We start from the raw sequence: 61436 nt of genomic DNA on the forward strand, positions 1-61436 counted from the left end.
TATCATGGAAGACCAACATTACTATCAAATGGACCAGTCGACTGGCTATATATAACACGCTCGGATTCATACGGTTCAAAAAGTTTGTACCACTGCATTGCTATCTGTATGTACAACAAGAAAAAGAAGACACATACAATGATACAAAGAAACTGGAAATCCTCGCCTGCATACATTCATGTCGTATTTTCTAATTCCCTTTTTTAGGTATAATATGCTGATGAATAATTTCCTATATAAAGAAATCACAGTCTTAGACAGGAGGAATTTGAAACCCAAAATCTCAATAGCGCCTTCGTGGGGTGAAATGAAGCAAAAATCAGCAAAGGAATATACAAGTAGATGCGATTGGAGAAAACCATCCACAGTATGGAGATAAGATTAGTAAATTACGGAAGGAATTGGTGTAGCGAGGAAAACGAGAGCCACGAACAGTTTGACGGCGCCGGAGGCCATCGCAGCAGTTGAGACGGACCACCCAACCCCTTGAGTTCCGTCCTGTATTAATTAAACGTATAAGATTTATTTTTTTCATTCAAAAATATTAAATAGAAATGGCACAGCACAACCAAAAAAGGTGGATCCTACCATATATATTGTTGGAATGATAATGAAATATTATACAAAGAATTTGATGGACAAAAACTTGTATGAGACAGTTTCACGAGTCGTATTTTGTGAGATGAATATCTTATTTGGGTCATCCATGAAAAAATATTACTTTTTATACTAAGAATATTACTTTTTTATTGTGAATATCGGTAGGTTGACCCGTCTCACAGATAAAGATTCGTGAGACCGTCTCACAAGAGACCTACTCAATCTAGTGCTATACATATAATTATCATTTTCTTTTATTTATATTTGGGCATATTGAATATATTTCCAGTATAAAAAAAATGAAAAATGAGGCACTAATTCGTCATTTTCATCGTAGAAACAATCATATATACACTTTAGAAAAAAGTATAATTTTACACACATTATTTTTTATATGCAATAAAATTACATAAAATTAATATTTTCTAGGCACCACATTTTAAAGAACAATAACTATATATGGGATAAATCTTATATAAGTATTTTAGAGAACAATCTTTTATTTATTTTTATACATAAGTTTTATTAGAGAACAATCTTTTATTTATAATACATGAGTGAATGAATATTTTGGGAAAATTTACCTTATTGTAAGTTCAAAAAATAGATTGAGAGATGTTTTGGGATAAAATTAGAATAATGCTACTTATGCAACAAAATTTTTATAACTAATCTTATGACAAAAAAATATAAAAAAAAAATTTCATTTATTCAAACTCACGATATGATAGTAAAATATTACGATATAATTGTTGTAAATATCGTTATACAATATATTTATTGTATCTTTAGCCTATTTCATAAAATCTTCAATTTACCTATCCAAAATTCCCTCCTAAAAAAAATGATCCTCCTATGTCGTGATATACTGAACTTTAAAAGTTACCCTTAGTCTAACTTTAAATTATGTAATATATTCAAAGAATTTTATTTGTAATGTAAAACAACTATCTAATATTAGCTTGTTTATGGCAAATAAATAATAAAATTTAAATTTAAATTTAAATTTTGTAAGCCGATTGAATTTTAGTACCGTAACTTACCAATTTTTGTTTTTTATTCAATCTATTTTGTTTTAGTCTTTTTTTTCCGCAAAAGCCACTAAATTCGCAAAGTATTTCTTATTAATATCGATGTACTTCTATATGGCTCATTTAGCAACATAAAGTATATATTATAACATTAAAATATATCTAAGCAAAAGTAAAAAAGAAAATAGCAAGCTTTTTCTCTTTTATTTGGGAATCTTGAGTGTCATTTTGTTTCGATTTATTTTAATGTGTATAATATATATTTTTTCGTTACAATATTAGCTACATAGAAAATATAAATGTCAAATAAATAATAATTCGATGAGTTTAATGACATCTTAAGAAAAATAACTAAACATAATAATAATAAAGTTACTTGATGAAAATAATACTTTAACAATAACAGGGCGGCTCCAAGGGGACGCAACTTAGGCAGCTGCCTGGGCCTCCTTTAGTATACGTCTCTAATTTTTATTTTTATTTTTTGCTTTTTTATAAGCTTTCCCATTTAAAATTCTATTAGACTATCAATTATTTTATTAAAAATTGAACCATCCAGACTAAAGTCCTAGTGGTCATATATATGACTCCGTTACTTATTTGTGGCCTCTAATTTTCTGGAGATGGTAGTGTATATTAAGACATGAATCTCACCTAAGCCATTAGGTTCGACGAGCCGACGGAACCTGCTCATCAATGGCAGTCACCAAAACTTTCTCGGGCGTAGCCATCGCTCGATGCTTGCGTTGCCGCAGAGGAATCTGGTCATCTGCATCTTCAAGAGATTGAGGTGATGTAATAGATTGAGATAATGACCCCTCCTCACTTGGCCTGACTATTTCAGAGAAAGCTCGGGTCTCTTCTTCACCAACCCTCGGGCAAGGGTTTTCTTCTCGGCAGCTTCCGAGCATCTGTTTTCTTTTCCTCTGCCTTCTCTGCCCACGCCTCCTTGCAAAAGCAGTCTGCATTTCCGTTTCACCTGCAAGATAAAGAGACGTAGTCAAAATCAAAATTCACAAAGTGTAAAAGGTAAAAGAGAAACACAGAAGAAGAAGTTATCAGGTTGAGCGCCCGAACCAGCTACTTCATCTATCACCCTGTCAATAGAGTCCTCAACCTCGACACCCAACTCATAGGCTATCAAGTTCTCTTCGAAAATTAAAGAAGAGGAGGAGAATTTTCTATCTGCTACCAATTCTTGGCTGTCGAGATAAGGCTCCTCAAATTCGTAAGACCGGGGGAGAGTGGGTTGTGAAGGAAGATTAGGGAAGAAACCAGTCAAGCAAGAGGGAGGATCCGGAAGGTTAATATAGAAGAAACGTCCTTTCCATCCTTGCTGGGAGGAAGGAATATCATTGAGAAAGCGAGCGTTTAGCTGGGCAGATAAGGAAAAAGCATTGTCCCCAAGCCGACAGACAAAGAAATAATGAAGAACATGAGAAATAATAAGGAGGTTGTGCATCCTAAAAAGTGCATAAGTCGAAACCATAATCCGGAAGGAATTCGGATGCAGTTGGTTCACAAGGACTCCAAAAAATTTGGCTACCTCGATGTAAAAGAAAGGAATAGAGAATCAAAGAAGGGATAGAACCAAGAGCCCGGAGTGATCGGAAGAAAGTAATGAAACCTAGGAGAGGGTGATCGGCCCTATCTGAGGGGTCGGGAACCAAAATAGGGAAAGAAGAAGGGATAGAACCAAGAGCCCGGAGTTCTTCGTCGGCTCTCGAGCGCAAAGTGCTTTTTATAGAAGAAAACCAAGGAACTCCAAGAATCTCATAGTGAGAAGAGCTGGAAGACCCGATTTTGCCTTTGTCCTTACCTTTCTTCAGGGGTCGGGAAGCAGAAGGTTTGGGTTTTTGTTTTCTAGGAAGAAGAAGTGATGATTTTCTAGAACTAAGGGAGGAATCGGAGCGAATCGCCGCAGATTCATACTCCGATAAACCACGACCGATCGTTCGCTCCAGAGGTAGACGAGATAAAGATAGACATTTTATAAAAAATGATTAAGAATGATAAAACTTACGAGTTGTTTGAAGGATTGAAGGAGATGGTAGCGGTCGCCGGAGGAGAAGCACAACACACCGGAAAAGTGAGAAAAGTTGGAGAGGATGCGAGAGCGAAGTAAGTGGTAAGTGGGGATGGTTCGTTGTTTTATAAGGGAAATGATCTCAACAGTTGATCTAAAAAAGAAGGGGCGGTCATGATGCATCTTGGAAATTGTGCAGGGATATGAAAGAACAGGCTCGGAATTCGAAGCATCTCAGACTGTTCACCTTTTCGGAATTCGAAGCGTTTTGGGCCATTCAAAATTCCAGGACATACGTCATCATGACATCAGCCCTACCAAGCCGAAAATATGAAACGACAAAATTTTTTCATGGCCCGAAACACGAGAGTGATCGGGACAGCGAGAAAGACTCTAGCCCGACTATTTAGAGAGGGAGTGGTGATAATTATGGCAAAATGATCGCTCAGAAAAGCATGGTATGAGCGATCATCTTGCCATAATTAGTAAGTGGGCACTGAAAACAAGGTTATCATTGACTTTTTTTCTATAAATATCAGGTTTGTTTAAATATTAAGCATTCATTCACATATATATCTCCCACATCATTTACTGTATAGATTTTTATATACCATTGGCACAACATTTCTCTTTGCTACATTGGTTTTGCTCATTCACCGGCTGGCTTTAGCATCGGAGTGGCCATGTCAGACATCCTTCCGGCGCCCATTCACGTGGTTATCTTCGTGTTTGCAGATCGACACCAGCTTTTTTCGGGAGAAAAATCTCTGGTTTGGACACATCTCGTTGTGCTCTTATCCCTCATTATTTGTATAACATGATCCGGTTAAATTGTCCACAATTCTTACGCTCATTTTTCCCCGGTCACATCAATACTTAATAAATATTTGTCATTAACTTTTCCATTCATATTGTAGTCAACGTCCTATTTTTTAGTTAAGCCAAGGTCTTTCTAATAAAAATAATTGTATGCATTTTCTAACCACCTTCCTTCGATTTGGAGGAAAAACGCGAAAAACGTGTAAAAATAAAAATATCAATACAAGAACCGACAATAATTACGTCATAATTAATTATATTCATGACATGTAAGAAGGGTTTCATCATGACGTAGAAAAATAGGGAAAAAAAAACATATATAAAAGCGTTCACATTATAAAAAAACGAAGTGTTCAGACAAAGTTTAACCGAATACTAACTAGTCACATGCCAATAATTTTTAATATCACTCTTTCAAATGTGTATATGTAATGGTGTACCATGTCCATATACATATATATATATATAAATAAATAAATAAATAAAAGATGTGAGTCAAAAAAACTTCGTTGGAAAATTAAAGTTGTTTCAAGAGATGAAAATTGAAATCTCGAGTACCTAGCTAGGTAACCATTTACAATATTTAATATAATTAATTATTGTTATTTGAAATCTTATCTCATGCATAAAATCATACGTAAATAACATCATCTTTATTTTGTATTATTTTTCCTATTATCTCATTATAGCCACTGATCACTTTTAAATCAGTCCAGCAACATTAACATCATTCGTTAAAAAAATAACTTACAATTTTTATCTTAAATAAATGTCGACGCATCGTCAAGTTGGAACTTGATAAAGAAAAATTTAGAAATGAATATGATGTTTTTTGGAATTTTTATGTGACTCTAGGACAAATTAGAATGAGTATAGAATTTCTCGAATTTTATTACTTAATTGTTTGTATAGTTATTGCCACTTTTAAGATTTATTATAAATATATATTTATATTTTATTGTCGCCTTCATAATAACCATTTATTATTACAAAACCGAAAACCTTCTATTTAATTAATTAATTGCATCACGACTTCCTTTCATATACATAAGTTTGATTATATTATTATTTGCATTATTATATTTCTTTCACACCAAAACTTTAAAATATTCACGTTTCAACCCCAGTCTCATTTATACGTTCCCCACAGCATAGACTTCTTACTGAGTGAGCCATCGACTGCGGTACTCTCTCTCTCTCTCATATCAACGGCATAACGACGTCGAAGCGCATACGATGAACGGATTTGAGGTTGTGCCCAGCTGGCTGACACCCACCGTTATTTTCTGCGTTCTGAACCTCGTGATCGTCGCCATTTTCCTGATTCAAGGCCTCAAGCCTCACAACAATACGCCAAAATCCAGCGAGAACGACGCGCTTTCGCCGCCGCAGCTCGCTCCAGCCCCGTCCTTCTTCGAACGAGTCAACTCCATCAAGCTCTCATTCTCCCGCTCGGAAAACCGCGACTTGGTTCCTGTGTACGTCCCGAATCATGATCAAGATCAAGCCCGTCAAAGTCCCGAGGGAAGTGACTTTCACGTTACGAGGAGCAAGTCTGATACTGGAGCAAAAGCGTCTTCGACGGCGCCGTCTGTATCTGTGGTGATGAAGAAGTCCGCCAGTGAGAAGGTGGCCGCGTCCGAGAAGGAGGAGGTGGAGGAGGTAAGGAAGCTTTGGCAGCTGGGTGGCGGGGATGAGGGGGTGGATGCCAGAGCGGATGATTTTATAAACAGGTTCAGGCAGCAGTTAAAGATTCAGAGGATGAATTCTTTGTTGAGGTACAAGGAAATGTTGAAGAGAGGGGGCAGTGCTTGACGACGAGACAATTACTGCCACTGCGAATATCCTAAGCTGCTTCTGCTTTATCTAGATGTGCCCATGGCCGCCGATTCTTGCTCTTGTGGATCTAGGACCTGGGTGATTCAGGAAAATAAATATATTATTTTGTTTTTATTTTCATTTTAAGTATTTTAATACTTAATAATAATAATTGAATCAATAAAATTTACATTAATTTTAATTATTATTATAAACAAATGTACATGTTGTTTTATAGTAGATTTTTATTTAATTAATTATTTTTTTTATAATTATCTAATATTAGCAAAGTATTTAATTGTTTCTCAAAATATCTATTGATATATAAAAACGGGTATAGCATTAGACATAGTTTGATACACTTGATAACTAAATGATTAATAAGTTATCATCCTTCATTTCATGTATGGTTTATTTTTTAATAGCCCATAAAAATTGGATGGGCCCGTGATAATGGTGGTTCACATAGAAGAAGACATCCCTATAATGTGTAGGGATATTTACATGATAAATAATAAATTCTATGAAATGACATTATTGCCCTCATTTCTCAAGCATTGGGATTTAAATTAGTTTTAGATATTTATTCGAAAAAAAATTGCTATTGATATTGTGTTAGGACATATATAATTTATATAATTTTAAAAACATATTTTTGTTATTAAAATTTAAAACTAAATAGTTAGTATTAAAATAAATCTATATATTTACTAAAGTTAAGATATTTTGAACTTTCGTCAATAATTTATTTTAAAATATCCATAATCAAATTATAAACTCATGAAACAATTAAAAATATTAAAAAGTAAAATATAAATAAAATAAATATATAAAAAATTGAAAACCGAACTAACGTATTGGACACATCAAATTAAAAATTTAAAATATATAAGATTACTTGATAAAGAATTTATTCATAAAATATATATATATATATATATATATATATATATATCGTAATTTAAGAATTGATATATGCAAGTGCATGATCTCGATAACAATGAAAAATAAAGTTTTTATGATAAGGTTAATTTTGTCATTACAATCTAATATATAAATTTAATCACTCTTATTAAAATCATAACAAACATTAAATATAATATCCTACGTCTTATTTATCCTTAACTTATCCTTATATTATATATCACATGTTTATCCTATCATGTGTACCAAACTATGCCTTAATGTTTAAGGAAAGAAATCCATATAATATCATATTAATTTGAGGACATAAATATTTCTAATACTTGTAATGCTTGCCTCACCAACTTCTTCCTCATATTATGTCAGCATTTTACTATTTATTTTATTTGTTTGTCGCACAAAAAAACTTTTTGAATTCCTGATAGAGAGAAATTTCCTTAAGGAAAACGCTTTTAACGATGCACAACACCTATTCATTTTTCAAACATTTTTCGATGACGCTTTTTTGATAAAAAAGTACGTTTTTTTTAACTGTCATTGAAATTAAAATTAAGAGATTAATTATTGGTATAGCTGGATGTGAAAGACATCTATTGTTCAAAATAAATATACGTTTTCGTAATTCATTATAGATTTATTTTCTTTTTAAAAAATATTATATATATATATATATATATATATATATATATAAAGAATAGGTATATGTGAACGATATGGAAAAATTGTATAAAATATTACTAAAAAATAAAAAATAAAAAAGAAGAATATTCTCTCTTTATTTTTTTCAAATGAGTTTTTACATTCCATAACGAAGCTTCGTTGAGTTTAAAAATTCTAACAATCTTAATTTTAATAATAATAAAAAAATTTATTGTGTTTCTAATATATTTATTCAAGTGTAAAGTTGCTAATGGAATATTGAAGCTGAAACTTGAATTTAACCAAACTGAAAATCTTGCAAGCTACAGTTTTTCAGTGATATCTTACATCTCGTGGATGCAAATGACCAGCCACTAATCGACTGAACAGAAAACTCAATTTAGGACCAATCATATTTTACGTTAGTTGAGCTAAATCGGATGTTACTTAGGCAAACTAATGACAGTAAGGCTCATCAATTTGACTGATCAGCAATGATCAGTTGGGTATGAGAAATTGCGGTATTTTGGTAAGCTTGATCAGCTCGTGTATCCAAATAAAACGATTATGTATGTGTTACAAAGCTAAGACGATATACAAATCATCTTCACAAGTTAAAGCGTGAATCGAAGTGTAAGATACTGATAAATGACGATGAAGATACTGATTCTGCACAGACTGATGTTCATACGAGCCCAATTGAATGATCAGTCTAGCGGATGAGCCCAGTTGGCAGCATACCTCAAAATCAGTTAAGCTCGAGAAAAGTGGCCAAATAGCGGAAATGACCGTTTCAATATCAAAAACAATATAGAAACTTTCAAACGGTCATATTCTTGTGTCTAACATATATATCATTGTTTGAAGTTATAAATACAACATCTCGAAAATCAAATATAAGCTTTGAAAGGGGATTTAAAGCATGAGCAACTTATTTGAAGAAATTACCTAAAATGAGAGTAAACTCAAGTGTGAGAATACATTTGTGAGATACACATTGTAATGAATTAAATCATCACACATGTACATGAGAATTTAGCTTCAAAGTTGAGATGAATGAGTCTTCACACAAATACATTAAATATTGTGTTTGTATTATTGACATAAGAGACATTAAACATTTGCGGATTGTGAGGTTGCGTCCTACAATCGAGAGTGTGCTACGAGTTTCGATTATGCAATGGATAATTCCTAAGTCGAAATGAGTTTGTATAAAGAATTGTATAAATCAAAGTCTTCTAATGGATTCTTCTCAAGGGGAAAAATGAATGACGTTTGAGTTGTTATTATCCGAAAATCCACAAACAAATTCGTGTTTATATATTTTTCGCATTTACTTGTTATTGCTATTGTTTTTAAGATACATTGTTGAAGCATTTTATATGTTTTTTTTTTAAATACCAAATATTGCATACCAAGTGTTTGATAAAAGTTTTCAACAAAAAAATGTTTTTACACATTAAGTATTTTACCAAAATATTTATTCGGTTTATACGAAGGATTATTTTGAGCGTATTCCGCTTTGTTAGAAAAACAAACTCGATTTAATTAATCGGTATTAAATATTTCAAGAACCGAACTATTGTAGTTCAATGATTATCCCTCGATCGATATTAATAGCCATGATGATTCTATTCAAGTGATGAAATTTTGGTTGTGTTTGGAGTGATGTATTTCAAATATATGAATTTCAATTTTTTTTATTTTAGTTTCAGGAAAAAAATACCATAAACCTTATATTCACTTTCGAAATTGTTTCATGTTAATTATGTCGGATTTCGAGTTCATCCAATAAATGAGACAATTGAATTTCATTCTAGTTTTTTTAACTAATGTGTAAATAAGTAAAATATAATCAAAATCCATAAATTAAAATTATGTTAATCTAAATACATCATTTGAGAATTCTGAAATTTGAAGCTATGAATATAAAATTAACTTGATTAATTTATTTGAGATGAAAAATTATGTAAATACAACGGTGCATTAGAGAAAAAGAGTCTTTAATGCTAAGCATCTCAAATCTTGTCTTTTGCATAGCTCTGTGAACTAACTAACGTTTTCACTTTAAAGCAAATGGAAGCTGCCACCAACAACTTCAATTCTTGGAACGAAATCAAAGGTTATAAGTTGGAGCGTATAAGTTAAATAACATAGCTCCAAATTCCAGGGTACATTATTCGATGGTACGTACAATAATTGCTGTTCTTCCAAATCAAAGCAAGTTTTAACCGTGAATTTTTGAATAAAAAATAGGGGTGATATCTTGTCTGCAGCATCCACATCTCGTTAAATTTCCTCCAAATCAAGTCTCTTTCTCAACCCACAAACTCGGACGCTTTCAACTTTTTGAAGTGAAAGTCCCGATTTCCAAATATTTTTTAGAAATCGCACCTTTTTGGAACCTGAAAGGGTTATGGATCGAAAAAGATGTTAAATTGTGAGGGCAGCAAATAAAAAAATATATACGAATCATTAATCAATTATTAATTTTTATAGGTTTTGTATGAATGAAACCTTCCATGTTCTGTAGGCTATTATTATAAATACATCGTACTCTTTTTGAATCATAAAGTTCCTACCATAACTACTGACGAACGTGACATTTACTACATCGACAGTAATTGGTGTTGTTAGGTAAAAGTAGGGCCATTGCATTTAATACCAAAACGTGTCAAATTTGAATGGTTGATTGGAGGCTGCCGAAATGAAATAATGCTTCTTTTTTGTTCACACGATATCATTTTTCCTATAAATAAGTGCGTAACCTGCATTGTAAAATCATCCCAGAAGCTCTTAAGCTTTATAAATAAGAGAAAAAAAAGAGAGTTTTTTTTTTGTGTGAGTTAGAGAAATTATTTTCTCGGTATACTCGGGTTGGGAGTGTGAGATATTTAGTGTATTGTTGTATACACTTGTTGTAATATTTCTCCTGTTATAAAAGATCTGCAATAGTTCCGTGGACGTAGCCTATCTTGGGTAAACCACGTAAATCTTTGTGTCCTTGTTGATTATTTTATTCCGCAAATTTTTCGGCAATATATTATCATCGGGTCGGCATCGCTTCGGGGTAATTTCCCAACAACTGGTATCAGAGCCTTGTTGTGAAAATTCTTAAGAATTCTGAGTATGCTCTGTGGTTGCAGCTTTGTCTGATCTTCCACATCAGAAAAGATTTTTTAGATTTTTTGCTAAGGCTAGAGAAGTGATGGCCGAAGATGATGGATCGGGACCGGGAATCAACAAGTTCGACGGAACAGATTTTTCGTTCTGGCGGTTACAGATAAGAGATTATCTGTACAGTAAGAAGCTGCATCAACCTCTATCAGGAAAGAAACCAGAAAAGATGGAGGATGATGATTGGGAGCTCCTTGACCGACAGGTTTTAGGTGTCATAAGATTGACCCTAACAAAGAACGTGGCGCATAACGTGGCGGAGGCACAAACCACAGAAGAGATGATGTCCATTTTATCGGACATGTACGAGAAGCCATCAGCAAACAACAAAGTGCATCTCATGAAAAAGTTATTCAACTTGAAAATGGGAAAAGGTGCTTCGATGGCTAAACGCATCAATGAGTTCAACACGATTGTCTCTCAGCTAATATCGGTTGAAATTAATTTTGATGATGAGATTCGTGCACTTATTCTTTTGGCGTCTTTACCAAATAATTAGGAACCAATGCGGGCAGCAGTTAGCAACTCTGTTGGAAAAAGAAAGCTACAATTCAATGATGTCAGGGATCAAATTCTTGCTGAAGAAGTTCGCAGGATGGATTCGGGTGAAGGAATATCATCGAGATCTGCTCTAAATCTCGAGAACAGAGGAAGAAGCAGGAGTAGCGAAAAGAGTTCTAACCGATGGCGCGGTAGGTCCAAGTCAAGAAATGGAAAAGACAAAAGCAACTTTGAAAAGAATTTGAAGTGCTGGAGCTGTGGTGAAACTGGTCACTTGAAAAAGAACTGCAGATCAACGAAGAATTATGCCAATGCTGTCACTGAGGAAGTACATGATGCTCTGCTATTATCCATGGAAAGCCCTGTTGATTCTTGGGTTATGGACTCGGGAGCTTCGTTTCATACCACTGGTGATCGCGATGTATTTGATAATTACATCGCTGGCAATTACGGAAAAATTTTCCTGGCTGATGAAAAACCCTTGGAAATTGTTGGTATGGGTGATGTACGGATGAAGATGTCAAATGGATCTGTCTGGAAAATCAACAAAGTCAGGCATGTATCAAAATTGACACGCAATCTGATCTCGGTGGGACAGCTCGATGATGAAGGCCACAATGTGACCTTCGGTGATGGTTCCTGGAAAGTGAACAAAGGAGCCATGATCGTTGCTCGAGGAAAGAAAACTGAAACACTGTATATGACTTCCAGTTGCAGGGACACATTAGCAGCTGTGGATGCTGGAGCCAATTCAAGTCTATGGCATTATAGACTTGGACATATGAGTGAGAAGGGAATGAAGATGTTGGTGTCAAAAGGAAAGCTATCAGAATTAAAGACTGTTGAACACCAACTATGTGAAAGCTGTATCTTTGGAAAGCAGAAGAAGGTGAGCTTTTCAAAAGGCGGTAGAGAACCAAAAGCAGCAAAGTTGGAGCTGGTTCATACTGATGTATGGGGACCATCTCCTGTGACATCCCTTGGAGGCTCGAGATACTATGTCACATTCATTGACGATTCGAGTAGAAAAGTTTGGGTTTATTTTCTGAAAAATAAATCTGATGTTTACGAGACCTTTAAAAGGTGGAAAGCCATGGTGGAAAATGAGACCAACTTGAAGGTGAAGTGCTTACGATCTGATAATGGTGGAGAATATGAAGATGATGAGTTCAAGAAATATTGTGCACAGAACGGGATCAAGATGGAGAAAACCATTTCTGGTACACCTCAACAGAATGGTGTAGCTGAAAGGATGAACAGGACCTTGAATGAACGCGCAAGGAGCATGAGATTGCATTCTGGATTGCCAAAATCATTCTGGGCTGATGCTATTAACACTGCAGCATATCTGATCAACAGAGGACCTTCGATACCGCTTGACTGCAGAATACCCGAAGAGGTATGGAGCGGCAAAGAAGTAAACCTTTCTTTCTTGAAAGTGTTTGGATGTCTATCCTATGTTCATATTGATTCAGCAAGCAGAACAAAACTTGATCCGAAATCAAAAAAGTGCTTCTTTATTGGTTATGGAGATAATGAGTTTGGTTATCGTTTCTGGGATGACCAAAATCGAAAGATCATTCCGAGCCGGGATGTAATCTTTAATGAGCAACTTCTGTTCAAGGACAAGTCAGACATTGGAGCTGGAGATGAATGTCCTGAAGTCAAGAAGACCGAGGAAGTACCATTGACATATATTCCTGTGAATGAATCGAAAACCAGTAACCAGGAAGATGAAGAAGAAACTGCACAAGATGATGACCCACAAACTCCGGTGATTAAACTCAGGAGATCTTTGAGAACCATTAGACCACCTGAAAGATACTCCCCTGCACTTCACTACATTTTGCCGACAGACAAAGGTGAACCGGAGACCTATGAAGAGGCAATGAAAAATGATGATTCAATCAAGTGGGAGTTGGCCATGGAAGATGAGATGGATTCACTGTCATCCAATCAGACGTGGGAGTTGACAGAACTTCCACAAGGCAAAAAGGCGTTACATAACAAGTGGGTGTACCGGTTAAAAGAAGAGCATGATGGTAGTAAGCGGTACAAGGCAAGACTTGTTGTAAAAGGCTTCCAACAACGGGAAGGAATTGATTACACCGAGATTTTCTCTCCGGTGGTTAAATTAACCACTATCAGAACAGTACTTGGACTAGTGGCGAAGGAAGACTTACATTTGGAGCAGTTGGATGTAAAGACTGCGTTTCTTCACGGTGACCTAGATGAAGAAATTTATATGAATCAGCCACAGGGCTTTGAAGTACGGGAAAAAGAGAGAATGGTGTGCAAACTTCAGAAGAGCTTGTACGGTCTCAAACAAGCTCCAAGACAGTGGTACAAGAAGTTTGATGGATTCATGAGTGAAAATGGTTTCCTAAGGTGTCAAGCTGATCACTGCTGTTATGTGAAAAAGTTTGACGGTTCTTATATCATACTACTTCTATATGTAGATGATATGCTGATAGCTGGAGCTTGTCTGGAAGAAATTGATAAACTGAAAAAAGATTTATCAAAGGAATTTTCCATGAAGGATTTGGGTGCTGCAAAGCAAATCCTTGGAATGAGGATCTTAAGAGACCGGGTGAATGGATTCTTGAAGTTGTCTCAAGAAGAGTACGTGAAAAATGTAGTTAGCAGATTTAACATGGATGAAGCTAAACATGTGAGTACTCCTTTGGCTAGTCATTTCAAACTAACCAAAGCACAATCACCATCGACGGAGCAGGAGCAGGCTTATATGAATAAGGTTCCTTATGCTTCTGCTGTCGGAAGCCTCATGTATGCAATGGTGTGTACAAGACCAGACATAGCACGTGCAGTGGGAGTCGTGAGCAGGTTTATGAGTAATCCAGGAAAGCAACACTGGGAAGCAGTTAAGTGGATTCTCAGGTATTTGAAAGGTAGTGCTAGTTGTTCTTTATGCTTCAGGAGGTCAAAATTGGGCTTACAGGGTTTTGTCGATGCTGATATGGGTGGTGACCTGGATGGCAGGAAAAGTACTACTTGATATGTGTTCACATTAGGTGGTACAGTTGTAAGCTGGGTGTCTAAGCTGCAAAAGATTGTTGCGCTTTCGACTACTGAGGCTGAGTATGTTGCAGTTACAGAAGCTAGCAAGGAGATGATATGGTTGAAATTCTTTCTGGAAGAATTGGGTCAGAAGCTTGAAGGTAGCACGTTATACTGTGACAGTCAGAGTGCTATTCACTTAGCAAAAAATCTTGTTTATCATGCTAGGACAAAGCATATACAAAGCATATACAGGTTAGGTACCATTTCATCAGATCGATGCTGGAAGACGGAGTCTCTATGCTGGAGAAGATTCCTGGAAGTAAAAATCCAGCTGATATGCTCACGAAGACAGTAACCACTGACAAACTGAAGTTGTGTTCGACTTCAGTTGGTCTCCAGGAGTAACATTGGAGATATGAGCTGCTGCACTGATAGTGTGAAAACATGATTGAAATCAAGTCTTCAAGTGGGAGAAATGTTAGGTAAAAGTAGGGCCAATGCATTTAATACCAAAACGTGTCAAATTTGAATGGTTGATTGGAGGCTGTCGAAATGAAATAATGCTTCTTTTTTGTTCACACGATATCATTTTCCCTATAAATAAGTGCGTAACCTGCATTGTAAAATCATCCCAGAAGCTCTTAAGCTTTATAAATAAGAGAAATAAAAGAGAGTTTTTTTTTGTGTGAGTTAGAGAAATTATTTTCTCGGTATACTCGGGTTGGGAGTGTGAGATATTTAGTGTATTGTTGTATACACTTGTTGTAATATTTCTCCTGTTATAAAAGATCTGCAGTAGCTCCGTGGACGTAGTCTATCTTGGGTAAACCACTTAAATCTTTGTGTCCTTGTTGATTATTTTATTCCGCAAATTTTTCGGCAATATATTATCATCGGGTCGGCATCGCTTCGGGGTAATTTCCCAACAGGTGTCACAATGATTGACTCCGCGTCAGCCATATGCGGTGAATCAAAGATCGAAAAATCGGTCTCTTTATCAGAAAATTGCGAACGACCGAAGATCGATCACTAAAATTGTTAAAGGAGGATAAAAATAGTTTGGACGAAGATTGATTTTGATTATTTATAAAATCAAACTCACAATCAAACCAAATTACATTACCAATTTACTTAATTGAATGACACAATTATTATTATTATTATTATTATTATTATTATGTATAATGTCAACCAACTTTGCCTTTCCCCTTCCCCTTCCCCTTCACCTTCCCCTTTGAGTTATAGAAATCAAGTTGATTCTGAACTACTTCCTTCTCCTTTTGAAGCATCTCAATTTCATCTCGCAGCCTTTTCTCTATTACCAGTGGACCATGGACTGGGTTCTCTCGCCTAATTCTGGCCTCAATCATCATGGTTTCAGCAGTTTTGCTTCTCTCCCCTTCTGAAACAGAACCCAGTATGTTAACGACGTTTGCTCCAAAAAGCCAGTTAACATTCTCGAAATCTTCAGCCTTTTCAGCCGGAAAATGTGGCGCAAACAAACAATCCGCGTCGCACCTCTTCCGGAGGCGAGTGCATGCTGCACATTTTTGGTCATGAGGAGGCATCATGTTCATCATTCAATGCATGTGCGATTAATTATATATAGGGGTGAGTTTTCCCGATTTGGTGACGATTAATTTGTGTTTTTATTATCAATATCTGCTCATACGATTTTCATGTGTAATTCGAGTCAATGGATTTAATTGATATAGCTAGAATTTTTTTAAAAAAAAATTTGATGAATATATATATATATATATGACTTATATATTTAGTACAAAATTTAGTTATATTTTTCAGAAAAATATATGAATTTTTGCCTTTTACTTTCTTGGAAAGCCATTTGAATTTTTGTCAGGTATTAGAATCTCGTTGCTTCAATTGAGGGTTTTTTAGTGCGTTTACTCTCAGAATTTTTGGAAAAACATTTTATTATTAGATTGTAGTGTATAGAGAATAAATGTCATACTCTGATACAATTTTTTAAAATATTTTTATCTACAAAATAAATATATTTCTTTCAAAAAATAAAAGTGTAAATTAATTTTAATGAAAAGTTTTTTGGAATAAAATTTTGATTTCCTTGAATTGAGTAGGTTACAGATGCATTAAATCGTGGTCAAAGCAATGGAAATTTGGAATTACTATGTTTTGAATGGAACGTATTTAATTTTAAATACAATAATCTATTTATGTCAAGTAATTATTACACCAAAAAATAAAATAAAAAATAAAGTCCTTACTAGAGGAAAAGTCTCTTTTACCTAATTATTGTGGCGTCAATAATTAAAGAAAACCTAATTTTAGATCAATATTTTCATATTTTGTATAGAATCGGAACATGATATTTAAAATATTTGAGTTGCAGCATTATTATTATACTCACATTTTCGGAGACTTTTACTTTTTCAACCCATTTAAAAGAAACAAGTAAAATCTTAATCACAAAATGTTCCAAGTTCATCCTGGCGGGTATCGCTTGCAGGTCCCTCGCTCTGTGGGGTGCACGTAAGGCGTGCATGTCATCATCATTTTCAATTTTTTCCTCCGAAGTTGAAGTATAAATATTGCCTCATGCATACAAATGAACCGCCAGCTTCAAAGAAGTTTGACGAATTAAACAATGAAATATTGCAACTGTGTGAGAATGCGGCATCAAAGGTGAAGCAGTATCTTCTTGCTTACTTCAATCCAGGAGATATTTGATTAAGCATTTTAGCTCTAAATGGAAGACATTTCAGAAGTGGAAAACAATACAAATTTTGATTCATAGTTAGCAAAATAATCTCATCATATTTATTTTAATTTTTGAAAACTGTCTCCAATGTAAATTTTGAAGTCGGTTTCGACCTGTTCCATTGCAGACTGAAATCGGCCACAGATAGTACAATTCAAAACCTTAAATCGATTACCGAAATTCTTTGTTCGGTCCATTGGAGTCATTTTGAACGGACGAGCTGGCTTTCTTCTTGAAAATAAAAGGCCTTTTTGATTAAAATTAATTCAGTTTTCAATGCTTTTTTTCCCCCAAATACTTCATTCTTGAATCACTACATAAATGACCACATAGATATAATAACAGTCAATGGCCAATCAAAAAATCGAAAATTGAATTTACATATTTTATGGCAAAATAAGGAATTGATTTAGAGCCGATATACTTGCTTTCTTGTTATGGCATCTATATATATGTAGTAAGAAAAATCTTGTTCCGGATTGTTGAAAATTATTTAAAAATTAACGCTCCATGTATTTATAAGTAAAAAAATCATCATTTATATTTTTAATTAATCGAAATTACTGGAATGGAAAGATGGATTATAACAAAGTGTATTAACATAATTTGTTCAATATTTAACGAAATTTATCACACAATTAAGTTGATTTTCAATGCACTAAATATATATATATATATATATATATATATATATATAACAGAAGATTCATATCCTCTTCCTTTTTTCCACACAAACTTTATAATTGTATATGTCAAATTAAGCTCATAAATCTTTGCAAAGTATGTCACCAGTCCATTAACCCAACATAATTTTCTCCCCATCTCTCCTCCTAAAAATTTATGGCTCACTCTTTCTCAATCCTTTCAAATTTAATCTTTTTGATCATCACGCTCAGCAATCTATTGATATTTTCTGAGGCCAAGGAAAAGCTAAGCAAGACAGCTGCACAATCACTCCATGCCATAAATAGTATTCGTAACGACTCTGAAGCGGTTCGATTAGCTTCCACCGACTATGGAGATATTGTTCACCAAAACCCTTCAGCGGTTCTTTATCCTTTATGAATTAATGATATTACCGACCTAATTAAATCGTCAATCAATAATGTTAGGCCATTTACCATTGCTGCAAGAGGCAATGGACATTCTGTTAGGGGACAGGCCATGGCAAGTAATGGAGTGGTTGTGAATATGAAATCTTTGGGTGAAATCGGAGTCAGAATTAGGGTTTCTTTCAATCCTTCATTAGGGTTTTATGCAGATGTTGGAGGTGAGCAGTTATGGATCGATGTTTTGCACGAGACGTTGAAGCACGGCCTCATGCCTGTATCTTGGACTGATTATGTATACTTAACTGTGGGTGGAACACTTTCTAATGCGGGAATTGGTGGGCAAGCATTTTTACATGGTCCTCTCATTAGCAATGTTCTTGAACTTGATGTCATAACAGGTATACATGCAAATATAAATACACACACACATATGCCTCTCTCTGTGTGTGTGTGTGTGTGTGTGTATGTAAAAATTCATTGTTTGAATGATATTTGTTGCTTTGTGATATGTTCGATATTTAGGTACTGGGACCTTTATCACTTGCTCCAAAACAAAGAATTCGGACCTATTTTTTGGAGTTCTAGGAGGACTGGGGCAATTTGGCATCATCACAAGAGCAAGAATTATCCTTAAAAAAGCACCGACAAGAGTGAGTGATGATTCATATATGTACACACACATACATATATATATATACTTTGATTATCATAAGATTTGCTTTGACATATAATTGCGAATTCGTAGGAATAATATTACAAATTATAAACTGATCAATTTTATTATATATATGTGTGTATGTTTGTTTTCACTTTTTTTGAAATTTTTAATTTCAAACTTGAAATCTATACTATTCAATAATCTGGTCATCTCAATTACATTATTTTTGCAGAATTTGAGTTTAAATTTGGATACGACATAAACACATACGAGTTTCTTATTAATAAATTCTTGTTATTATTTTCCTAGGTAAAATGGGTGAGATTGTTGTATAGCGATTTTTCCATATTTACTAGGGACCAAGAACATCTCATCTCAAGTAGTTCCCCAAACTACGTGGAAGGTTTCATTGTTGCAAGTGAGACCACTCCCAATAGTTGGCCATCTTTCTCTTCATCAACTTCTGATCGAAACAGCGTCACTTCGTTCTTGAAGAACAAAGGTCTCCTCTACACCATAGAATTGGTTAAGTATTATGACGATCAAAGTGCAAGTACCATCGACGAGGTAAAAGTTTTATTTTCGTTGTTCCGTGTTCATGTTTATTAATCGAGTTTGAGCAGCTATAATTTTTGGCCTTAACCAACATGAAAAACAAGTTTTATCACATAAAAAAATTTGGAAAAAATTAAAACATCAAACTATAATTGTTCCTACATTTTCACTTATGTTGTTGGTAGGAATTTCAACGATTGCTCCGAGAGTTGAACTTCATTCCTGGTATTGCGTTCAACAAAGATGTCCCCATTTTTGATTTCCTCACCCGAGTTGGAGATTTGGATAACCCCGAAACAATCCAAGCACATCCATGGCTGAATCTCTTCCTACCGAAGTCTCGGATTCAAGATTTCAATTCTCAAATTTTAGTCGACATGATTCATAGATTCAACGATACCAAAGGCCTCTACATTTTCTACCCACTTAACAAAAATAAGTAATCATACTTACATCTCTCACTATTATTTTATTATTTTTTTCTCATGAGCTAAAGTATAGTAATTGTTGAATAAAAACACACACACACAGATGGGACGATCGAATGTCTTCTGTTATACCAGATGAAGATGTGTTCTATACTATTGGATTGCTCCATTCGAGTAATCCAAACACATTCGAAAAGTTCGATGAATTAAACAATGAGATACTGAGATTATCTGAGAAGGCTGGGATCAAGGTGAAGCAATATCTTCCTTATATTAAATCCAAGGAAGATTGGGTGAAGCATTTTGGCTCTAAATGGAGCATATTTCAGAAAAGGAAAACAATGTTTGATCCCAAAATGATATTGTCACCGGGCCAAAGAATTTTCAATGTTGCCTAGTATTCACAATTTAGTTGTAATTGATGCACGTCATTATATAATTTTATTGGTCCAACGCATTAATTTGTTTAATAAAAAAAAGTGGTTTGCACTTCAAAAAGTTGTGCGAATGGCAATCTATTCAAATAACAATATAAAATCCAATATTCTTACCTACTGCACGCCTTCTTTTTATTTTTTTTTAATTTTAAAAAAAGTATATACTATGTATAGAATATGATGAAATATTTCTATAATTCTCCTCGATTCCTTGCACTTGCTTGTCTTTTCATGAGTATTGGTAAAAAAAAATAACCTAACCACCTTTTAAAACAATTTAGAAAAGCATTAATCCAAAGTATGGTACAAATTTGGTTTAATCTGACTTTCATCAAACAAATTCAAGTATAAATCTTGTTTAATGAAAATGGATATGGATTAAACAAAAATTTATGTCAGAAATAATAATTTTTTATAAATTTTTGACCTATTGAAATTAATTTCGGGTGAATTGGAGATAATGATGAATGCATGATTCTCATTCCCTTGTCTCTTAAATAAAGAAAAATAATCTTAGTTGATGCATTTTTTTTGGAAATAATAATGAGAAAAAATAAAATAAAATCAAAGCAGGTGTCATATTATTTTGACCAAGACGGAAGTAATTATCTCTGCCCAAATAAAATCTATTGATCGAAAACAAATATTATTTTATTATAATTAATTACGACAAATGATCAAATTCTTGGAATTAACCCAGATAGTCTCCACTTGATTAGAATATAATTATTCCTAAGATTAAAGCTGTTTCAATATATAGCATATCGATCTATGTTACTCGAGCTAGTGAAATTTCTACTAGTCAATAATGATAGTTGATATAATTAAACTAAATATTCAATCAACAAAATTCAGTCTAAATAGATTTTGTTTATAAATTAAAATATAACTTAAGTGCCATAACTAAAGCCACTTGGAATATAATATAATATAATATAAAAAATTTACTTGCACACTTTAACATACATATAAGGGTTCACACTGTCGAACAATAATGTTTATTAATTCGTTCAAACTTGATTTCTGAAATAATAGGCTTCAATTTTGTATTCTGAAAAAATTTATATATATATATATATATATATATATATATATATATATATAAAACTAATTTATTGGTTGGAGTCAATACTTAGATGACATTGCGAAAAATATGTGTGAACGTGAACACTTTTACTTAGGTCACAAGTACAAGCTAAGGTTAGTCAATTTTTCTTTTAGCTTAAAAAATGGAAGTTCCTCGATGAAAAAAGACTAGTAATTATTTTATATTGAATCGAAGATATAGTCATGTCTACAATTTGGAACACAGATTGAGCCATCTTATATCATCATTTTGTCGTTACTTCAAAGAAGATTAATACATTAAGCGAAGTTGATATATTTGCTCGATTCAAGCAATTCATCTTGAGGATTCATTTTTTAAAAATCACAAAAAAATTTATGAAACATCACACATGTTATTTTATTAAACATATCTCATATTCGACCTGAACTTATGAAAAATATTTTTTTTAATCTCAAAAGTATTATAGACCGGATCAATCCGTCTCACGAATATAAATGTGTAAGACCGTAGGTAGACCTTCTACCATATTCATCTCTTAATATCTTCAAAATTATCGAGGATAAGAGTGTTCAAATTAAGATATTTTCATTTATTTATCAAAATATCGTAATCACTTTTAAAAAAAATCAAAATCGCTATCAGATAGTTTTAAGATTTTGATTAAATTAAATAGAAGCTACTAATTTTTTTAACAATTGGAAGATCAGGTTTTTTAGAAGTTTCAAACACGCCCGAAAGCGAGTGGAATTAGCTTTTAAGTAGCTAGCCATCTCTCCTGCATCTCCAAATCCAAATACCACAAAAATAATGAAATTACACAAGAACCCCTTACCTTCCCATCTTGACCGATCAATTCAACACGATGAACGAGCTTTGACCATTATGCGCTTAATTTTCTACCCCGTTGTCACATCTCCATTACCTCTTTGCTACACTTCTCATGTTCCGACTTCCCTTTCTTAATATTGATAAATATATAATATTTAATACTCGGGGATTCTTTTTATAAGGGATCTGTTTAATGATCTTCCGGCCTGTATTTCATGGCAACATATAAATGAGCCCTCCTTTCTAAATTTACTGTCTCATCATTGACAGATCCTTTGGTTTCTTTAAAGGGTCTAGGTTGATTGATGCATGAAGCAGTAGGAGTTTTTGGGATGAATCAAAAGATTAAAGGTGTGATCCTGTTAAGCTCAGACCAGACTTCCATAAATGTGCATGATTAATGGACTTCGTTTTTCTCCTCGATGAAGGCCGCCGCGCCGCTTTTCTTCGTCATGCGATCCAGTCTTTTGGTTGTTCTTACATTTGCCTATGGTCTCAATTAGCTCAACCAGCCAAGTAAGAAATGATTCACATGATTATACTCGAAGGAAGTAGTACTTTGTATCTCATGACGTTCTCCTGAACCTGCCCGTTTCGTTTTGCAGTTGCTTATATTGTTTGGATCGAATATACCAAGAAACAAGCAGCCAGCGACCGAGCTCGTCCACTGGAAGCCATGCCAGAAGCCTTTTCGATGCTTACTCGGAATCGATTAACTATATTGATAGTTGGTATGCTGTGGATTAGATAATTAATGGTGCAAATTAATGGTTAAACTGTGCACGTACATTTTCTTCATCAAATTGTTGGTTAATGCTTTGAAGTTAAATATATGTATCGATGAAGCCAATATGTACGAGCGCTTTTTCTTTTCAGCCGGATTCCAGGGTTTTCGTTTAAGAACAATCTTCCTTACACGGAGTTTAAGATAGAGGAACTTCAAAGGATGACAGCAAGTGAAGTGCAGCTCCAATTTTATCAGGAAGCTAGGATTAAGGTAATTATTTCCTCAGCTGATCTTCTTTTCCCTTTTTTTAGGTTCATGTTTTAATTTTATTATGTACAGACCGCAGTTTTCATGGGGTGTGCCAGCGGAGAGATTGAGATAGGAATGCTTCATCAACCTACGGTAATAAAAAGAAATCTTTAAATTCTTGTCTGCACCAAGTTTTGAAATACGGTGCTGCACTTTATGTATGATCGATCGAGATTAACACTAGTTTTTCCCCCCTTAAAGGCGGACCTGGAAATGGAAATGAAAAATTTATTCCCAATGCACTTCTCCAGAGAATTAGTAACGCGTCCTCAGCCTGCGGATCCAATCCAGCCTTCGTCTTCTTCTTCATCATTAAGATCATTGTCATTCGATAGCCCTGAATATTCGCCTCAAGTTTTGAGCAATATTCCCTCTATTTCTGCCGTGCAAGCTGAACCCGCAAAATTAAAACAAGCAGTTATCCAAGAATCATCATTTCCATTTGTTGGAAATGCACCAAAACCAGTAAATTTGGCACCAGACACATCTTATGACCCTCATCAGCTCGCGATACAAGCCTTGAGGCAAATTCGGTACACGAAGTTTCCTACCATAGAGAGTGAAGATGATGCAATACAAAAGGCAATTCTTGCTGTCTTATCTTCTCCTTCCTCCACTAATTCTTCCTCTACTTCTCAGCAAAATCCACTAAATTTACCATCTATTAGTCCCGTAAAGAATAGACCGACTGCATTTCAAAGATATACAAAGAGTTTGGCTCCATCGGCTTCGATGAACCCTAAACATAACACGTTAAGAAGAGCTGTTGTGTTCTTCAGAAACTTGAGTATGAGCAGAAGACAAGAAAATCAGACTCAAGAAAACCGTCCCCCGGCTACTCGGTTGCACCATATGATATCAGAAAGGAAAAGACGTGAAAAGTTGAATGAGGTCTTTCAAGTATTGAGATCATTGCTCCCTGCAGGATCAAAGGTATGTCTAGAACATTACACTATGCATTATTTTCACTGTTCTAATTCAAATTCCTGGGTTTATCCCTTGTATATATACACTTCAAAGGATGTTTAAAAAAAAAATTACCCGCAGAAGGATAAGACCTCAATTCTTAGCAGCACGACTCAGTACTTGGGCTCATTGATATCTCAAGTTTCAGAACTCAGTAAAAGAAACCAGGAACTGGAAGCATCTCTTTTGAGCCAAGGAGAAGCCATGGTGTGGCGCTTTTCTTCAGCTCAAGATCAAAGGCTAAATGTTGAGATCAACCAAGCTTCGGAACAGACATCAGAAGCAAGAATCTTGGGTTTGAGAGTTACAGTACGAGGAGAATGCAACATGGTAGATTTGGTTATTCGGATCCTGGAGTTTATAAAACAGCAAAATAATGTCGGGTTACAGTCTTTAGAATCCAACACAAGACCAGTAGAATCAACGTTAGTGCACTGCGTGGTATTAAGACTGAAGATTGAGGTATGCATATTTGAGGTTAATTTGTACAGAGAATATCGCTCAAGATTACAATTTTAAGACGATTTTTATGTTATTATCAACGTTTTACAAAGCACTCTTTTTAACTGAAAACAAAAATATTAATAATTATCTATGTTTTTTTTAAAAAAAAATATTATTTAATTAAATTATACTGAATTTACGACCATTCTTGTCGATTTTTATGCATCTTCTTGTAGGGTGATGAATCTGACTTGTCTGGTCTCAAAGAAAGAGTCACGAGGGCTCTTGATGACGTGGCTCGTTGACTAATCACACCAAATTCATCCAAAAGTCGTCATATCATATCATCAACTACTCCTAGCTAGCAATAATTTCGTACTTTGGTACTCAATTTTGTTGGATTTTACGTACATGATTTATTCTAGTTTAAGGAAATTAATGTAATCGATTTTTTTATCTGCTACTTGTAATATACAATAAAACATCTATAAATTAATTACTGATGTTATTAATAATATGAATAAAATAATATTTTTTCTAGGTCATTATTATAAATTAATAATTATTTAGAATTAAATATAAATATGATTTTATTATTGATTATTTTTTTTTTGTTGAAATTTAAATGTAATTAGATTTCATATCTAACTTTTCATAATGCATTCCAAACAGAGCCCCAAAAGAATTATGGACCGAATAAACCTAGTCTCACTTTTATTTTGTTATTATTTCTTTGTATGACCTCAAAAATATTTATTCCTTTTACTAGTTTTCTGGATTTTGTCGTTGATTATAAATTCACTTGGTGTGTTTATTTTCAATATGTTCATATTTTTGGTGGAGATACTTATTGATTGTGTCTTTGAAACAATCAAAAAAGAAATATTTAGTAGAATGTAGTTCGAATCCTGATTTCACCAATTAGGCAATTACGGATTTAAGAAAAATTATATTATATATTTTATATTATATATTATATTTTTAATAGTTTTTTATTTTGATCCAATCCTGATTTTAAAAAATTACCGATTTAAGAAAAATTCTATTATATAGTTTTAATAATTTTTTATTTTTATCCTAAAAATTAAAATTATATGTTATATTTTTGTATTTTTATGTTTATTTTGAATAAGATTTTTCCCACCAGATTAAACTTTTCTGGTTATGCCTTGATTCCAAAGATTTGGCGTCTCTTTATCGAATTGGAAAACAATTATGAATAGAAATTGTCGCTATATAGTTTCTTCTAATATAATTGGTTCCAACTGATTTGTGGTCATATTAAATAGTGAATTTTATTTGAATAATCAATAAAATGAATATTATTTAATAATTTAAAACAATGAATATCACTTATTTATTTTTTAAAAACATATATGTACTAGTGAACTGTGAGAGTCCAGCCCAAATTAAAGCCAAGGCACAGCCCAAAGTGGAGTAAGTTAAATAATAAGTAAAATAATAATAAAAAAAAAGAATCGTGAATCTCCTGTATGCATTTGCCGAAAGTTTCTTCTTCTTTCTCAAAAAAATTTCTCGTCACTTTGACCGTCCGTATCTTTGCCGTCGGTGCTCATTTTTCGAAAGTAAGCATAGTTTCGGAATCTTCTCGACGAAAGCTTTCCGTTGATACCACTTTTGATAGGAAAAATCGAGATTCTCGAAAACCCGCCACCCTATCTCCGCTAAATCGTCACCGTACGTCGCCGGAGTTCGGAAATTGATTGAGGGCTTTTGTTCTCTGGGTCACAAGCTTCGTTTTGGTATATATATTGAAGTATAATTTATTATTCCAGAAATTGTTTAAGGGTGCTCCATTTTTGGTTAAATTTGATATCAATATTGATATTGATTATATTTTTGGATGTAGGTACAAACTTTTGAAGTTGATTCAAGGTATTGAACAAATTTCAAAATATTTAATAAGGAATTTTTGAATTAATGAGATGAATAAATCGAGTATCAACTAGTTCGATATTTTGCGACGATAAAATAGAAATAATTGATTTTAGATATTTTAGTCGAATATTGAGAATTTAGAAATTTAAAATGCCTAAATTGTTGAAATTGGATTTTTAGTGAATTTAAATCAAAATATCTTAAATCCTCAAGAAAGTCCGGTAAATGCCAACTCAGACAAATCACCTGAATATTAATTTAAATGGTTCTGGAATTTTTATATGATGATAAGACCATTTAAATTAATATTCAGGTGATTTGTCTGAGTTGGCATTTACCGACTTTCTTGAGGATTTAAGATATTTTGTGGTAATTAAAGTTAGTTGAGGTACGCATGAACTGTTTTATTATGACGTCTATATGATGTGAAATGACGTTAAGTACTTTGTAATGAGTTGTGGCGTGCCTTATGTGTTTCTGTGAATACGTGATTGCATTCACGCATTTATTTGAGTTGATACTATTGTGGCATAGCATTTCGAGTCTTGACTCCTTTGATTGCTATTGATATTGATCTATTGAGTTGTTGCGTCATCGATGGAGTGGGTGGGTAGGATTAGCACTCCTGATGACTTGCATGAGGACTGAGCGGGTCGCTCCCGTACCCTCGATGCTACGTGCATGGATGAGCGGCGGCATGATATTACGTTGCTGCAGTCCTGGCACGGGTGGCCACTGTTCTTGTTGCTGATGCGTTTCATTTGGACTCCGCTTTGGTATCCATTATTTTGTTGTTACCGACACGCATTGCATTGCATTTCATTGCATTTTACTTGATTTTATTTCATGTCAGTTATATTTGTCGTAATATTACTGGTTCGTCGTACTGGGGCCCGACCCCTCGTTTCTTTTTATGCTGTGGTTGTTTTTGATGCCATAGCAGGTTATACAGGAGGATTTGACGCATCTGGTGGAGCGTCAGGTAGTGGTGCCCAATCGTCGAGTCATGGTTGAGAGTTCCTAGATATATATATATACTATATTATGGAGTTATACATTTACCGGGGAGATGCCCCGTGTAGCTGTACTGTTATTGTAATGATGTTTTGTATTGATAGTTGTGTGATCGAGCCTTGCCGGCTCTATATGTGTTTAGTCCTGGCCAGTGCGGCTATAAGGTTGTGAATTGATGTTATGACTTTATTTCGAGTATATAAATGTTGTTTGTGTTGTTTGAAAATTTTTGGGATATCCTACTTACAGGAAGGTCATGTCGAAATTTCTATTGGCCCAAAAGGAAAATTTTTAATCGCTTTCGCTGTTTACATTAATAAATCCTAGTTGTTTGGTCATTAAAGATTAATCAGGAGCACGGGCCCCCACAGTTGGTATCAGAACATAACTGGGATATGCTCGAATTAGAGTCTAGGGCACTTGAGTCTAGACACAAATAACATGATTGTGCATGTGTTTGACTATTTGCTCTTATTTGAATTATTTGGTGTGATTTGCTTGAATTTACATGCGTTAGAACGACTAGCTGATTAGGCATGGTTTGTAATTTCGAAATTGCCTATAACTTTTTTTTACCTGTTATCTGCCTGTGGATTTAATCCTCGTATCTTGCAGAATGGCACCTGGAGGAAGAGGTAGAAAAGGAAAAGAAATAGCGCAAGAATCTGAGGCGCAAAATGTTCGAGGACTTGCAGATATCATTAGAGGTAGACGTGGTCGACCTCGAGGACAAGTCGCTCAAAATGTTGAAGAACCTCCTCGACCTGAAAGACCTGGAGCTAGACAGGTAGCGATAGAGCAAGAAGTGGAACAGCTGACACAGAAAGTTGGAGGAATGCAGTTAATAATTTCTCAGTTTCAAGAATTACGTCCTCCAAAATTCTTTGGCAACGAGAGCGGAGAAAAAGCAGCAGGATGGCTGAAAAGTATAAATCGTCTATTTAATTTGTTGGAGTATTCCCAAGATATTAAATTGAAGCTTGCCATCTACCAACTTAAAGATCGAGCACAACTCTGGTGGGAAGCCACAGAGGAAGCAATGAAGGACTCTGGTGAAATTATTACTTGGGATGCTTTTCGTGCTCACTTTACCCAAGAATATGCACCACCATCATATTATGCTGCTAAAGAAGAAGAGTTCAATCAGTTGGTGCAGGGCAACACATCAGTGGTGGAATATGCTTCACAGTTTTCTGCTCTTTTGCCATATGTTCCACATGTTGCTAGGAATGATCAGGCTAAACTATCACGTTTTCTGCACGGGTTGCAGCGGACTGTTCATACTTTGGTAATGACTGGATCGCCTAATACGTATATTCAAGCAGTGGAAAAGGCGAAGAAAATTGAAGCAAGTTTGCTCAGAGGAGACCCACAGCCAGGTCCATCATCTGTTTCTAAGGGATCTGGGAGTAGTATGTCAATGCCAGTGGATTTACCTCCATATCAGCCTATACAGTCATACCAACAACCCAAACAGCAGAGGTACAAAGTAAAAGGAAAGCAATTCAAGAAGAAGTCTCAATCCAGCTCTTCCAGTTCAGGCAGTGCACGAGGGGGAGGTTCTGTTGGGTCGTCTAGCACTGTGCATTGTGATCGATGTGGTGGTCGACATTTTAGTTCCCAGTGTGTAGGAGTTCAGGGGACTTGTCATAATTGTGGTCAGGTTGGACATTACGCCAGGGTATGTCCTAGTGCAGGGAGACAGCAGTTCCAGCCACAGCAGCTTGGTCAAGTTCCCCGTGGACCAGTCTTTAGACCATATGCTCCTACTCCATCATTTCAGCAGTCCAGTTACCCACCTCCCAGAGGTCCTATTCAGCAGCCATTTCCAGGGCCACAGCAAGCCCAAGTCCATGCTTTGACTCAGGACCAGGCTCAGGATGCACCAGGAGGAGTGATTGCAGGTATTTGTTATGTTTTTGATTATCCTGCACGCATATTGATAGACACAGGAGCATCTCATTCATTTTTATCTGCTGCATTTGTTGATGAGCATGAGATTGCTACTATTCCTTTGTTGGATACTGTGTCAGTTGTTACTCCTTCCGGTGTATATGTGATGTCCCGTGAGATAGTTTTGAACTGTGTGATTAGATTTGAGGGTAATATTATGATAACAAATCTAATCAAATTAGCCATGACTGATTTTGACTGTATTCTGGGTATGGATGTGTTGACGAATTATCGAGCCACTGTGGATTGTTTCCATGGAGTTGTCAGATTTAGACCATATTATGGCAGCAAATGGAATTTTTATGGTTATGATTCACAGTCTCGAATTCCATTAGTATCTGCAATGGAAATGTTCAGGTTGTTGTCGATCAGCAATGAAGGATTTTTGATCTATGCTCTTGATGCAACACGGGAAGAACGATTGAAAGTTTCAGACATTCCCGTTGTCAAGGATTTTCCAGATGTATTTCCTGATGAGATTCCAGGCTTTCCGCCTCAAAGGGAAATAGATCTTAGCATTGAATTAATGCCAGGGACAAATCCTATTTCTAGAGCACCATATCGTTTAGCTCCAACAGAGTTGAAAGAACTCAAGGAACAGCTACAGGATTTACTGGAGAAAGGCTATATCAGACCCAGTATGTCGCCCTGGGGAGCTCCAGTATTGTTTGTAAAGAAGAAAGACGGAACGATGAGAATGTGAGTCGATTATCGGCAGTTAAACCGGGCTACTGTGAAGAATAAGTATCCTTTGCCGCGTATTGACGACTTGTTTGATCAGTTGCAGGGTAGTTCTGTGTATTCCAAGATTGATCTTCGTTCCGGATACCATCAGCTTAGAGTCCGAGAGGAAGATGTTCCTAAGACAGCATTTCGGACACGTTATGGACACTATGAATTCCTAGTCGTGCCGTTTGGTTTGACTAATGCTCCAGCGGTTTTTATGGATTTAATGAATCGTGTGTTCCGGGAATTCATAGATAAATTTGTTATCGTCCTTTATTGATGACATCTTGATTTATTCCAGATCAAAGAAACAACACGAAGAACATTTGAAATTAGTTCTCCAAACACTCAAAGAAGCGCAATTGTATGCCAAATTTTCTAAGTGTGAGTTTTGGTTGGACAGAGTTTTATTTTTAGGCCATGTTATATCTGCACAAGGAGTATCTGTTGATCCTAATAAAGTTGAAGTTGTTATCAATTGGCCTAAACCAACCAATGTATCTGAGATTCGAAGCTTTTTGGGATTAGCTGGGTACTATATGCGTTTCATTGAAGGATTTTCTAGAATAGCTAGGCCTATGACCCAGTTGACACAGAAAGATCGACGTTTTGTATAGACTGCAGAATGTGAGTCTAGTTTTCGGACTTTGAAAGAAAAGTTGACCACATCTCCAGAGTTAGCTTTGCCTTCAGGCTCAGGTGGATTTGTTGTCTGTACAGATGCTTCCCTAAATGGACTGGGTTGTGTTTTGATGCAAAATGGACGAGTGATTGCCTATGCATCTCGTCAGTTGAAGCCACATGAGACTCGATATCCAGTTCATGATTTGGAGTTAGCTGCCATTGTGTTTGCATTGAAGATATGACGTCATTATCTGTACGGAGAACAGTTTGTGATTTATTCTGATCACAAGAGTCTGAAGTATCTTTTCACACAGTCCGACTTAAATATGAGACAGCGTCGATGGTTGGAATTACTTAAGGACTTTGATTGTGAGATCTAGTACCAACCAGGGCGAATGAATCAAGTTGCAGATGCTTTGAGCAGAAAGGTTCAGCCTAAAATGTTGGCATCTTTGACTATTTCAAAGGTTCATGAGCATTTGGGAACTTCAGGATGGACTTATCAGTCTAAGGGCGACTACTTTATAGTTTCATCTATACAAGTTGAACCACAGATTGTTTCTAAAATCAAAGCAGCACAGAGAACTGATCCACATGTTCATAGATTGAAAGAATTGACTCAGACAGGTCAATCAGACAAGTTCAGTGTTGCTTCTGATGGATGTCTACGCTATAATGGTAGACTTGTGGTTCCAAATTTGATAGACTTAAAAGAAGCTATACTTCGAGAAGCTCATTGTAGTCGACACAGTGTTCATCCTGAAATCAGAAAGATGTATCATATCTTGAAATCCCATTACTGGTGGGAAGGTATGAAGAAAGAGATTTCTGACTTTGTGGCTAGATGTTTGACGTGCCAACAGGTTAAAGCTGAGAGAATGAGACCTGGTGGTATGTTACATAGTCTTGAAGTGTCACAATGGAATTGGGAGCACATTGCTATGGATTTTGTGACACACCTACCTCGTTCTAATCGTGGTTGTGATACGATTTGGGTGATTGTTGATAGATTGTCTAAATCAGCCCATTTTATTTCTTATGATCGTACTTGTACTTATAAGAAAATGGCAAAAATGTACATCGATCATGTGGTGAGATTGCATGGTGTGCCTGTAACCATAGTATCAGATCGTGATCCCAGGTTTGCTTCGAAGTTTTGGGGTAGTTTGCAATCAGCATTGGGTTCAAAGTTGGCGATGAGTACTGCATATCACCCACAGACAGATGGTCAGTCTGAGAGGACCATTCAGACACTCGAGGACATGTTGCGAGCAGTCGTGATGGATTTCAGGGGTGGTTGGCAGGAATCATTGTCACTTGTTGAGTTCTCTTACAATAACAGCTTCCAAGCAACCATCGGAATGGCACCATTTGAAGCCTTGTACAGTAGAAAATGTAGATCTCCGATATGCTGGGAAGATGTAGGAGAAAGACAGATGTCAATGCCAGAATTTATACAAGAATTGAAAGAGAAGGTTGAAATGATTAGAAAAAGAATGAAAGCATCACAGGATCGTCAAGCCAGCTATGCTAATAAAAGGCGTAGGCCTTTAGAATTTCAGGTTGGCGATCAGGTTTTCTTGAAAGTATCACCGTTTCGTGGTACTACGAGATTTGGGCGCAAAGGGAAGCTAGCTCCGCGTTATATTGGTCCATATGCGATTGTTGAGAGGATTGGCACTTTGGCTTATCGTTTGGATTTACCACAGAGTTTGTCTGCGATACATGATGTGTTTCATGTATCTATGTTACGAAAGTACGAGCCGGATCCTTCTCATGTCTTGAGGACTGATGAGGTGGAGTTGGATAGTTCCCTTAGCTATGTTGAGCATCCAGTGCAAATTCTTGATCGTAAAGAAAAACAACTTAGGAATAAGACGATTCCATTGGTTATGGTGCAATGGAGTAGACATGGGAGAGAAGAAGCTACATGGGAATTAGAGGCTAAAATGCGTCAGGAATGGCCTCATTTGTTTGCAAATATAATAACTTATTCCATGTATTCTGATTTCCCTATGTACTATCAGTGGTAAATGTTTATAAACCACTTTTGTATAAATGTTGTGTATACTAGATTTCGAGGACGAAATCTTCTATTAGTAGGGGAGAATGTGAGAGCCCAGCCCAAATTAAAGCCAAGGCCCAGCCCAAAGTGGAGTAAGTTAAATAATAAGTAAAATAAAATAAAAAAAGAAGAATCGTGAATCTCCTGTATGCATTTGCCGAAAGTTTCTTCTACTATGTCAAAAAAATTTCTCGTTACTTTGATCGTCCGTATCTTTGCCGTTGGTGCTCATTTTTCGAAAGTAAGCATAGTTTCGGAATCCTCTCGACGAAAGCTTTCCGTTGATACCACTTTTGATAGGAAAAATCGAGATTCTCGAAAACCCGCCACCCTATCTCCGCTGAATCCTCACCGTACGTCGCCAGAGTTCGGAAATTGATTGAGGGCTTTTGTTCTCTGGGTCATAAGCTTCGTTTTGGTATATATATTGAAGTATAATTTATTATTCCAGAAATTGTTTAAGGGTGCTCCATTTTTGGTTAAATTTGATATCAATATTGATATTGATTATATTTTTGGATGTAGGTACAAACTTTGAGTTGATTCAAGGTATTGAACAAATTTCAAAATATTTAATAAGAGATTTTTGAATTAATGAGATGAATAAATCGAGTATCAACTAGTTCGATATTTTGCGACGATAAAATAGAAATAATTGATTTTAGGTATTTTAGTCGAATATTGAGAATTTAGAAATTTAAAATGCCTAAATTGTTGAAATTGGATTTTTAGTGAATTTAAATGGTTCTGGAATTTTTATATGATGATAAGACCATTTAAATTAATATTCAGGTGATTTGTCTGAGTTGGCATTTACCGAACTTTCTTGAGGATTTAAGATATTTTGTGGTAATTAAAGTTAGTTGAGGTACGCATGAACTGTTTTATTATGACGTCTATATGATGTGAAATGACGTTAAGTACTTTGTAATGAGTTGTGGCGTGCCTTATGTGTTTCTGTGAATACTTGATTGCATTCACGCATTTATTTGAGTTGATACTATTGTGGCATAGCATTTCGAGCCTTGACTCCTTTGATTGCTATTGATATTGATCTATCGAGTTGTTGCGTCATCGATGGAGTGGGTGGGTAGGATTAGCACTCCTGATGACTTGCATGAGGACTGAGCGGGTCGCTCCCGTACGCTCGATGCTACGTGCATGGATGAGGGGCGGCATGATATTACGTTGCTGCAGTCCTGGCACGGGTGGCCACTATTCTTGTTGCTGATGCATTTCATTTGGACTCCGCTTTGGTATCCATTATTTTGTTGTTACCGACACGCATTGCATTGCATTTCATTGCATTTTACTTGATTTTATTTCATGTCAGTTATATTTGTCGTAATATTATTGGTTCGTCATACTGGGGCCCGACCCCTCGTTTCTTTTTATGCTGTGGTTGTTTTTGATGCCATAGCTGGTTATCCAGGAGGATTTGACGCGTCTGGTGGAGCGTCAGGTAGTGGTGCCCAATCGTCGAGTCATGGTTGAGAGTTCCCAGATATATATATATTATATTATGGAGTTATACATTTACCGGGGAGATGCCCCGTGTAGCTGTACTGTTATTGTTATGATGTTTTGTATTGATAGTTGTGTGATTGAGCCTTGCCGGCTCTATATGTGTTTAGTCCTGGCCAGTGCGGCTATAGGGTTGTGAATTGATGTTATGACTTTATTTCGAGTATATAAATGTTGTTTGTATTGTTTGAAAATTTTTGGGATGTCCTACTTACGAGGAAGGTCATGTCGAAATTTCTATTGGCCCAAAAGGAAAATTTTTAATCGCTTTCGCTATTTACATTAATAAATCCTAGTTGTTTGGTCATTAAAGATTAATCAGGAGCACGGGCCCCACATGAACCTTAATGATTTTTATATAATCAAATCAATGTTTGCTGTATCGAAAACTACAATTTAAAATAATAAATTATTAATATCTCTTTAAATTAATAAAAAATTTAATGGGCTCAACATTATTAATTTTACCGAGGTTTTATTGTACCACTTAGTCCTTGATTTACTTAATACAATGAATTTAGTAATTTTAAAAAAAAAAAACCAAATTAAGGTTAAGATAGAGCATTTATACAAGAGAGAGAGAGCGGTATTCCAATCGAACCCACGAACAAATTCACAAGAAAATGGAGCCTGCGGTGACTAGTGATGAAAATAGTTTAGGAGGCACCGAGAAAAACCAAGTCTTGATGACTGTGAAAGCAGAGCCATTTCTGGATCTTGTAGAAGAAGCTAATCATCGTGGTGGCAGCGGAAACTTATGGGCGGAAGAGATGCTAAAGCCAGTGGAGGAACTCCAAGAATCCGGGCCGCCGTCATTTTTAACGAAGACGTTTGATATGGTTAATGATCCCAAAACCGACTCCATAATATCATAGAGCTGCACAAGGGCTAGTTTTGTAGTTTGGGATCCTCATAAGTTTTCCGTTGATTTGCTCCCTAAAGACTTTAAGCACAATAACTTTTCTAGCTTTGTTCGTCAGCTTAATACCTACGTAAGCATATCGAATGGCTTGATTGATTGATTTACAGTATATCCATTCTTTTACTAGCATATCTAACTGCTTGATTGTGTTTGTTATCACTGTACTCGGAATTATTTTGGGAGTAGAAGGTGAATTGATCATTCACTAAATCAATGTCATCAGTAGAAATATGCATGTAGTATCTTGTTTCCAGTCATCTCCATTCAGTTTAGTTTTATCAGATTTTCATCCCAGTTTTATGCCCTTTTTTAATTTTTTATTTAATTGATTTTTGGTGGAAGAAATCGTCTCTTATTTTCACTATTGTATTGCATTTAATCACGTGGGTACTGTATAGTTCAACGGCTCTCCCTGGGAAGAGTATATATCTTAGCTTGATTGTTATGGTCTCTAGTACATGTGAAGCTTTATTGGAACTCTGTGACGAATTAAATGCAGCGATTTAGAAAGATCGATTCGGACAATGGGAATTTGCCAATGAATCCTTTCAGCAAGGAAATAAGCACTTGCTTTAGTACATAAAAAGAAGGAAGCACAATTCTCAAATGATGCACCAACAAAGAGCCCTTCAAAATTCAGAGGATTCCACCAAGCACATGGAGTCGAGGCAGAGCTCGAGAAACTTGGGACTGATAGAAAAGAGTATTGGAAACAGAAGTGTTGATGTTGAGACAGCAACAAGAAAATAATCATAAATATTTGTCCACTGTTGAGCATCATCTGGGCCTCATTGAAATGAAGCAAAAACACGTGATCTTTTTCTTGATCAAATCACTGGAGAAGAACCCAATATTCGTGCATAATTTCTTTGAGAAAATAAAGAAAAGAAAACTGAGCGATGCAGGAACCGTGATAAAGCGGAAGCTGGCTTCTCATGGCTTATGTAAAGGTAGCTTATTTGAAGCCATAAAACGATTGACGTAGATGATTTAATCGAACTTAGCCCTGAAGATAAAAGGCTTCAACTTGAAGCAGATATGGCGAGGATTCCATCAGAAATACAAATGCTACACTCCTCCGATAAATTCCGCAGCCCTATAATAAAGCAGCGTAAGGTTGAAAATTTATCTCAAACGAAAGGTTTACACCTGTGCTCTGAGAATTTCAGCATGTGGGACAAACTAATAGAAGACAACGTAAATTATGGGGAAGAAGAAGGAGAAGAATGGGCCAAGCAACAAAATGATATTGTTCAAGAATTAGAGAAATTTAATTCCGAATTCTGTTCAATTCAAAGGTATGATTTTGTCGAAGCCCTCTCAAGCATATCATACCTTTTACACCGTTCCTCATTTCTTGAGTGTGTGATGCAGGGGGACAAATGAGAAAAGCCACTGGAGTTTCTGATACGTTAATTGTTACCACACATGTAGGATTGATGATGGAAAGAGCACGACCGTACCATAAATAAGATGCGGGGATGGCAGTGTGATTCTTGCTTTCTGCAAAAAACTTGAGCTATTCTTCAAGTATAGTTTCCTAGGTTTCCAGTTTACTCTTTCCAAACAAGGATGGCAAGGTCACCTGTCGAGTCTGAAGGGTTCATAAGGCTGATCATTATGTAGCGGTAGTAGCATATGTGTAGTACATGTAAATATCACTTGTGTCCAAACAAACTACGATTCTGTGGAAATATCGCACTGGGAGTAATAAACAAATAGTACATGCATGACCAAAAATTTCCAAGAATGCTACTCTAAAAATGTGCTGCATCGATTTAATCGTTCATCCTTGTTACGACTTCGAGGGGAGCACAACTTCTTCAACCCTCTGCCTAAAGATGGTGATAATCCACCTTCTTTCTTTGGTGAGGAAACAACATTCCTTGTATCCCTTTTAGGATGGATTGTCTGAATAAGGGCTTCGATTTCCTCCTTTGCTCGTTCAAACACATTTGGACCTTCGACTTCACTGATAGGGGTATTCTCATCAATATCATCACTCCGTCCATGAGTTTCTTTGTGACGGTGCTGTGCTGATTTCTCTGCGTGCTTTATCTTCTTTGGTTTTCTCTGCAAGGCTTGGTGAAATGATAAACTTTTTACTTATGTAGAAACATAGCATTCTGGTTGAAAATATTGAATTGAAACTATTCGAAGGTGCAGTATGAAAGGAAAGATTACAAGAACATATTGCAACGATACATAAACAAGTTCCATGCCCCCAAACTTGCTCTAAAGTTTCTAAATATGATATAATTTTCATGATTCATACCTGAAAGCAACTCTACCACCTGACATTTAACAAAATCTCCTTCATATATATGATTTAAATTTGAAAGTCTAATTATAAAAAAATAAAATATATTATTAAATCAAATAAACAATTGTTTAAAAAATAAAAAAAATGTTCAAAATAAATATTTTCAGACATACAATATACAAAAATGTCGGCAATATTTATTAATTATATATTTTTTAAAAAAATTAAAATTTTTGGGGTTGACCCGAACCCATCTCAATCCGATTATTTTTTTGGGTTAGCTATTGGGTCCAACCCCATCTGATTCGAATCCGAAAATCCTAAATTCAGACCTGATATTTTTCCAAATTAAATTGTATCGAGTCAATGAGTTGTGTCTGACTTTGATATGAGATGCGACCATTAAATAATAATATTTATTATACCGGTTAATTCGGTTAACCTGTTTCAAAATTTTGAAAACTTTAACCGAACCGAATTAACCGATATAACCGAATTTTTTTAATTTGAAAACCGAATTTCCGAAATAACCGAACCGAATTTTCGAATTGGCTCGATTCGGTCGGTTAATTCGGTTTAACTGAAATTTTGTTCACCCCTAAAATATAGAATGTTCAGGTACTTGCTTGAAAATTATTTATTTCCTGAAAATGGAATTATAACTAGATTTTTAATTAAAATAATATATATTCTAAATTAGACTAACTTTTAACTTTAAATGATTCAACCAGATAATAAATGAAACCTGTGGTAGTTAATAGTTTTGAGTTTATCCCAAATAACAAGTAATTAATTACTTTAATTTAATTGCCAAAATGGTCGATATTGTTTGGTGTTGGCGCGTTTTCGTGTCTCATCACCTTTGACTATTCAGAGTTTTGTCAGTTGACCAGCCAAGTCAAAAATACATTCGACACGATCTTACATCTACATTAAAGAAAATTTATGTTAATGATTTATAATTTTGAACTTAGTCAAACTTTTTATAAATTAATATCATTCACATTCAAACCATATATAAGTTAAAAAATTCCTTTAAAAAAAAATGATTATAATCGCTTTTACACTCCATTTACTTGAAGAAGCCAAAGTTGAAATATGACTAATGTCATCATCCCTTGAAATCACATGCATAATTTGTAGAAGAAAATTAAAAGTATTATAATAAATTCAAACAGGTTTTAAAAAGTTAATTGCATTTTATCGGCTATTTGACCCAAGGAAAACCCTTTTCCCACTACACAATTTTCAGCGAGAGTCGCATATGTTAGTTTTCTTGAAAGCTGGGTTCGTTGCGCTTGTTCTGATTCTTCATGGAAGCTGCGTTCTGAGGCACACTTTCTTTGACTGAATCTAAATTTTGTACTCTTTTTGCTTTTCGTATTAATTTTAGGCGACTGTTGAGGGGTTTAGCCTCCGAAAGCCGAATTAGGAAAAAGTGCCGAGCTTCGAATTCAATTAATCGGGCTCGTGCTTTGAAAGTGAGTGTGAAGACTTGAAAAGTCCCGCGATTTTCTGCATTCCCATTTCGAGAAATTTCGTTTTATTTGGGTACGAGAAAAGCATTCGAAGACGACCGTGAACCCGTGTTTGAAGGCCCGTCAGTCAGCCTCGATTTTTTTAAATTCATTTCAAGATTTCCACAATCCCACTTAAAAGGCAGGCATATTTAAGGGGGGAAGGTGGTGCTCGTTTTTAGGAACATCCACATTTATTGCGAGAAGATTAAAAAAGAAACTAGGATTTTGATCTAATCCACCGTCTTTCATTACAGGTGAATTGTTTATAATCTTTATTTGAAAACCCTTTAATTGGTTCGAGTTTTCCCCGATCGTTCTTGATTTTTCAACCCCTAAAATGAGTCACATAGGGTATTTTCATTTGGTATTATTAATGGGAAGGATTTTTTGCTGCGGGAGTGGAATTTAACAGATTTATCATCAGAACTCACGCCAAGAACGTGAAATTAAGACTCGGGGACCTTTTACTACAAGCTGATTCGACGATGTTTTTGCGTTCCTTAGTTTCACTTTATATCTTAATCCCAGATTTAAGGACTCTGTCAATCATCAACTATCAAGTTTTATTCTCCAGTTCCGATAATGACGCTTTAGAAAAGAGGTTTTGTATGCTGTCTTTTAAAGAATTTTGAAATTGACATGAGAGTTCTATAACAAACTGCGCAAGTAAATTAAAGGTCTTGAAATTTTTTTTATAACTATATCTATCCCTGCTTGTTTCAATTATTCAAGATGTGTCGGAACACAGTTTATCTGCTCTCGAAATTGATTTTTTTATCCTAATTCATGCCATGACATTACGAGCAGAGAGCTTTGGCAAAGCAGATTCTGTAGCCTTCACCATGGCAAAAGGGCGCAACAAGATGAGAAGAAAGAATTCTATTAAGTTGAAGAACTGTGAACCTGCACAGCTAGTACTTGAAACCTCACTTTCATTCAAGGATCTAGTTCAAGATATCAGAAAACCAGGTTCCGATTGTGTTAATTTGGAAAGTAGCACACAAGAGATAGTAATTGCGGCTTCTCTCCCTGGACCGGCCATAATGTTTTCTCCATGCCCCGTTAGCGAGCTTGATGCAGCTGCGGTGAAGCTGCAAAAGGTCTACAAGAGCTATCGGACTCGAAGAAACCTTGCGGATTGTGCAGTTGTTGTAGAGGAGTTGTGGTATGTCCATACAAACTAATAAAAAACTCGGAGTTCAATACTTCAACTTGCATAGTTCTTTGACCGTATTTTTTGGTTCTATTCCCGGTTTATCTTTTTGTAATGCTTCCATCAAGTTAATTGATAATATTTGACATTTCTAGGTGGAAAGCCTTGGACTTTGCGGCTCTCAAACGGAGCTCTGTTTCATTCTTCAATGTTGAGAAACCAGAAACTGCTGTTTCACGTTGGGCTAGAGCGCGTACCAGAGCAGCCAAGGTATTTATCCTGAAATTGATTCAACTCCTCAAACTTGATGCATATGCTCTTAGGCAACATCAAATTTCGAGCCAGGCCACTTCCTGCTCCCAAACGCTTTTTACACTGTCTATTGGTCTTACAATCTCTAACTCTAAACTAACGATGGAATATCTTTAAATTTCAGGTTGGAAAGGGATTGTCCAAAGATGAGAAGGCTCAGAAACTTGCCCTACAGCACTGGCTTGAAGCAGTAAGCCCTGTAAATCCTTTAAGATCAACAGTCCAATAAAATCATCCCTTGAAAACATCCATTGCAATTTTTACTTGCTGCACTCCATGTTTTAGCTACCTTGTATGTATAGATTTTTGCTTCAGTTGGTTTGGCTTCTGATCTAGTGACTCATGCATGCTGCTATATATTTCTGTAGATTGATCCACGCCATCGATACGGTCACAATCTACATCTGTATTATGATGTCTGGTTCCAAAGTGAAAGTGCACAACCTTTCTTCTACTGGTAAGTAAAAATTACCTTTCTTGCAAGGTACTAGATGTCTTTTTGAATCCCTCTATTAACATTTGATATGTGACTGGAAGGTTGGATGTTGGAGATGGAAAAGAAGTAAATCTAGAGAAGTGCTCAAGGACCAATTTGCAACGTCAATGCATCAAATATCTTGGACCAGTAAGTTTCAACCCATATTTGGTGCGTGCTTTGCATAGTATACAAGGACTGTTTAATTGATTTGTACTTCAATTCTCGACTTTTTCAGAAAGAGAGAGAATCATACGAGGTTGTGATTGAAAACGGGAAACTTGTGTATAAAGAAAGTGGTGCCTTGATCGACACCATTGAGGGCTCAAAATGGATATTTGTTCTTAGCACTACAAGAACTTTGTACGTGGGGCAAAAGAGAAAAGGGTTGTTCCAGCATTCGAGTTTCCTGGCTGGTGGAGCCATTACTGCAGCCGGAAGATTGGTTGCTCATGCTGGTATTCTGGAGGTAAATTAACAACCGTTTCAAGATCGCACAAGATCTTACCCTATAATGAACGGCATACAGCATAATTCTATGCACGAATCTGATAATGTTTGTTAAATCAACAGGCTATTTGGCCATACAGTGGCCACTATCTCCCCACGGAAGAGAATTTTCAAGAATTCCTAAGCTTCCTTGAGGAACACGATGTCGACCTTGTAAACGTAAAGGTAACAGAAAATTCACTAAGCTTGTAATCTCGTCTTCTTGATTTTATTAACAATTTGGATCTGCAAAACGAAATCCTCACCCGCATTTTTGTTCAGAGATGTGCAACGGATGATGACCGCCCTCCTCTTGGGAAGGATCCATTCGAAGACTCGAATTCAATACACGTTTGTGACAATGCTATCACGATTAATAAAGATATTCCAATGAGAGAACAAGAAATCACATTAGTGGATCAGAAGGATAATCAGCCTTACAACTTGGCCAGGCGTATGTCCTGCAAATGGAGCACGGGAGCTGGACCCCGTATTGGATGTGTTCGAGAGTACCCTGCAGAGTTACAATTCCGTGCCCTTGAAAAAGTTAACCTTTCGCCCCGTGTGGCATATGGACCTCCTATCAAAGACTATGGTCCAATTCCTTCTCCTCGGCCGAGTCCTAATGTTCGACTGTCTCCGAGGGTGGCATATATGGGACTTCCAAGTCCAAGAACCCCTCCCTGTCCATGCAGCTAACTTATCTAAAAAATGAAGCGGCTGTATTTTATCTGCATAAACGAGCAGATCTCATGTTCAAATTGTATATGGTTCAAATGCATGCCAAATCTTTGTTTTTCCTAAGTTTTGGCTGGGTGGGTATATTAGTTGGCGTGTAGGTTTTTATTCATCATTTATTTATTTATTGTTTAGCAAACTTGCTTTCATCTTGTAACACCGAAGAATAATGACAATCCAGTTTATTCATTGGTTTTTATCTCGTCTGACCGGTTCAAATGCTGCAATGTTATTATTATTATTATTATTGAGCTCAGGAGGGAATTTTTACATTTGAGTTTTGAATCTGAGTCTTTGTTCTCCAAATTCACAATATTAAGATTAAGACTTTTGGCCAAATTTCTCTCCAAAAATTAGTTCAAGGGAGATGATAAGTGTCTAAGTCTATATATACAACTCTCAATAATTTATTTTATATATCTTTTCACGTTTAAGAATGAACAACTAGAGAGTAAAATTTATAAGACATTAGAGTATGATCTATAAAGACAAGACATTAACGGATGGTCCATGAAAGTAGTCCAACACATAATGATATCTCTTGGTCTGTGATACTATGTTAACATCATGGTTTGAGCCTAACTTCAACTCAGATGCTAGCTCAAGGGAGAAGATTGTCTAAATTCATATATATTCTTAAGAATTTAATTCAGTCGATATTGAATAAAAAATACTTAATCACGCCCAAGAATAAACCACGAGATATTAGCTGGTGACCCCATAAGATAGAAAAATACATAACAGTGTGTCTGAACTCTGATACCATGTTAAAATTAGGATTCAATCGAACTCCATCTTAAAATCTAAATATAATAAATAAAGATTGTCCAAATCAACACATATAATTCTCGGACTTTTTTGTCAGATGATTTATCATGTTGTGTTCTTTCATAGAGCTGTGTTATTTCAAATGAGGTAAAGGTGAATCCCACTTGTTTTGGCGGGATAAATAATTTGATTGCAATATAATAAATAATAGTATTTACATTCACATTAAATTTTTTTTTTTCAAAATTATAGAAAGTTAATAAATATCATAATATAGTTAGTCATGCCACGATTAATTTATTTTTAATAAGATATGCGAGAAAGATAAAAATTAAATTATTAAGAAAAATAAATTCATGCCTCAAGTTTTTCATCACATATTATTATAAAACTTTTTAAATTGCTTATTACCGAATATAATTGAAATTTAATTTTTAAATATTTCAAAAAATTTTAAAAATTATTAGGATAATAACTAAAATTATAAATAATAAAAAGAACCATACCAAAACTTTCACATTCTAATGTTACAAGGAAAAAAAAAACCATATACTTTGTTTCATATTGAATTTATACATCTTATAAGATATATTGAAGAAGATGTATAAAATAAAAACCAAGTAAAGATCAAATATAAAGTTTAATATATACTAGCTATTTTGCACATGTGATTCGTTTGTGTGTAATTTTTTTTACAATTATCGAGAGACTAAAGATAAATTTGACAAATTATCAAGAGACTGAATTGCTATTTAAATTTTTATAATAAAAAAATTAAAAACAAAAGTGTATTGAAAATTAAAAAAATTAAAACAAAAATATAATATTGATATTAGATAAGAACAAAATTAGAAGAGTCAAAACAGAGCAAGACATTATTTTTGTTTTTATTATAAAAATTCTTTTTTTAAAATAATATTTTAAAAATTCTTAATAATAATAATAGATTTAAATTAGTAGTTTTATATTTAGGGACCTTAAAAAAAACGTCACGTGACATGTCAAGTTTCGCCAGGTTGGCTCGTGAATCGAACCCCTCGAACACGCTTGTTTTGAACGCGTGACTCACACGCGGAAATTTCTTTTTGGATCTAAGCTTCATCACGCTGAGTAAATACTTTCTTCCATTTTTTTTCCTCACCGGCTTGAAACCTAACCGTAGTTATGGCAGTGTCAAGGAGCAAATCAATCATCTTTTAGCAGCTTTTTTAATTACCGACAAACGGAGCCCGCAAATCTTCGATATCTTCTCTAATGGGTCGATATGAAGTCAGATTGCGAATGAATTTCATGTAGCTGGAGGAAAACTTAAAAATTAGGGTTCTCAATTATGGAGCCGCGAGTGGGGAATAAGTATCGACTCGGTCGGAAAATAGGCAGCGGATCTTTTGGGGAGATATACCTAGGTGCAGTTTCTACGATTTTGTTTTCAAAATTTTCTCACTTTGGTTCGTTGTCGATTGATTGTATCGTCGTTTGATGCAGGGACGAATTTTCAGACTAATGAGGAGGTGGCAATTAAGCTCGTGAGTTCTTTGAATTTTTAAGTCCAAATTTATTTATTTTTTATCAAAGCTAGCGATGAGTTTGGAATCATGGTGCTTAATTGCTTGTGCAAGTCATATTCCGTTTGATTTCTAACATTTTAGAGATGCTGCAAAATGGAATGAAATTAAGATTATATCTTCAAGGACATTTTTCAGGAAAAATGTTCAGGCACACGTTTCTTTCGTGGTTTCCTTGTGTTTTTCGTAGGGAGTCTAAGATACAAACATCTCTTAGGAGTTAATATTCTCTAATTCGAGCTGGAAAAGATATGATTATTAAGATCTTTGTCATTCTTTTGGCAGTTTCGTGTCTTGAGAAGCATCATGTATACATCAAGTCACTGCTTGATGCATAATCATATATATGCTTTGGAATGGAAAAGAAAATTATCCTCAGGAGTGGTTTGTGGTTTGTGGTTTCATATTACTCAAGAATTTAGTGTCTCTGTTAATAATACATTTTTTGAGTAAATTTTCGTTTTTTTCCCGGGTGTCGCAGCACAATACATCAAGTCACTGCTTGATGCATAATCATATATATGCTTTGGAATGGAAAAGAAAATTATCCTCAGGAGTGGCGTGTGGTTTGTGGTTTCATATTATTCAAGAATTTAGTGGGCTTGGTACGATTTTCTCTGTGTTACGAGTTTCATATTTTTTGGAAGTAAGTTAGAATGTTCTCACTGACTTGACCACATGAAGGTGGGATGATTGGTGATGTGTATACTTGGTTCTTATAATTTTGTTGTGGTTCTTGGTAGTAGATGAATTCGCCCCCTAATATGTAGACGTTTCACTTTTTTCTCAGTGTCTGTAGAGGAACAGATATAACAGAAGGTGTGGAACTGCTCTACTCAGCAGCGCAACTGCAAAATTTTGCACTATGTTTTATAGTAGTTTTATCGTGGACTCTTTAGACATTAATTGTCTTTTATACACGGCCTTTCTATTTTCTACCGGGCACTAGTTTGATGTGAACCCTTAGTAGTTTTTCATCAAATTGATTAGATATAAACTAATACGTTATACCCTTGATCCCAATATACGTATAACTTATTGATATAGATCCACCAACTTTAGGTATCTATTGATACTACCCTATTTGAAACTAGCTTGAATTTATTCATCCATAGATCTTTTTCTGCAGGTATCGTCGTTTTTTCCTTTAGAAATTACATGCCATACCATATTTTCCGAAAGAAATAAATATGTTTTATACTACAAGTATAAGTTGAAAAAAGCATATAATTTAACTCTTGAGTTGATCAAACTGTTTATCGTGTCTCATTAAGAGTTTAATGTTGATGGCCGATCATGACAAGACTATTAGTTCTCGTCATGAATAGTATTTCAACAATTTTCTGTGCAAGCACAGTGGATAGTGTTATTCCATGATTGCAGAGCCTTGAAGTATTGCAAGCATCATTCTTTTATGTTGCTATGTATTTCTTTTGAACATGAAAACTAATCCACAGGGGAAGGGTTTGGGTATGTCTCTTAAAATCTTTGATCATTATGTGTTGATTGGTCGAGAATTAACAAATAAAATGTGATACCAATGTTCCAACTATTTGTTTTTAAGAAAACCATTAACCCTTGTTTGTTTTAAGCTACCTTTTCTTCCCACTTGTTTTTCTTTTATTTTTTATTTTTTTAGGAGTAGTTGTATGTCTTGAAATCTCTCTTTTGATGAGGTCCGTTTTCTGACATCTGCAGGAAAATGTGAAGACAAAACATCCACAATTGCTATATGAGTCAAAGTTGTACAGAATTTTACAGGGCGGAAGTAATGCTTTATTAAGAATATCTTATCATTGTTGATCTAATCACGGACTTCTCTCATAAACTATATTTGACGGTTGTCATGGTTGTAATTCCATCACTTTCATCAACTTTCAGCTGGCATACCAAATGTAAAATGGTTTGGTGTGGAAGGTGATTACAATGTTTTAGTTATGGACTTGCTTGGACCCAGCCTTGAGGATCTATTCAATTTTTGTACTAGGAAACTTTCTCTCAAGACTGTTCTCATGCTTGCTGATCAAATGGTTAATCCTTTATTATATGTTGTTTTGGACCACACTAATTTATGAATAATTATGTAGCAGCGTTTTAATACAGATTCCAGAAATTGTTATAATAAGCTATCTCAAATATTAATGTCAGATTAATCGTGTTGAATTTGTCCATTCTAAGTCATTTCTACATCGGGACATCAAACCCGATAATTTCCTCATGGGATTGGGACGGCGTGCAAATCAGGTCACTGCTTGCTGCTATTCTTCATTTTATTTGGACATTTCTATTAGAACATATATCTGATGTATTATGCTATTTTGACAATGATGCTAGGTATATGTCATTGATTTTGGTCTGGCTAAGAAATACAGAGACAGTTCAACCCACCAACATATTCCTTACAGGTGAGATGAAAATCAGTTACTTTTGTCGGTAACCGTTGCGTAGATGACACTTGTTGCATTTGTGCTTCAAATTTGAAAAGGTTGCTATTCCTTTCCTGTTTTCACTTTCACTTTATGTTAAATTGGTTTATAGAATTTTTAGCTATTTGAGATATCTTGAGGCACTTAGCTCCATGGTCGTACGTGACTTGTTGGCCCTTGAATGTTGCATGTGAATCACCAATTTGTAACCCAACATTTTTTATTGTAGAATTATACTGCGAGTGCTTTTCATTGATTAATTTTTTCCCTCTTTCAGTGGCTTATCAACTGAATACACCGACCATTGCACAAAAATGTATTCTGATGCCAATCTAGAAATTAGATACATAAATGCAACTTTTGATACAAATCAACTTGTTTGCTTCTCAGTTTTCATTTGCAGATCACGTCGTATTCAATTCTATGCTGGATATTTTTTTTTCTGAAATCAGTATTTCTGCATATGTGATTGTTTCTTAATCTTTGTTTTGAGTTACATCTATCTTGACTGTAGGGAGAACAAAAACTTAACTGGAACTGCACGATATGCCAGCATGAATACTCACCTGGGCATTGGTAAGTGATTGTTTCTTTTCTACCCTTATCTATTTGATTCATAAACTCGTGTTATTTAAATTTCCCGCTTCTTGAATTTTTCTTCATGCGCTGTATAGAGCAAAGCAGGAGAGATGATTTGGAATCACTTGGATATGTCCTCATGTACTTTTTGAGAGGAACGTAAGTATTACTTAAAATCATAGTCATCATGGTTCTTATAATGCAATAGCTGTCCTGTGACATGTGTACTGCGTAGTCTTCCTTGGCAGGGATTAAAAGCAGGCACTAAGAAACAGAAATATGAGAAAATTAGCGAGAAAAAGGTTTCAACTTCTATTGAGGTGATTTACGATGAACATTATAGTTTGGATGTACTCGGTAATAGTTATGTGCCTGTTTAACGATTGAGTTACTTTTCTCCAGTCGCTTTGCCGGGGTTATCCAACTGAGTTTGCATCATATTTTCATTATTGCCGTGCACTGCGTTTTGAGGACAAACCTGATTATGCATATTTGAAGAGAATATTCCGTGATCTTTTCATTCGTGAAGGTTGAAATATCTTCTCTTGAAAAGTTTTACCTTCACTCCTCAATTCTTTTAATGTTTCAGTTGTACTAAGAAAGCTGATAAATAGTAGATTACTATCCCTTTTTTTGCAGGTTTTCAATTTGATTATATTTTTGATTGGACTATTTTGAAGTGTCAGCAATCACAGATGGCTGCTCCTCCATCCCGAGCTCTTGTAAGTGAAAGAGGCTGAGATTTCATTGAGTCGTGATTTTCATTTTATGCTTTTTTTATGTCTTCTTGTTTCAGGGGCCGAGTACTGGAACGAGCTTTGGACTCCCCCCTGCAATTCCCAATGTTGAACGTCACCTAGGTTCATACACTTGGATTTGTCCTTTGGTCATCTTTCTTAGACATAATCATTGTGATTTATTTAGACAGTTTAAGTTCGAAACAATTTACCTCGCTGCATATGTTTGTTATTGATCTTTCTTTGGGTATATGACTATATGTTGCTTCGACATCATGGATAGTTTCTGGCACACATTTGGGTAAATTCTTTTATCTTTTTAACTTTGCTGTAGGTGAGGAAGAGGGGAGACAAGGTGCCACCACTTCTTCAGCAGATCCAACTAGAAGGAGAAGTTCTAGACAAATTGTTAATGCTGGCAGCTTCTCTAGACAAAAGAGCCCAGTGGCAAACGATTCAACAAGCAAGGATGCTATGGTATAAATTTACTTCCCACGATTGACTTGTAGATTACAGCTCTGTTCTTGTTATTGTACTTGTAGAGGGCAATAGGCGTTGCAGGTCAGGTAGAATACTTGGTGTTGAACTTTGGAAATGCATATCGAGTTATTTGTTTATTTGTCATCTTTTGGGGCACTTTGTAGGCTAGGAGTTGAAAGTGAACTTGAAAGTGAAGGCTATCGTGAGTACAAAAATAGTTAAACTAGCAAATCCACGTCGGCTTTTTAAATACCACACTAAATGGAATACTTTGTACAGCAGTGTTGAACAATTTGAAGATATGCTGGGTATACCATTTTGGGGTTTAGGCAGCCAAATCTAGTATTTATGACGGAGGGTGAAATTTGGACCAATTCCCCAACTTTTTTCTGGTTCGGACATGCCGATTTCCTCGTTCACATCTTATCTTGGGTAAAATGAATGATTACATGGTGTGTATAAATTTAGATGGTCATGCATTTTCAAATTTCAGTCATATCACCTAGACAAGCTGTCCTACATTAGTCTAACTTCTTTGGTGGTTTGCAGTTGTCAAGCTCCACTTTCTTCGGAAAGTCCAGCGGATCGCTGAGACGGGGAGTTATATCCGGAACCCGAGACACTTCCACTATGGGAAATGATTCTGATCCTTCCCGTTCTCGTACCCCTGAGGCGGCTAGCACAGCTACTGTAAACAAAATCTCAATTGGACAGAGAAGCTCACCCATTGTTATGTCATCTGAACCAAAATATACTTCTTATGGGAGGACTAATTACGACTCTGCAATAAAGGGTATTGAGAGCCTGCGTTTTGAGGATGAAGGAAGGATTGATGAAGATAGAAATCATCCTTGATGTAATGAAATATGAAGCTATCTATTTATTGAATAGTGTCGTAGTCACGAGGTAAGTTTAAAAGACTCTTGGTAATTCTCCTAGGAACAGATTTGATTTCAAAATCTCAAGGCTGTCAATATTTGTGCTTGTGAGGATATATAGAGCTGATATATACATGAGAGAATTGCACGAGAGAGTTTTTAGTTGATTCCATTTGGGTGTTTCTGAGTTGTAAAATTGACCACCGTAATCTTTTTTTTTTCACAAAATTATTCCTGTCCAAGTTCAGATAAATGGACTCAATTTAAGCTTCGAATGTAACCCTATTTTAAGTTTTTGAGAAGTTCGATGCTTTTAAGTACTTCCTCCTTGTCTCGTGATGGACATGTTTTTTTGTTTTTTGTTTTTTGTTTTTTGTTTTATGTGGAGCTTGTTTTTGCTGCTTCGTCAGGCTACAAAATGCACTGTCCTGACTCCTGAGGTAATATAATTAAAGAATGCGTGAGATGTAAATTTTGTTGTATAAAACACCACAGTAAGTTAAGATAATTGATCCAACAACAATAGCACCTTAGAGCACCAGAAATATATTGTTTTTCTGTTTTTTGGTTTTTCAGATAAAATAAAAATATTACATGTTCCGGATCACCTCTTCTTGGAGAAACAGTTATGAACAAGCACAACGAGTTCAAAATTAGGTTCTCAATCTTTTCAAAAATAATATAACACAAATTCAAACTTAAAGAATAACAATAATAATAGACAATAAATTAAAGACAACTCGCAATATGTATCCATATTATGATTACAAAAAAATAAATTAAAGACAACTCGCAATATGTATCCATATTATGATTACAAAAAAATAAATTAAAAACAAGTCACGATACATAACAACTCCGGATATGGACAATACACGACTCCTTTTAATAGAATATTAGATTTAACGTAAAAGAAGTAAAGGAAGATTCTCTTCAAGTAAGAAAACCGCATCCATCGATTGAATATTGCATTAATCTAGCGACCTACACATTTTGTTTAAACTTATATGAAAATCATGTAAATGAACCAAAGCAGGTTATCATAGACGCCAAAAATCTCATATTCCACCTGTTTACGCTACTTTTTGTCACTTATTTCCACATAATGCCCAAGCTAAATTTAGAACAAAACTCAAGGACGAAACAGAATAGCATCACAATGAATGAAAAAACTTTGTCCTCTTATATAAGTGATAGCTAATAAATTTTCTATTTTTCAGTTTTTTAAAATCACAATGTATTTCAAATATTACATTATCAAAGTCGTTTCATATTCATATCTTGATGTTTTAGATCTCAGTGACTACTAGGACTTCTTTTTCATTTTACTTAACAATATCTATCAAACTTAGACCACAAGAAGGGAAAATATATGAACTAAGTCAGGGAAGATTGCTTCCCGTAATTTATATGTCGAACCTTGTTGTTTGAAGTGTGGCAAGTGGAGGCCCTGCACTGGAGAAGTACATCGCAAGATCAACATCAATGTCATCGTACTTGGTAATGAAGGGGTGCACCTATTTTTATGAAAATATATAATCGTTACCAGTTCCAAAAGAATAAATTTTAAGATGAGCAGAGCAGTTAGCATGCAGTACCATAAGTTCATTCGCTGACAATCTATCTTTGGGATCCTTTTGTATGCTGAGAAAATCAAAATCCACAAAATGACATGTGTGCTAGAAAGGCAAAGCTAATCAAAAGATTCAGAAATGATATTACATAAATTACCAGGGTTTTGTGAGTATTACACCTTCTCGGAGTCATAAATTAATAGAAAATTAAAACAAATACTTAGTTTAATATTTACCATGCAGAAATAAACGAACAAAACTCGGGAGAAAATAAATCAGAAGGCGCAGAAGGTGCCGGTTGATTGACAATGGTGTCCATCAATTCATAGACATTTATCCATCCACCTGGCTGTGGTGAGGAGTATGGAAAATGCCCTATTGAACATTCAAGAAGAACCAAAACCAAGGCTCCAGATGTCGCTTCTGTATCCATGGGTGCATCCCAAGATTCTCTCAGGCTAAAACATGAAGATGGAAACGTAAAGTGTATTGGTCATACATGAAGGTAAACCGCCAAAATCCATAGTATGATGAAATGTGATTATACTTCATTTAGAAGGAACCAAATGCATGTGTGCCATAAATGAATGCTCCCTTTGGGAAGTGTATGCTCGTACTATTTGCTCACGCGATAAAATTTTCACAAGATAAAGCTATAATATCTTGATTTTCCATAAGGTCTAAACTGAGATTGTTATTTGCAAAGAACTTTCCTCAATGACACATCATCATAGATTCAAAATTATGACAAATTGACAAATCAACCACAGCAAGGGAGCATCTAAAAACAAGATAAAACGAGTACCATTCACAGTAAAAAATTTGATTAGGATGAGAAGCATTATACTCACAGACATATAGTTGTACGTGCCAACAAAGGTGTTGGCCAAACCTGATGTGCTAGCCAGAATTGCACTGACCCCAAAATCGGTGATCTTTACTTCACCTCTGTGGTTTACAAGCAAATTTGATGGCTTCAGATCCCTGTGAATGACATGTCTTTTATGATGAAGATACCACAAACCTTTGAGTACCTATGATGTCACCAGAATTTGGAGAGACTTTTATATTACTAGCGCTTGAGAAACATTTGTTGGCTAAGGATCAGAAGCAAAATGATATGTTACCTGTTTACAAATTGCAGCAAGATACGGTTCCGGAATCTTATTAACCTTCTTCAGAAAATCTGCAAGAGATCCCCCATCCATGTACTCCAAGACTATAGAGATTGCACCGTTGTCGTAGAAAGAATGATAGCAAACTACAACATAGGGACACTGGGATAACTGAAAAATTTTCAGTTCCTGCGCAATATGCTTTCTAGCTGACTCTTCACTATTCATTTGAATAACCTGAATCAAGTGTTAAATTTTAAAAGGAAACTGAATTTAGTGACACACACAGATTAAGTGGCATATTCTAAAGAACTCTCTTTAATCTTATCTAATCTATATACCTATAAGAATTTCATTTTTCCATCTCTTTCATGTCTTTGTTCTACCATTTTCATAGATAATTTTAGTGTAACATGAATCTTTTGTTAATATATAGAACGATCTTGTGTACCTTGAGAGCGAAAAATTGACCGGTCCATTTATGTTGCACCAAGCGCACAATACCACCATTTCCCTTGCCAATAACTTGGATCGCTTCAAAGTCAGCTAAGCACAACTGGTTTTCTGATGGCTGTATTAATTTTGGCTGAAAGAAATTCAAACCATGCAAATTTAAAGCATGTTTCCATAGCGGCCATGCGGTTTCAACTATTCATAGAAATCGTTCTAGCAGCGGCACAAAAGATTAAATTCATTAGTTAGGGACAGTATAAATTCACGATTTCACGTATGTTGCTACATAATTGCAAAATTCAATTGATGGATGCGGTTTTCCTCAATTGACCCCTTACTTGATGATGGAATAGAAGAGAATCTCTTGTTCTTCGTTTACCTCTTTCACGTTAAATTTGTGATTGTGATTAAAGGGTAGACAGAGGATCAAACTCCTCATTATATTTTAAAGGTGTGCATCCTTTCATTAAATAAGAAATACAATAGCATATTTGTTAAATCAATTATTAGCTCATGTGGCCATAATCTTACACAGCAAACCAATAATTAAAAAAAATCAGATTACACCAAGGAACGCCTAAAGTAAAGATCCATCAAGCATACTCACAATAGGCTCAAACTTTTCGTTCTTTTTAAAACAAAAAGCACTGAATTTGGCTCTTCTGCAGGTCTGCCTACTTCAGAACCAGACAATAGATATCAAAGAAAGGAAAAAATAGCCCAAAGACTAAACAATTAAGCAATACATAAAAGGTTGTATGACAGTGACAGATCTCCATAGCAACAAAAATTTGTTCTTATAAAACATTGCATTGATATTTTCAAGAATCGCAAAAAGAAAAAGGAAATATCAAACCAGAAAGCGATATGTTCATACAGTCTCAACTTCAGTCTTGGAGACAACACGAATGCCATCAGCATTAACTAGCAGATCACCATCCTTAAAAGTTCCTGATTCAGTCCTGTATAAAACCAAATAAAAACGAAACCCATTCTAGAAATAACCTTAAATTTAGAAAACACGAAGATTAATTACAGGAATTTGGACAGAGAATCCTCATCAGGAGGAGGAATGGTGAGCTTCAGGTTAGCTGCCAAAGCCCCTTTGTTCATTCTTTCCCTTCTTCTCGAGCAAACAATCATGTACCTTTACTCTTCATGCTCCGATTCCGATATTCTTCTGTTATACTCTTTTCTGTGTTTTGTGCTCGATTAGCAAAGGTGCCATCTTTATATTGACTGGGGAAAAGTCATTTAAAAATTCCAAAGAAAAACTCTGAAGTTGGTTGAATTCCAATTTGGACAGACCCACAGACAAGCGACTTTATTTTCTCGTCTTTGTCAACAGATGAAAATGGGAACGCTCGGATACTTCACCACCTCCAATTGCTCCCTCCCATTATCCCATATAAGGCTACTTATATGTAATATTTTTATGTTGATTGTTTTTTTATTTTTTAATTTAGTGTTTTTATGATAATTTTTTTATATTAATATCATTTAAAAATTTAAAATTTGGATAAAAAGTGAAAAAAAAATATATTAATAGTTTTAAAAACTTTAGAAAGTGAATATGACAATTATAAATAAATATATAAATTTGCTAAAATTGATGACAGCGTGATACGATCTCACAGGTCGTATTTTGTGAGACAGATATCTTATTTGGGTCATCCATGAAAAAATATTACTTTTTATGCTAAGCGTATTACTTTTTATTGTGAATATCGGTAGGATTGACCCGTTTCACAGATAAAGATTCGTGAGACCGTCTCACAAGAGACTTACTCAAAATTGATTTTTATAATATTTTTTTATTAAATGAAGATAGAAAACTTTTATAATTTTAGAGTGATAATATTATCGATATTTAAAAAACTAATTATGACATCAAAATTAGCTATTCTGATATCTTAAATCTATTAATAATATATAATAAATATAATAGAAATATATAACCTAACAAATTGTTTTATTTGAAAATCAATATATATTTACATAATAAATATAGCATAGATATCCTTTAACAAATAAATGATAAATCGGTTCGTTGCGCTCTGAATTATATTAAAACTTAACACAAATAATTTTGTTATTACTTAAGAAATTGTGTGATTAATAAATACATCGTGCCTCGTTCAAAAAATGAATTCAAAGTCCAATATCAGGCCCAAAGGATAACACGTTAAATATTGGGTATTTTATTTTGGGCTAACCTAATCGGAAAGCCCATTTAACAATAGATGGAACTAGTGATGGCTCATCTTCCCCATTTCAGTATTTTCAGCGACACTGTTACTACAAGACTAGTCCACCCATCAGGTTTTTTTTTTTTATTTATAAAAAAAAAATGGAAATGAAAATAATATTTGTTTGATGTTTTTTTAAAAAATTTTGTTTGCTTGAGTGAATGCATAATGGATTTATTACAATCATGATTTTCTTGTCTCGTGTTGCATTTTGTGAATTAACTGAATTTAGTTTATGTTTCTGCGAGTAGGGTTTAGGATTTTTGTGCTGGTGGAATTGAAAGAATTCCGTGTGTGATTTCTCCGAGTTATGTTGTTTGATTATTGATTCTTGGTTTCTCTCGTTTTGTGTTTTCAATTGTAAATGTAGCCATGTATTGCTTATGAAGGCACTGTTTTGGCTTTATTGTGCACATTCTTCGGCTGTGCCTTTTTTTTAGATGCTTTGTTTTCACCTCCTTTGAAGTCAAGTGGTGGGTGTAGACGAAATTTCAGTGTGCTTCCATCAATTATTAATATTTTGATTATTTTCAGGGCCTATCTCAATTCAAAAGATGGCGGCTCGGCTTTGCTACTGTTCTATTGCTGGCCACCGTCACCTCATCACCACCTCTCCTCTCATTGCCAAACTGACCCCTGGATTTACCAACACGACTTTCCGTTGTAATATTTTCCTCCCTGCATTGCAATGCAGACACAAGAAACTGCTTAATTCTGATTTGGAGTCAAAATTTCACGCCCCTTGTGCTGGTGGCGGCGGAGATATTGGTGTTGGTCAGGGTAATGGTGGTGGGGGTGGTGGCAGCAGTGGGTGGAGTGGTGGTGGAGACTCCCGTCAATCCAAGTCGTCTTGGGATGGCTTTGGAACCATTGGGGCTTTTATAAATGGATGGAGGTCAAGGGTTGCTGCCGATCCACAATTTCCTTTCAAAGTTCTGATGGAAGAATTGGTTGGTGTTAGCTCATGTGTTATTGGAGACATGGCATCACGTCCCAATTTTGGCCTCAATGAGCTCGATTTCGTGTTCTCGACCCTTGTTGTTGGTTCCATTCTGAATTTTGTGCTCATGTATCTCCTGGCCCCAACCCTGTCATTGTCAACCCAAAGTCTTCCAGGAATTTTTGCGAGTTCTCCAGCAAGCCATATGTTCGAACCTGGGCCTTTTAGCTTGGTGAATAGGCTTGGTACTTGCATTTATAAAGGTGCTCTATTTGCTGCTGTTGGATTTGCGGCTGGGCTCGTTGGGACTGGTATTTCCAATGGATTGATCAATATGAGGAAGAAAATGGATCCCAGTTTTGAGACACCGAACAAGCCTCCTCCAATGGTTTTGAATGCCACGACGTGGGCTATTCACATGGGTGTCAGCAGTAATTTGAGATACCAAACTCTTAATGGAGTCGAGTTTGTGTTAGCCAAGGGATTCCCACCCTTCCTATTCAAGACATCTGTTGTAGTTTTGAGATGCTTGAACAATGTTCTTGGCGGAATGACGTTTGTCATTTTGGCCAGGTTTACAGGGTCGCAAAGTGTTCCTAAAACGATCCCAGCAGCTGTAGAGGATGGATCAGGTGAAGAGAAGGAGAAACTGGTGAAAAACAAGGACGATGATTTGCAAACTAGTGTTTCTGCTTCCAAGTGATGTAGGTCGTTTTCTGGTCTCTCTATGCATTGCAAGTCTCCTCTGGTCGATCAAGAAATGGTTGCTCAATTTGATTGATTTTGAAAAAAGAACACAATCCCCTTGATTACCCTCAGCGTTCAGAGCTTTTCGGAAACTGAATCGACACAACGATAAAATTTATCTCTGGCTCGAGTCTTGACTATTCACTAACTTGGTTTTGTGTTTAGGTTCCAACAAGTCTCATTTTTTAAGAAAGTTCATTCACTTCATTGTTGACGCCCATAATCTTTGGTGTCTTTCTTTCTTTGTCAACCAATAATCATACAATCTTACATGTTTATGTACATCATTTGTAAGGCCTGAGATTTATTAGTCTTCATTGATGCGATATTTAAAGATATGAGAATGCATGACATGTAATGAGAAGCAATAAATGAGATGGGGGAAGGAGAGATATGAAAAATTAGAATTTTGAATGAAGGGCAGACCGCACCCGCACCATGAAAGATACCGCACCCGCGGTGCATGGACAGAAAATTGGTCATTTTTACTATAGGGTCACCGCACCCGCGGTCCAAGAAAGAGTGCACCCGCGGTTGATGGACAGAGAGTTGGAAATTATTTACAGAAATGACACCGCACCCGCGGTTCAAACGTAACCGCACCCGCGTTGATGTAACCGCACCCGCGGTCTTATATGTAGCGCACCCGCGGTCGTCGATTTTGGAAAATGAATAGACTGCCGAAGCTTGAGCGCACCTGCGGTCTAGATGGAGCGTACCCGCGGTGCAGCATGCGAGAAAGCCACCTTTGTTTCTTATGATGACACATGCCATATATATATATATAGAATTGTGCTGAGTCTTCATTTTTAACACTTCCATCAGCTGAGAAACGAAGGAGAAAAGGGTTCCAAGCTTTCTTTCCATCTTTACTATTTGATTTTGTAAGATTTACTTATCCAAAAGTTAATCCAAGCTTAAATTCTTGTTCCTCACTTCAAAGGCTACAAGAGGATGTAAGTTTCATTCATTTCCTGCATGATTTGAGATATTGATGTTGGGGAAACTTGGATATGCTTGTAGATATATGTTCTTATGATTATAAGCAACGATTATTCGCAACCGGATCGAAGAAATGGTACCGTATGTAATTGTTATGAATTCCAGCATATGTATGATTTAACATGTTCAGATTTCAGAGTTAATGTGTATTATAAAGAGAATGGTGAATTGTTGATATTGATTATATTGTGTTGATTTATGAGTTGATCGGTATATCGAGAATCCGCCATTATGCCGTCGAATTGTATTCAGATTAAAGATTGAGTCCTATATGTATTGATAGAATGCACTTTGATCATGTCATTTCAGATTCTATTGGCAACTTTGATAGCGAGACTTCGACTACGACAAATTGTTCAACGAAATGTATAATTCATGTTTTGTTTGGGGAAGACACAACTCAAATGAGATTCAATTTGAGTCTCCCAATCAAATCACATACTAGAATTGTTGTCTATCTTTTGATATGATTTTGATTTGTTTATGGACTTATATTCTAATCCATTGATATGATGATGTCTTGTTTATAGATTTATATTCAAGCATTTGAGATAGGAGAGTCATTGGCAGACTTGTCAAACTAGACATTCGGTTGTATCGACGCTTCGGATCAGATTCAATCCGATTGTAGACATTCGATACAGACAGGGCCGAAGTATAGGAATAAGACGTACAGTTACCCCGATTGGGAGGGTAGGTGACAGACAGTGACGTCTTATTCACACCGAGATCCCTAGAGTAGAGTAGAGTCGAGTCAAGACATGATTTGATTTGAATTGCATGCTCATATAGATTGGTTTCATAGACTATGGAACCCATTGTTATTGCTTTCATGCATGATTTATGATTATGTATTAGCATGCATGCATGTTTTATACTGGGATTTGTTCTCACCGGAGTTTCCGGCTGTTGTTATGTCTGTATGTGTGCATAACAACAGGTGGGGCAGGATCTGGGTCACGACAGAGATGAGTTCGAGATAGCGTGGTGACTTCGGGCGCCGAAGATTACTAGTTGTTTCTAACTAGACTTGTACTACTTGTGGTTGTAGTTTGTATTAAACACTGGTTTGTATGAATGTATTAGAACAAGACATGTAATTATGTTTATTGAAATAAAATAAAGAACTATCTTGTGCTTGTTTATATACATCTGAATTAATGTTAAAAAGTAAAATTTTGACCCACATTTTTGAATAAAGATCCGATTAATCCCGAAAAGAATTGAGTTAGAGCTCGGGTCCCTACATCATTCGATGCTAATTTATTATATGCATCATCGTATATTTATCAAGGAATTTATTTCTCAAGGTTAAAAATACGGACTCTATATATATCAATAAATATTAAATATTAGATAGATAGATAGATAGACTCTTGAGATAATACAGCTTAGCATTCCATTATTCGACTGTCGATGGTGACATGTCAATAATTTTAAAATCAATGCGTGATTGATCTTGGAGAGTGTGGATCGGGTTGATTGCACTAAATCAACCTATGACCTTGGAGTGTTCATTGTGTCGCTAAATTAATAATTCAATCGAAACATGATCAATTTACGAAGCTAGCACAAGTGTCCGAGTTGTGTATCTCCAAGATTTTTGACAAACAAACAAATATTGATTTATACGGCAATTATTTCTCTGGTCTTATCATCCCCATGCGCACGCGGATCTCCAAATATTTGTCATAATTTTTCATTACCCTACGTTATATTAGAAGTATTCAAAATGCTGCAATTTGTATCAATTATTATTATTATTAGGCAGAGTTTGGTACATGGGATAAGGGATGGTTGATAAATAATCCCATATATTATCTTATTATACGTCGATAGTTCAAATAACACGTGATTTATTCTTAGACTTTGTTTCACCTAATAATTTTGGAATATTAAACACTTTTTATATATAAAATATAGTTAAAGAAGATATATTAGATCTTGATTTAAGAGATTGTAAGTAAGAAAATCATTTAGTTTTGATAACTAATATCTTTGTAGCTGATCGAACAAGTAACGGAAATATGTTAAGAAGATGAATAGGTCAATAGCTTGCTTACATGTATTGTGTTGGGTGCGCGTGTGACTAGAGAAAATCGGTAGTGACAAACAAATAATTTATGAAAAATAATTGTACGTTAATTGAGGGTTTATCCTGGGGATGACAATTTTTCCAACGGGTTTGGGGCCCTGCGGGAAAAATCCGAAACAAGGATGGGGATCCTTGATTTTTTCGGGTTTGAGTTCGGGTCCGGGGATTTTTTTAAATCTTCGATGTAATTCGGAGCGAGTATGAGATTACTATCTTCATCCCCAAAATCCCCGAATCCGTACCGCATATAACATCAATAATAAAATAATAATATTATTAATATTAATAATATAATAATATTATTTTTTAAAATATTAATAATCTTATTATTAATATTATCTCTAATAATAATGGATAATAATAAATTTTGGTTCGAAAAAGTATCTGAATTCGTTATCGTCTTGCCATATTAATATTTTTGAAATAGGGATGGGAGCGAGGATAGGAAGTTGATCCCCGAAGTTTCGGGTTTAGCGATTCCCCGAACCCGAAAAAGCGAGGATTGGGGCGAGCATGAGGGTGGAGATGAAATTCGGAGATGAGAATGAGACGATAAACCCGTCTCCGCCCGATCCATTGCCATTTTATCCACAGCTGGTTTTGGTAATGACAAGTTAAATTGTTTGCGTACCCAAATCTGAGAATTCTGGACAATTATAATAATGTCATGCGTACGTAGTCAAACTAATCAATCAATATCATAATTATAAATAACGACAGTTTATCCTTATTAAATTTATATAGATTTTCATGAACAGTGATTTAAAAAATAGTTCACAATCTAGAAAGGCCAGTGGACATAATTGTTGAGAATACTTCGTTCGAGCAAAATTTACAAAGTATCATTTTCAAATTAAAGCTGTCCTTTTCCCTTAATTGAAAAAACTGTGAGGTTGCACAAAAAACTTTTATAACATCCTTAGTTTATTAAAATATTTTTTTTATATCAAAAGTAATGTTTTTAGTAATAGATACGGATCAGACCCATCTGTATTGCACTATGAGGGGATTGATGATTGTTATTTTTAGTTCTAGTTTTCATGTATTTTGAACAAAGTGAGAATTGATAATTATGGTGAAACAAAAAGGTTGTCCAAGTGTGGGTTTATGTGAAGGACGGGAGACATCATTATTACAACCACGCCCCAACCGTACAATTGATCGATCATATATGAAACAAATTTATCAATTCTCGAATTGGACTAAATAATGGTCTAATTTATAATTAACTTATTCAGATTAAAACTTTATTATACACAAAAATTAGGAGCAGTGATGATGATGGATTAAATAATATTATTAAATTAAGTGTTGATAATAAAAATTAGATCATAAATAATAATGGGCAATTAGAAAGATAAGGTATTTTAATGCAATGCTTG

The 61436-nt window shown here is 35.2% G+C and overlaps 5 protein-coding genes and 3 pseudogenes across 13 annotated transcripts in view; 6 read left to right on the plus strand and 2 right to left on the minus strand.

The window, feature by feature from the left end:
• LOC142548426 (putative isoaspartyl peptidase/L-asparaginase 3) overlaps positions 1-544 on the minus strand; it is a 3131-nt gene extending 2587 nt beyond the window's left edge. For 2 of the 4 annotated variants that reach the window (XM_075656741.1, XM_075656740.1), the window contains exon 1: positions 1-520. This exon is cut by the window's left edge and continues 496 nt beyond it. Coding sequence is in view for 1 of the 4 variants with exons in the window: in XM_075656738.1 (XP_075512853.1) it covers positions 394-456 (63 nt within the window). In the remaining 3 variants the exon portion in view is untranslated. The other 2 variants (XM_075656738.1, XM_075656739.1) reach the window with 2 other exon arrangements.
• A 17592-nt stretch (positions 545-18136) lies between these two features.
• Positions 18137-20387, plus strand: LOC142550330 (cytokinin dehydrogenase 3-like; annotated as a pseudogene).
• Positions 20388-22535: 2148 nt separating this feature from the next.
• On the plus strand, positions 22536-25214 carry LOC142547951 (putative transcription factor bHLH041). The gene is made up of 7 exons (XM_075656325.1): positions 22536-22839; positions 22929-23054; positions 23200-23320; positions 23390-23452; positions 23561-24292; positions 24407-24787; positions 25006-25214. The coding sequence occupies exons 1-7, from the start codon at positions 22724-22726 to the stop codon at positions 25072-25074; spliced, it is 1608 nt and encodes a 535-aa protein (XP_075512440.1). The 5' UTR covers positions 22536-22723; the 3' UTR covers positions 25075-25214.
• A 9972-nt stretch (positions 25215-35186) lies between these two features.
• On the plus strand, positions 35187-37251 carry LOC142548427 (heat stress transcription factor A-6b-like; annotated as a pseudogene).
• Positions 37252-38978: 1727 nt separating this feature from the next.
• Positions 38979-42643, plus strand: LOC142548428 (IQ domain-containing protein IQM1-like). 4 transcript variants are annotated; one of them, XM_075656744.1, is made up of 10 exons: positions 38979-39355; positions 39459-39533; positions 40087-40444; positions 40588-40702; positions 40869-40934; positions 41113-41201; positions 41282-41369; positions 41458-41688; positions 41793-41894; positions 41991-42643. In XM_075656744.1, the coding sequence occupies exons 3-10, from the start codon at positions 40122-40124 to the stop codon at positions 42405-42407; spliced, it is 1431 nt and encodes a 476-aa protein (XP_075512859.1). In that variant the 5' UTR covers positions 38979-39355; positions 39459-39533; positions 40087-40121; the 3' UTR covers positions 42408-42643. The 4 variants fall into 4 exon arrangements, with proteins under 4 accessions (XP_075512859.1, XP_075512858.1, XP_075512860.1 ...); XM_075656743.1 differs by having other exon boundaries at positions 38979-39533; XM_075656745.1 differs by lacking the exon at positions 39459-39533.
• Positions 42644-44304: 1661 nt separating this feature from the next.
• Positions 44305-50099, plus strand: LOC142548430 (casein kinase 1-like protein 12). Of its 2 annotated transcripts, XM_075656746.1 has the most exons (14): positions 44305-44620; positions 44700-44740; positions 46478-46547; positions 46661-46809; positions 46928-47023; positions 47114-47184; positions 47720-47781; positions 47880-47943; positions 48020-48104; positions 48187-48313; positions 48424-48506; positions 48581-48644; positions 48856-48998; positions 49551-50099. In XM_075656746.1, the coding sequence occupies exons 1-14, from the start codon at positions 44545-44547 to the stop codon at positions 49854-49856; spliced, it is 1437 nt and encodes a 478-aa protein (XP_075512861.1). In that variant the 5' UTR covers positions 44305-44544; the 3' UTR covers positions 49857-50099. The 2 variants fall into 2 exon arrangements, with proteins under 2 accessions (XP_075512861.1, XP_075512862.1); XM_075656747.1 differs by lacking the exons at positions 44305-44620; positions 44700-44740 and adding an exon at positions 46167-46249 and having other exon boundaries at positions 46478-46809.
• A 569-nt stretch (positions 50100-50668) lies between these two features.
• On the minus strand, positions 50669-54407 carry LOC142548431 (mitogen-activated protein kinase kinase SIPKK-like; annotated as a pseudogene).
• Positions 54408-55278: 871 nt separating this feature from the next.
• LOC142548432 (protein RETICULATA-RELATED 3, chloroplastic-like) lies at positions 55279-57164 on the plus strand. Of its 2 annotated transcripts, none has more exons than XM_075656749.1 (2): positions 55279-55343; positions 55805-57164. In XM_075656749.1, exon 2 carries the CDS (start codon positions 55825-55827, stop codon positions 56911-56913), a length of 1089 nt encoding a protein of 362 aa, XP_075512864.1. In that variant the 5' UTR covers positions 55279-55343; positions 55805-55824; the 3' UTR covers positions 56914-57164. The 2 variants fall into 2 exon arrangements, with proteins under 2 accessions (XP_075512864.1, XP_075512865.1); XM_075656750.1 differs by lacking the exon at positions 55279-55343 and adding an exon at positions 55389-55743.
• Positions 57165-61436: the final 4272 nt, after the last annotated feature.

Source organism: Primulina tabacum, chromosome 6 (assembly GCF_025594145.1).
Source record: "Primulina tabacum isolate GXHZ01 chromosome 6, ASM2559414v2, whole genome shotgun sequence".
NCBI lineage: Eukaryota > Viridiplantae > Streptophyta > Magnoliopsida > Lamiales > Gesneriaceae > Primulina > Primulina tabacum.

Excerpts from the sequence above, each read along its gene's own strand:
- LOC142547951 (XM_075656325.1), top strand. The coding sequence starts at position 22,724 with ATGGACTTCGTTTTTCTCCTCGATGAAGGCCGCCGCGCCGCTTTTCTT. Across the intron at positions 23,055-23,199 it reads ATTAACTATATTGATAGTTG|CCGGATTCCAGGGTTTTCGT; the intron begins GTATGCTGTGGA and ends TTTTCTTTTCAG. Across the intron at positions 23,321-23,389 it reads ATCAGGAAGCTAGGATTAAG|ACCGCAGTTTTCATGGGGTG; the intron begins GTAATTATTTCC and ends TATTATGTACAG.
- LOC142548428 (XM_075656742.1), top strand. The coding sequence starts at position 40,071 with ATGACATTACGAGCAGAGAGCTTTGGCAAAGCAGATTCTGTAGCCTTC. Across the intron at positions 40,935-41,112 it reads TACAGCACTGGCTTGAAGCA|ATTGATCCACGCCATCGATA; the intron begins GTAAGCCCTGTA and ends ATATTTCTGTAG. Across the intron at positions 41,202-41,281 it reads GCACAACCTTTCTTCTACTG|GTTGGATGTTGGAGATGGAA; the intron begins GTAAGTAAAAAT and ends TGTGACTGGAAG.
- LOC142548430 (XM_075656746.1), top strand. The coding sequence starts at position 44,545 with ATGGAGCCGCGAGTGGGGAATAAGTATCGACTCGGTCGGAAAATAGGC. Across the intron at positions 47,185-47,719 it reads CACCAACATATTCCTTACAG|GGAGAACAAAAACTTAACTG; the intron begins GTGAGATGAAAA and ends TCTTGACTGTAG. Across the intron at positions 48,645-48,855 it reads CAATGTTGAACGTCACCTAG|GTGAGGAAGAGGGGAGACAA; the intron begins GTTCATACACTT and ends ACTTTGCTGTAG.
- LOC142548432 (XM_075656749.1), top strand. The coding sequence starts at position 55,825 with ATGGCGGCTCGGCTTTGCTACTGTTCTATTGCTGGCCACCGTCACCTC.